The sequence below is a fragment of the Zea mays genome, chromosome 3 (genome assembly GCF_902167145.1).
Source record: "Zea mays cultivar B73 chromosome 3, Zm-B73-REFERENCE-NAM-5.0, whole genome shotgun sequence".
Lineage (NCBI taxonomy): Eukaryota > Viridiplantae > Streptophyta > Magnoliopsida > Poales > Poaceae > Zea > Zea mays.
In genome coordinates, this window is record NC_050098.1 from 1703402 (window position 1) to 1771159 (window position 67758).

General features: G+C 52.0%; 9 protein-coding genes and 1 non-coding gene across 12 annotated transcripts; 6 read left to right on the forward strand and 4 right to left on the reverse strand.

Moving 5' to 3' along the window:
* The first annotated feature begins 20364 nt into the window (after window positions 1-20364).
* LOC100279818 (uncharacterized) lies at window positions 20365-23760 on the forward strand. Its single transcript, NM_001152773.1, is given in 2 exon segments — window positions 20365-20646; window positions 21576-23760. A coding segment is annotated over 1 exon segment (1851 nt). The 5' UTR covers window positions 20365-20646; window positions 21576-21580; the 3' UTR covers window positions 23432-23760.
* A 653-nt stretch (window positions 23761-24413) lies between these two features.
* Window positions 24414-29448, forward strand: LOC109945364 (uncharacterized). 3 transcript variants are annotated; one of them, XM_020551216.2, is made up of 6 exons: window positions 24414-26300; window positions 26424-26488; window positions 26571-26647; window positions 26726-28335; window positions 28413-28461; window positions 28914-29448. In XM_020551216.2, exons 1-6 carry the CDS (start codon window positions 26260-26262, stop codon window positions 29154-29156), a joined length of 2085 nt encoding a protein of 694 aa, XP_020406805.1. In that variant the 5' UTR covers window positions 24414-26259; the 3' UTR covers window positions 29157-29448. The 3 variants fall into 3 exon arrangements, with proteins under 3 accessions (XP_020406805.1, XP_020406804.1, XP_020406806.1); XM_020551215.2 differs by having other exon boundaries at window positions 28413-29448; XM_020551217.3 differs by lacking the exons at window positions 26726-28335; window positions 28914-29448 and having other exon boundaries at window positions 28413-28895.
* Window positions 29449-29911: 463 nt separating this feature from the next.
* On the reverse strand, window positions 29912-31951 carry LOC109945365 (uncharacterized). Its single transcript, XM_020551218.2, has 3 exons — window positions 31468-31951; window positions 30661-31015; window positions 29912-30559 (listed from the first exon to the last, which is right to left on the reverse strand). The coding sequence occupies exons 2-3, from the start codon at window positions 30868-30870 to the stop codon at window positions 30110-30112; spliced, it is 660 nt and encodes a 219-aa protein (XP_020406807.1). The 5' UTR covers window positions 30871-31015; window positions 31468-31951; the 3' UTR covers window positions 29912-30109.
* LOC100275686 (uncharacterized) lies at window positions 31215-34345 on the forward strand. The gene is made up of 4 exons (NM_001149714.2): window positions 31215-31439; window positions 31958-32466; window positions 32565-33721; window positions 33952-34345. The coding sequence occupies exons 2-4, from the start codon at window positions 31977-31979 to the stop codon at window positions 34264-34266; spliced, it is 1962 nt and encodes a 653-aa protein (NP_001143186.2). The 5' UTR covers window positions 31215-31439; window positions 31958-31976; the 3' UTR covers window positions 34267-34345.
* Window positions 34317-35216, reverse strand: LOC100273098 (uncharacterized). Its single transcript, NM_001147547.1, has 2 exons — window positions 34894-35216; window positions 34317-34813 (listed from the first exon to the last, which is right to left on the reverse strand). Exons 1-2 carry the CDS (start codon window positions 35127-35129, stop codon window positions 34366-34368), a joined length of 684 nt encoding a protein of 227 aa, NP_001141019.1. The 5' UTR covers window positions 35130-35216; the 3' UTR covers window positions 34317-34365.
* A 1852-nt stretch (window positions 35217-37068) lies between these two features.
* On the forward strand, window positions 37069-49965 carry LOC100193778 (uncharacterized). The gene is made up of 8 exons (NM_001138864.3): window positions 37069-37167; window positions 37369-37471; window positions 37593-37707; window positions 47590-47824; window positions 47944-48135; window positions 48218-48538; window positions 49031-49250; window positions 49622-49965. The coding sequence occupies exons 2-8, from the start codon at window positions 37424-37426 to the stop codon at window positions 49706-49708; spliced, it is 1218 nt and encodes a 405-aa protein (NP_001132336.1). The 5' UTR covers window positions 37069-37167; window positions 37369-37423; the 3' UTR covers window positions 49709-49965.
* Window positions 49966-50528: 563 nt separating this feature from the next.
* LOC100280065 (uncharacterized) lies at window positions 50529-52504 on the forward strand. The gene is made up of 2 exons (NM_001153005.1): window positions 50529-52007; window positions 52093-52504. Exons 1-2 carry the CDS (start codon window positions 50554-50556, stop codon window positions 52316-52318), a joined length of 1680 nt encoding a protein of 559 aa, NP_001146477.1. The 5' UTR covers window positions 50529-50553; the 3' UTR covers window positions 52319-52504.
* On the reverse strand, window positions 52354-53199 carry LOC103649536 (uncharacterized). Its single transcript, NM_001324241.1, has 2 exons — window positions 52915-53199; window positions 52354-52833 (listed from the first exon to the last, which is right to left on the reverse strand). The coding sequence occupies exons 1-2, from the start codon at window positions 53151-53153 to the stop codon at window positions 52599-52601; spliced, it is 474 nt and encodes a 157-aa protein (NP_001311170.1). The 5' UTR covers window positions 53154-53199; the 3' UTR covers window positions 52354-52598.
* Window positions 53200-53426: 227 nt separating this feature from the next.
* On the reverse strand, window positions 53427-54630 carry LOC100170242 (uncharacterized). Its single transcript, NM_001130123.2, has 2 exons — window positions 54419-54630; window positions 53427-54354 (listed from the first exon to the last, which is right to left on the reverse strand). Exons 1-2 carry the CDS (start codon window positions 54572-54574, stop codon window positions 53608-53610), a joined length of 903 nt encoding a protein of 300 aa, NP_001123595.2. The 5' UTR covers window positions 54575-54630; the 3' UTR covers window positions 53427-53607.
* A 245-nt stretch (window positions 54631-54875) lies between these two features.
* TRNAQ-CUG (transfer RNA glutamine (anticodon CUG)) lies at window positions 54876-54947 on the forward strand. The gene has a single exon. It is a non-coding gene; the product is annotated as a tRNA-Gln (tRNA).
* Window positions 54948-67758: the final 12811 nt, after the last annotated feature.

Here is a 67758-nt window from a genome sequence, read left to right on the forward strand (position 1 = left end):
CTAGACACGTAGCACTCTGCTACACCCCCCATTGTATACCTGGATCCTCTCCTTACGCCTATAAAAGGAAGGACCAGGGCCCTCTTAGAGAGGGTTGGCCGCGCGGGGACGAGGACGAGACAGGCGCTCTCTTGGGGCCGCTCGCTTCCCTCTCCCGCGTGGACGCTTGTAACCCCCTACTGCAAGCGCACCCGACCTGGGCGCGGGACGAACACGAAGGCCGAGGGATTCCCACCTCTCTCACGCCGGTCTCCGGCCGCCTCGCTTCTCCCCCCTTCGCGCTCGCCCTCGCGCTCGACCCATCTGGGCTGGGGCACGCGGCGACACTCACTCGTCGGCCCAAGGGACCCCCCGGTCTCGGAACGCCGACAGTTGGCGCGCCAGGTAGGGGGATGCTGCGTGTTGACGAACAGCTTCCCGTCAAGCTCCAGATGGGCAGTCTCCAGCAACCTCTCCAACCCGGGATGGTGCTCCGTTTCGGGAGTCTTGAGTTCATGTCCCTCGACGGCAGCTACGACATGATGCTCCTTCCACCGCCGTGCGACAACGACAATGGCGACCGACAGCCCGCCCGCCGGCGGCGGAATCAACGACGTCTTCCCCGCGTGGCGGAAGAACAATCGTCGAGCTCGTCCCGCCTTCTTCCCTGTCGGCGGAGGGGAAGGCAGGGCAACCAAGGCCAAGAAGGAGGCAGCGCCTCGTCGGCTGTCGAGCGAGTCGACAGCGCCGGCACCCCAACGAGGGGCGCACCGGGTATCGACTTCGCGCCTGAGACGATGACGAGCGCCGTCTCCCCGCGACACGCCAATCACGAGCGAGCGGACGACGCCAGCGCGCTCGCGGAGGGCTTGCTGGACGTCACCCTCGTACCTGAGACAACGGTGCAGTCAGTCCCCGACGTGACTTCATCGCCGCTCGTCGACCAAGAGGTACCGACCGATTCCCATCCTACGTCATTTGGATTCAGCCTCAACCCGCCTAGCGACCTCGCTTTGGCGGACGCTCTCGTAGAGGCGAGTCCAAACCCTCTGGGGTTTCGCATGCGGTCGCCTTGGGACCGGTTGACGGACGTCTCGACCTACGGGCCCTCTGGGTCCGAGGAAGACGACGACCCCAGCATCTGTTGGGATTTCTCTGGACTTGGCAACCCCAGTGCCATGCGGGACTTCATGACCGCATGTGACTTCTGCCTCTCCGACTGTTCCGACGGTAGCCGCAGCCTCGACGACGAGGACTGCGGCCCAAGCCGCGAATGTTTCCACGTCGATCTAGGGGGTCCCTCCGAAGGCAATCATCTCGGCATGCTAGAGGATGGTGATCTCCCTAGGCCGGTGCCCCACGTTGACATCCCACGGGAGCTAGCTGTGGTCCCCGTTCAGGCGGGGGGCCATGACCCACAGCTCGAGCAAATCCGCGGGGCGCAGGCCAGGCTCGACGAGGGAGCAGGAGCGCTTGAGCCGATCCGCCGGGACGTCGGGCAGGCATGGGCGGGCCAACCCCCGCCCGGAGAAATACGTCACCTGCCCCAGGGCTTCCAGCACCGCGTCGCCGACGACGCTAGGGTCAGGCCGCCACCCACATCTAGTGGCGTCGGCCAGAACCTGGCTGCAGCAGCGATGCTCCTCCGCGCGATACCGGAGCCATCCACCACCGAGGGTCGGCGAATCCAGGGGGAGCTCAAGAATCTCCTGGAAGGCGCCGCGGTCCGACGGGCCGAGAGCTCTGCCTCCCGAAGGCAGGGATACCCCTCGGAACCTCACGCCGCGACTTCCCGATTCATGCGGGAAGCCTCGGTCTACACCGGGCGCACGCGCAACACCGCGCCTGCGGCCCCGGGCCGCCTCGGCAACGAGCACCATCATCGCGACCGTCGGGCCCACCTCGACGAGAGGGTGCGCCGAGGCTACCACCCCAGGCGTGGGGGACGCTACGACAGCGGGGAGGATCGGAGTCCCTCGCCCGAACCGCCCGGTCCGCAGGCCTTCAGCCGGGCCATCCGACGGGCACCGTTCCCGACCCGGTTCCGACCCCCAACTACTATCACAAAGTACTCGGGGGAGACGAGACCGGAACTATGGCTCGCGGACTACCGTCTGGCCTGCCAACTGGGTGGAACGGACGACGACAACCTCATCATCCGCAACCTCCACCTGTTCCTCTCCGACACCGCTCGCGCCTGGTTGGAACACCTGCCTCCGGGGCAGATCTCCAACTGGGACGACCTAGTCCAAGCCTTCGCCGGCAATTTCCAGGGCACGTACGTGCGCCCTGGGAACTCCTGGGACCTCCAAAGCTGCCGACAGCATCCGGGAGAGTCTCTCCGGGACTACATCCATCGATTTTCGAAGCAGCGCACCGAGCTGCCCAACATCACCGACTCGGATGTCATCGGCGCGTTCCTCGCCGGCACCACCTGCCGCGACCTGGTGAGCAAGTTGGGTCGCAAGACCCCCACCAGGGCGAGCGAGCTGATGGACATCGCCACCAAGTTCGCCTCTGGCCAGGAGGCGGTCGAGGCTATCTTCCGAAAGGACAAGCAGCCCCAGGGCCGCCCATCGGAAGATGCTCCCGAGGCGTCAACTCAGCACGGCGCCAAGAAGAAAGGCAAGAAGAAGTCGCAAGCGAAACGCAACGCCGCCGACGCGGACCTTGTCGCCACCGCCGAGTACAAGAACCCTCGGAAGCCCCCGGAGGTGCCAACCTCTTTGACAAGATGCTCAAGGAGCCATGCCCCTATCATCAGGGGCCCGTCAAGCACACCCTTGAGGAGTGCGTCATGCTTCGGCACCACTTCCATAGGGCCGGGCCACCCGCGGAGGGTGGCAGGGCCCGCGACGATGACAAGAAGGAAGATCACCAAGCAGGAGAGTTCCCCGAGGTCCGCGACTGCTTCATGATCTACGGCGGGCAAGCGGCGAATGCCTCGACTCGGCACCGCAAACAAGAGCGCCGGGAGGTCTGCTCGGTGAAGGTGGCGGCGCCAGTCTACCTAGACTGGTCCGACAAGCCCATCACCTTCGACCAAGCTGACCACCCCGACCACGTGCCGAGCCCGGGGAAATACCCGCTCGTCGTCGACCCCGTCATCGGTGACATCAGGCTCACCAAGATCCTTATGGACGGAGGCAGCAGCCTCAACATCATCTACGCCGAGACCCTTGGGCTCCTGCGCGTCGATCTGTCCTCCGTCCGAGCAGGCGTTGCGCCCTTCCACGGGATCATTCCCGGGAAGCGCGTCCAGCCCCTCGGACGGCTCGACCTTCCCGTCTGCTTCGGAACGCCCTCCAACTTCCGAAGGGAGACTCTGACGTTCGAGGTGGTCGGGTTCCGAGGAACCTACCACGCAGTACTGGGAAGGCCATGCTACGCGAAGTTCATGGCCGTCCCCAACTACACCTACCTGAAGCTCAAGATGCCGGGCCCTAACAGGGTCATCACCGTTGGCCCCACGTACAAGCACGCGTTCGAATGCGACGTGGAGTGCGTGGAGTACGCCGAGGCCCTCGCCGAGTCCGAGGCTCTCATCGCCGACCTGGAAAGCCTCTCCAAAGAGGTGCCAGACGTGAAGCGTCATGCCGGCAACTTCGAGCCAGTGGAGACGGTCAAGGCCGTCCCCCTCGGCCCCAGCGGCGACGCCTCCAAGCAGATCCGGATCGGCTCCGGGCTCGACCCCAAATAGGAAGCAGTGCTCGTCGACTTTCTCCGCGCGAACGCCGACGTCTTCGCGTGGAGTCCCTCGGACATGCCCGACATACCGAGGGATGTCGCCGAGCACTCGCTGGATATTCGGGCCGGAGCCCGACCCGTCAGATAGTCTCTGCGCCGATTCAACGAGGAGAAGCGCAGAGCGATAGACGACGAGATCCACAAGCTAATAGCGGCGAAGTCCATAAAAGAGGCGAAAAGCGTCAAGCTCAACCCCGAAAGGTGGGTCCTCGGGGTGCCCCAGGGCATGGTCTTGGGGTTCATCACCTCCAAGCGGGGCATCGAAACCAACCCGGAGAAGATCGCGACCATCGCGCAGCACCCCGAGCCCTTGCTGGGGGGCACCCGGGGGCTACACGCACCCCCGGGAAAGGCCGCTTGTCATCGCCAAAGTTCTGGAGCCCGGAACGTACAAGCTGGCCGGCGGTCAAGGCGAGGTCTACGGCAACGCTTGGAACATCCGACAACTACGTCGCTTCTACCCCTAAGATGTTTTCAAGCTGTTCGCATACCTCGTTCCCACAAAAGTCCCAGTCGTCAAGGAAGGGTCAGCCTCGCCTCGGCAGAGCCCGACCCTCCCTCGGGGGCTAAAAAGGGGGGAACCCCTCTAGATTGGGCGTACCTCTCCGCATCCAAAATTTTCGGTCAAAAAGGCTTTTGCGTTCTCCCGGCTATGTCAGAAGCAGGGCCCCAAGGAGCGAACGTGGGTGCATGTAAGTGGCAAGGCCGACTGAGCCAAGGAATTCCTATGCCTCCGGGTTAGGGACACCTCACTCATCACCCGCCACGAAAAATGACCCCTATTCGGGAAGCCACCCTGTTATTGACAGGCAAAGCCAGACACGCAAAATAAAAGGAAGAGGAGTACGACTTCATGCAATAGAAACAAAGTGTTCAGGCCTCAGCGGCCGCAGAAAGACACACGTGCATCCAATAGAAACTGTTCCAACGGAGTTAGGCGTCACCTTGGGAAGGAGCCGCGCCTTCAGCTCCGTCCCCGCCTTCGGTAAAGTCCATCTCGGCTTCCGGCAACGGCGCAGGGGGGAGGATCTCCGCCTCAAAGGTGGTCGCCAGCACTGCGCTCGGACCCGCGGCGACCGCGTCGAGCCGCTGGACTTCTGCCAGGGCAGCTTCGTCTTCGTCAGGAAGACAATACCCCTCACTAACCCGCTCCAGGTCCACAACGTAGTGGGAAGCGAGCACGGCGAAGGCCCGCCTGACGCCGTGGTGTAGCGCCTCGCGGAGCCTGCCGCGCACGTGATCACCCAAGGCTTGAAGGCGACTTTGAGGGGAGCTTCCTGAGGGGACGTCGCCGAAGCCAAGGATCCGATAAACGTCCGAGACGGCTTCGGACATGGCCGCGTGGTCGGCCTCCCTCTGCTCAGCCGCCCCGGCAAGCACCTCGGCAAGCGCCTTGGCGGACTCATCAAGGGCGGACTCGAGCTCTGCGAACAGCCAGAAGAAAGATCTCAAACACAAGCAAAGGGAACAAACAGGAACGAGAACCAAGGATGGCCAAGGCGTACCTCCGGCTTGGGCACGCTGCTCCGAGGCCGCGACCTGGGCTACGGCTAAGTCGGCTGCAAGGGTTTCGGCCCGGCTTTCGGCCTCGGCAGCCCGGCCCCGAGATTGGTCCCGCTCCTCGACGACCCGGTCAAACTCCGACTGCTGCCGTTGCGCTTCTGCGCGCGCCGCTGCCGCCTCGGCTCTCAGGTCAGTGCAGAGCAACTGGAGGTCCGCTACCTCAGCACCTTGCTGAGAAAGGCGCGCAGTAGCCCCGGCGAGCGAGGTCCTCAGGGATCGCAGCGAGCCCCAGACGTCGACCTCGCGACGGATGAACGACGACTTGGCGGCGCTCCGATCCGTCAGATCCTGAGGGAAGGAAGCGGGGCGTCACGAAGAACGCCTCGGTCACAGAAGAGAAAAGGTATGCCTGAAACCGTTACCTGGAGGATTTTGGGGACGTCCCTGCAGAAAACCTCCAGCGACGACCGGAGCGACCCCACCGTTGCTTCAGCACACTCGCGGAGCTCATCCCAGGACTAGTCCTCCCGTTCATCGTCGAGAACGAAGACGGGGTCCGAGGCCTCACGGGTCCGGAACCAGAGCAACTGGCGCCGGCCCTCGGAACTCTGCCGCACAGCGACGAGGCCGCCGCCCGGCGGGACGGATCGCGCCTCCACGCCCCCCTCTTCCGAGGCACCAAGCGCCGACGCATCAGCCATCTTGACGTCGGCAGCAACCGGTCGCGCTCCGACTGGGACGGCGGCGACTTCGGTAGCGGCAGGCGCCGGCATGGCCGGCACGTCCGGTGGGCTCGGGACCACGTCAGCGTCAGCCGCCTCCCCTATCACAATGACCGCCTCGGTAGAAGAGCCAGCCTCGGGAACCTGCTCCACGGCGACCGGTGCCGCCCGAGCCCCCTGAGGTGGAACGCCTTGCGAGAGGTTCAGCTGAACGGCAAGGCCCAGAGCGGCGCTGGCCGCGCAGGTCGGTGTCGTCTTAAGGGCCTTCCGGGGCGCCAGGTCGGTCAGGCCATGGCTTCGCTTGCTGAGGAAAAGGAAAAATCACGGCCGAGACATATGAATGGAAAGCCAGGACGAAGACATTCCGAGATACTTACCCACTCCGGGCCATGATCCACCGTGCCTGGGGGGAAGTCTCTTGGATCCCGACCCCCGGAACCGCCGCCGAGGTTCGCTTCGCCGGCAACTTCGGCACGACCCTCGCTTTGGACACCCGGGGGGCAGATTGCCCAGGCACTGTCACGGTGACCTGAGGGTCGCCTCCCAGCGCTGTCGGCGCGAGCGGCGGCTCTCGGGGAGCAGACGCCCTGGCCTGGCCCTCTGGGGTCACCTCAGCTTCTCCAGCCGAGGGGTCAGGTGCCCTCTCGGGTTGCCCCTGCCCCTCGGGCCGGGACCCCGACGCCCCGACTCCGGGGACTGACGGCGTCAGCCCGCTCGGGGGCTGGCCTGACGGCTCCTGGCCAAACCCCAAGCCGGGGCTGAGGCCAAGGCGGGCGGCCATGTCGTCCTCCTCGTCATCATCTTCATCATCGTCGTCGTCGTCGGGCGTTTCCGGCGACGGCTCCCTCGGGAGCCCCTCCCTCTCCTGCCGGCGACGGAGCTTTTCCAAGGCGTCTCGAGCCCGCCTCTGCTCGCGGGCCCGGGCCTTCTCCGCGTCCTTCTTCTTCTTCTCCTCCGCGGCGACCCGCCGCGCTGCTCGGTCCACCGCATCCTGCGGGACCCGTGGCAGGGAAGGCTTGTGCCACCCCACCTCCTGAAGAAGGGGGAAAAACCCCGATCGTAAGAACCAGGAGCAACCCGATGTATGAAGAAGGAAGAAGCGGACACTCACCAGAGTCACGCACCCTCGGTCGGGGCGCATCAAAAGCTGGGAGAAGGCGTGGGGGTCCGGCTTCCCCAACGCGACGGACACCCGCCATTGGAGGGCGTCGAAGGGAAGAGGATCAGGGGACATCCGCGAGCCCTCCCAGTCAGCCTCTGGGGTCATCTCCCAAAGCGACAGCCGTCGCTCCGCCAAGGGAAGCACCCTCCGACGGTGGATGGCGGCAATCACTCCCGCAGCGGTGAGTCCCCCCTTCCGCAACACCTCCAAGGCCTGGAGAAGAGGTTCGAGGTTCTTCTGTCTTTCATGCGGGGTCCCGTGGCGCCAAGCATCGGCGGCAGTGGTGACTACTCGCTGGGAGAACGGCGGGAGCAACTCGCCGTCATTCCGGAGGTAAAACCACCGGCGCTGCCACCCCTTGTTCGAGGACGCGAGGATGGCAGGAATATACAGCGACGCCCGCGACTGCCTCAGCAGGAGGGTGCAGCCGCCGGCCCGCACCGCTGCGCGGACTTTCCTTTCCCCCGTCGGCGAGGCAAAAAGCTCCGCGAAAAAGAGATGGGTCCACAAATCCCAATGGGGGGCGATCCCCAAGTACCCCTCGCACACCGCTACGAAGATGGCGGCCTGCGAGATGGAGTTGGGGGTGAGGTTGTGCAACTCCACCCCATAGTGGTACAGGATCGCCCGCATAAAGCGGCCCGCCGGCACACCGAATCCCCGCTCGTGGAAGGAGACGAAGCTCACGATGTACCCCGGCGGTGGGGACGGAGCGGCTCCGCCCACGGGAGGAATCCATTCCGGTCGCTGCTCATCGGTGAGAGGGCGAAGCAAACCCTCGCCGACCAGATCCTCCAGATCACTCGCCGTCACTGTGGAAAAGGGTCATGGATCGCGCGGCGAGATGATGGTCACCCAGTCAGCCATCACCGAGCGGAAGGGATGGCGGCGCGAGGGGCAGGAAGGGCGGTTTTCTCTTCTCTGGCTAAGTCTCTCGGGTTGCGAAAACCTAAGAGGGAGGCAGGAAGCGGAGCAAAGAACCGTCACCAGACCCTCTCCCGGGTATATAAAGACCAAGGCGAGACCGGTTCCAACATTCCGCCCGGACCGGACGCGGGATTCAAAAACGCGAAGCGAAACAGCCGTTCCTCGAATGGCTCGCGCACACGCAACGGCCGCCCCGCCAACCACTCGCCTCGTCGCATTAACTCCGCGGCGGGACAGGCGGCACTTCTGGCAGGAGAAGCAGGCGACGCTTCGCCTTCGCCGTAATGACCGCGCCAAAAAAGGTACGCCGCGTCGTTCGATTTCGTATCCTTTTCCTTTTTTCCTCTTTCTCTCTCTCTCTCTTGCAACAGGGACCGGGAAAGGGGGATACCCCGAAAAGGATCCTTCCCCGTGAAGGAACCAGGCTCCGAGCCTCCCTACTGATCAGAGGTTCGAAGGCTGGCCCCCCGAAGGGTCCAACAGCCGCCTCAGATCGCGTGGGCCCTACACCCACTACTGGTCAGAGGTTCGAAGGCCGCCCCCCCGAAGGGTTCCACGGCCGCCTCAGGCTACTCGGGCTCCGCGCCCATTACTGATCAGGGGTTCGAAGGCTGGCCCCCGAAGGGTTCACAGCCGCCTCAGACGCCGAGCGAGGGATGACCATGGGTACGTTCGATACATAACCAAGGCTCGGGCTGCGCTCCCGAGGTACCCTAGGACATTTCCGAGACCAGCGGGAGCGATCTTGTAACGGAATCCCATCAGAGGGAGACATCGAACCCTCGGACCCCGTCGCCAGGGGACCGGGTCTGGCAGATCACCCGCAGGTACTTTTGGGCGTGCCCCTGGGCCCCTAGCTGACCCCTAACGAACGGGGCACAGACGTCCACTCGGATTACCCGCTTGCAGCTCACCGGAGACACCATGTTCGGCGCCCATCAAGGGCAACATGGCGCTTTCCCCCCCCCCTCCTCCTTGCGGAAAGGCGACGCAGGGGCGTATGTAAAAAAGCCGAGTCTGTCCCTGATCGCCCTCTCGCCCTGTGCAGAGGCTCGGGGGCTGCTCTCGCAAACCCGGCTCCGGCCGAACCGTTGACAGCGTCAACATACCAGCCCGAGAACTTGGGACCCGACCGTACACCCGGGCTACGACCAGCTCGCATGAGGGAACAACCAGACCAGCCGAAGCATTACGCGAGGCATTAAGACCTCGAAGGAGTGAAACCACTCCTCCGAGGCCTCGGGGGCTACACCTGGCGGGTGCGCTCGCGCGCACCCACCGGAACAAAATGCAACCGAGAAAGGCTGGTCCCCTTGCAAAAAAGTGCGACGAAAGCCTCCAAGCGAGTGCTAACACTCCCTTCGAGGCTCGGGGGCTACTGTCGGGGACCATAATTAGGGGTACCCTCAAGACTCCTAATTCTCAGCTGGTAACCCCCATCAGCATAAAGTTGCTAAGGCCTGATGGGTGCGATTAAGTCAGGGATCAGTCCATTCGAGCGACTCGATCACGCCTCGCCCGAGCCTAGCCTCGGACAAGGGCAGCCGACCCCGGAGGATTTCCGTCTCGCCCGAGGCCCCCCTCCGACGGCGAACATATCTCCGGCTCGCCCGAGGCCCTGCCTTCGCTGTCAGGCGCTCTTAGAGAGGGTTGGCCGCGCGGGGACGAGGACGAGACAGGCGCTCTCTTGGGGCCGCTCGCTTCCCTCTCCCGCGTGGACGCTTGTAACCCCCTACTGCAAGCGCACCCGACCTGGGCGCGGGACGAACACGAAGGCCGCGGGATTCCCACCTCTCTCACGCCGGTCTCCGGCCGCCTCGCTTCTCCCCCTTCGCGCTCGCCCTCGCGCTCGACCCATCTGGGCTGGGGCACGCGACGACACTCACTCGTCGGCCCAAGGGACCCCCTGTCTCGGAACGCCGACACCGATTGCATTGACACTTTTAGAAAGAAAGAAAACATACCTGTTATCGACGGCGCACAAAATGCTAGAGGTGGGGCAGCAAAAACCTGGCACAATCAGTCTATGATGACCCATGTTGGCTGTTTTAAAAATTCTAAGGTGAAGGTTTTAGCAGTCTGCTGTGGCGGTGGAATGTTTTAGGGAGTTTTTTTACAACAACCCCTAATGTAAGGTTTTTGACAACAATTTTTTAACAGTCTCTAGGAGGTGTTCTAAGGCACTATTGACTACACTCACTGATCAGATCCCAAACCCCCGACCTTTAGCTTTTGAGAATATATCTAGTATAATGATGCACATATTAAATTATCACCACTCATTTTAGATCTAATATATGTAGTTGTTTGGTATATTTGCTAAGGCCACCATCCGACGTGGTGGGCTGTAATGATAGAAAATGTTATTTGTAAATTACAAAGATCAACCAGAGACGTTAGATCTGAGATGAATAATGATGATTTAATATATGCACTATGTGCACTAACCTTTCACGTGCACCAGATCTGTCCTCCTACCCTTTTTACAATTCCAGGTCCTCGACACCGCTGCTGCCGGGAGCTCCGGTAAGCCGGCGCCGGATCGACCACCGTGGTGTAGTAGCATAGACAAAAGCGAGGGTACCAACATGATCCGCAGACCACAGTAGACTTGTATATGCGCTTAATCGACCCGTGGAGACCCATATATCCAGCTACCAACGGCGGCGGTGGAAACTCGAGCTTGATTCCGCGGCCACGACGCGGTAGAGCTCAAACCAATGGCGCGGAGAGCTTCAACGACCTAACAAGGCTACGGTGTGCGCGTGAAACCGACCGAGGACGGCACGGGTGAACGGGTCGACGCAGAGGCGGTCTGCAGCGCCAGTTCACGGCGTCGCCGCACTGTTCCGGGCAGCACACAATAGTAGAGCTAGAACAGTCAACTCTGTAAGCTTCACTGACCTTTGGAGAACTTGGAACAAGGATTACACGGGCAATCGGGCATGCGACTCCCTGGAAATCTCTGGCCACAGCGAGGTGGGTGAATCGGCTGCGTGGTCACCAGACAAAGGGAAAACACCACAGGATACAGGAGCTGACCAACTAAGTGGTTGAGGAGGGAAACTCAAGCTTGTAGGCACAACCACAAAGACACCCGAGAGATCAACTAAGCTCGAGGATAGGAGAGCAACTTCACTGCAACCTGCCCTATGGTGACTGAATAAGAGGGTAGGGGTAGTGACTAAGCTTGTCAAGGGCACAGCATGGTTGAGCTCTGAGGGTGCCAGAGCAGCATGGCTAGTACACGTGGCTCTCATGCCCAAGCACCAAACTAGCCACAAGCACAACCAACTTTGAACCTGGGCTGGTTATATGGGCAAGGCAAGCAGATAAGCTTGCATTTATTAATAGGTATGCAACAGTCCAGCTGATATTTCCTACAACAAAAACTTGACCTCTAGAACCCTTGTTGCCCATTTTATTCCCTCAAATAACCAGCAAACAAACTTTAATGCCCCCAACACACAAATATCACTTGGTCCAAATCTATAAGTAGTAGACAAAATCACAAAATAGATATGATCTCTTCTGTTCACAGCTCCCAAACAGTACAAAACTAGATATTTTGGAGCAGAGTTGAGGTCACCAAATCCCTGGTTTTGTACCCCATCCATATCCCAACTCGAGCACACCAGTGGAGTACATCAAAGGGAGAAAAACCTTCTTCAGTTTCCTATCCCAAACACTGAATCAACTTCCCTGGCATCAGTGTCCCATTGCACAGCTCCCAGTTTGGTTTATTTTATCTCACAAACTTCCTCAACAACATACCCTTTTCCCCTAATCAAAGACACTCTCCAGCCATTGCTCTTCCACTTTGGTACAATACCCATAGGCTGAAACCACACAGAACAAAAATTATGGGACACAAAAGTAGAGCAAAAAACACTGAGAGGTTCAGTTTCAGCTTAACTGAAACAGCCCCCAGACAGTCTGACAGAGGAAGTTTAGGTGCATTTTACTCTAAAGTTTGTATAGAATCAAGTCAAACCCACATAACAAAACTTGTACCTCTTTACTTGGTCTCCAACTTTTTTACATAGTTCTTAGCCTAATACCTGATGGAGTAGTCACAAAAGTGTTCCCAAATTGACACCAAACACTGCAACTTCAGTGTCAGGCACTGATTGAATTTCAGTTTCTGTAACTGACAGTCCAAGTTTGGGCAGTATTTACACCACGTTTTGTGTGGAGTAAAACCCAACTCTATCAAAGGGAGTTGTTCTCTAACATATGGTCTTCATACTTGTTACAGAAATTTTAGTCCAAAACCACCTATAACAGGAACTACACAGTTCCAAAACTGCACGAAAATACTAATTTCAGACTTGGGCTACTATTCAAATTCTGAAAACCCAGAATTCAAACAGCACTACTTTGATCCACTTTTACTCCTAGTTTCATATTGTTTTAGGGGTATCCCACCTAATAAAGTTTGTTCTCATATGGTCATACTACAAGTTTGTCATGGTAATCATAATTTATAACTCTATGGATAGAGCAGTAGAGAGCCCCAATGTTGCTCCAAAACACACCAATTCAGACTCAGAAATTACACTAAGTCTGAAATCCACAAATACAACAATCCAAATTTGCACCAGTTGTTCATATAGTTCCATATGGCTTTAGAGACAGGTTACTTAAATAGACTTGTACCCCAAGTGCAGTTCTGCAACTTTGCTGCAGTGACCAGCGTAGAAATGTATATAAATCAGTAGTTACAATAGCCCAAAGTTGGATACCTGATATTATTTTCAGCAATCCAACCCTTAGTCCAAAACTGAATTTTTTTCAAATCACTCCAATTTTTCATGTACAACTTGGAAATCTCAACACATGAAAGTTGTTTATTTTTTCAAGCCCTACAACTTTGGTATATGAAATTTTAGCAAATTCTCACTAGATTTTGAATTCCTCTATTGGGTTAGTTTAGGGTTTCAATTGGCCGGATTGTTTTTCTCCAACAATCACTCAATGTTTTGATCCCTCACTTTAAAAGTAAAGTTATTATTTGCTGTAAGATACAACTTTGATACATAGATCTCATGGCTAAAGCATTTTTAGCTTAAGTGTGGTTTGCTTTCACTTGATCTCCCACTAGTCCTCAAACTTCTCTGGCTCACAACAACATAATACTCCACATTTGTTTTGAAAGTTTATACCTAGTAAATGCACTCTAGGAGTATCAAGCAAGATGATGCTGATGCATATTGTTGGGTATAGTAATTAGGGGTACCTAGATTACGCCCCTAAAACATGCTTAACCCAAAGATCATCATCAAGGCACGTTCCCCGAGGGTGAAGGATCATAAGTCATGCTTCACCCGAGGCCCCTCTCAGGGGTCACCATAACTCCGCCTCACCCGAGCCTACCGTCGGACAGGGTGTGTTCTCGGGAGAATCATTGTCTCGGCCGAGGTCCCACCTCCCCATAACGACAGTCTCCGCCTCGTCCGAGCCTGCCTTGGGTACAAACTCAGGGCAAGACTCAGCCAAAGTCCACAGGGGACATAAGCATTCAATGCACATACATACCCCACGCAAGGTTGTAGGTGAACAGGAACAACGAGATCGTAGTCCAGTCAAGCTTCATCAACTATGATGATGCATGCGACCATTGTTCCCGCACGCCGTCTGCCAACCCCCGATGGGACGTACAATACGACAAGAGTACAAAGCTAGCCCTCGGAAGTAAACTCTGCCTCACCCGAAGTCGACCTCGGCCTTGGGACAAACTCCGCCTCGCCCGAGCTCGACCTCGACTCCTTGCTCCCTATGAATCACGTAGGAGGCCACTCCTTCAACTGTGGCGTGCACGTCATCGAATTTTGGAACGGGCTCGGTCGCGACCTCGGGCGGACCTCCGCCTCGCCCGCGGTCGACTCTGACCTCGATATCCGCAACAGAAAGGCGCCCAACGTCAACATATATTGCAGAGATGACGTATATTTAGGAGTTTTTTTTCCATACTTAATACTGTGTCAACCACTACGGTATGGGCAACCCCCTTGCCAGAGGGGCTCGGGTACGTGACTGAGCCCTCGATCCTGGCCTCGGCTCTTAGCAGAAATCAAGCGGGCACAAGTCAACAGCAAGTACAAGACCATACTCTAGGCCATACCATCTATAGGGGCATGTCAACACCTCCCCGCCGTACGCGGCCAACTCCAGTACTCTAGGCAACCCTCCTTGAAGCTATAAATAGGACAACCTACGGCTTTAGGGAGGCAAACAGCCACTTCATGGTTTTCTCCGCCACCACGATATTGGCGCTAGCCTCAATCAACCCAGTGACTTAGGATCCTCCCATCTCCCGCTCAGCTTGTATTCCCTACTACAAGCACTTAAGTGCAAGTAATATAAGTCTCATCCCCCTCTGTTGGAAGTAGGGCTTTCTCTTGCCCGAACCAGGATAAAGACTTGTGTCATCTTACATCACCATCTAGGTTAGGGGCACATAACATTATTTCACTGGTTGGTTAGACCCTCGGCTCCAGACACCGACATATATGATGACATGCCAAGATTTTAGTTCTCGAAACACCAGGGGTGTTACACGGATGGTATTGTAATGATTGTTGCAACGCTGACCCCACGTGGCACCATGTGTCGTTGCAATGGATAGTCTAAACTACTTCTGTGTTGCGATTGCCGGCAGTCGAAAGCCGTGTTCAGTCGACTATGAAGTCGGCGAGGACCTATGATTTGATTATTGTCCTTGGCTCGAAGGAGATGTTGTAGCCGGACTACCGGAGAGTTCGGCTGCCAACTTTGCTATTCTGGCAGATGCCTCGGGATTTCTGAACGGATCGCTGAGGCCTCGGTCTGCGGGGACTTTTATGTTGTATGCTTCGAAGTAGTGTCTTAGTTTTCGTGAACCCATAAGGACTGCATAGGCATATTTTCTCCAGTTCTGTCATATTGCACTTTGAATTGATGAGGACCTCGAAGACAAAATAGACGGGATATTGTTGTAGTTTGCCATCTTTGTGACTCTCATGTACCAGGGCTACGCTGATGGCGTTGTGTGAGGGTGCGATATATAGCAGGATTGGTGACGCAAGGTCTGGGCTGATCAGTGTTATGAGCTCAGACAAGTACTCCTTCAGCAACTCAAAGGCCGCTTTCTGCAATCCCAATCACCCGGGAATGGGGGAAATTAGTAGGCAGGGAACTGTAGCGTCTTATTATCTATGTCCCATCCGTATATAGTGCGGGAGTATTTATAGGTAACCGACGGGTAGGTGGGCCCCAAGTACCGTTAAACCCCGGTTACCTGCTACATCCCCAAAATATTCCCCTCAACAGAGTCATTATAGTACGTGAGGTGAAGCACACTAGCCTGGACATACCACAAAATATACCCCATAGAGGGGCTTACAAATGGGCCTAGATGGTGATGCGGCAGAGGCTAGACCCCACGGTAATCTGTTACAACCTTCGCTAGCATATTGCACCCTTGATCCTGCGAAGTCATGACCCCTGACTCCGTGGACACTTGGACTTCGCTGTGTGAGGAGGAGTTCGAGCCTTTGGGATGCGTGAGTGGGGCTACAGCGAGCCCCCTCCCTTAACTATCGTGGTCCTTCGCTTCATCCCCTCTGAAGGCCGTGGTCGTAGACCTCGATGTTGTTACAAGTCGATGTATCCTTCGTGACATGTGTCTCTGCACTAAAACCTGTTTAATCGTAGCCGGATTAGACTGATGGAGGAAGAGCTCGGCCTTCGCTCCAACATTGGGCGTGTGCGTTTTCCGCAATATATAAGACCTAAAACCAAAATACGTATGCATACATGTGGTTTGATTTCGAGCTGCAACGGCCATATCCACTGCTCATGTTTGATTGCTTGCATCTCACCTCGAACGCTTCTTGCCTTTGGACTGAATTGCTCTACCATCAAATCGTATTTAAACTGAATTCAGCAAAGCTAATAGAGCAATATATATAATGCAGAGATTTGAACGAATTCATCAATCCTCATTTAAATTTGCACAACCCTACAACCATACATTGTGACAACATGCATCGTACGTGTACAATATATATATATACACATATACTATAACAAGGATACGTCCAAATCTTGTTGTACGCACGTCGTGCTGTGTATAAATAAAACTGCAACTGATGGACTGATCGTGGTTTGAAGTTGAACAATATACGTTTGATTTTTGCATCGGATCCATGGAATCCAATGCAAACGAAACGAGCATGCAATCAGTGGCAGATGGGGCACATCATGAGGCCGTTCTCGTTGCACTTGGCGCACCTCTCCGTGGTGGTGGTTGGTGTCCCTCCGTCCGGCGGCGGCAGCAGCACCCTGCAGCTGCCGCCGCACTCCCAGCACGGCACGAACCGCGCGCCGCCACAGCCCTCGCAGCCGCGGCCGTCCTTGGCCGCGCACGCCTCGCCGCGGGCCTTGACCCAGCGCATCATCTCCCGCAGCGTGCCGGACTCGGCCAGCCTGGCGCACTCCTCGGCGCCGCCCACGTAGCGTCCCATCACGAACAGCCGCGGCGGAGGCGCCGCGCCGCCGTCGCCGGGCAGCAGCTCCCGCAGCTCGCGGAGGTACTCCCCGTGCAGCGACACGTCGCGCTCGTCCACGGCCTCCACGCCCGCCGCCGCGGCGCACGCCTCCACCGCCTCCCGCGCGCGCTCGCAGTCCTCGAACGTGCGCCGCACGCCGCGGAGCGTCGTCGTGTACAGCACCACGCCGCCGCCCGCGGCGCCCGGGGGCCGGCGCTCGGGGCAGCCCTCGAACGGGTCCCGCCGCTTCCACCGTGGGCCGCCGTCACCACCGGCGCCCTTGTTGCTCTCGCGGTCGCGCGTCAGGAACGGGTTGTCCTTCACGACGCGCCGACCCGCGAGCTCCGGCGGCGCGGGCCTGCTGCTGTCTGGTAGGTCGTCGACGGACGACGTCGCCGGCGCCTTCTTGCCACCAGCAGCAGCGTCGCCGTCGTCCGTGGCAGCAGGCACCACGGGCTGCATCGGCTGCTGCTGCTGCTGCTTCGTCTTAGTCTTCTTCTTCTTCTTCTTCTTAGTCTTTTTCTTCTTGGGAGAAGGAGCAGGAGCAGGCGGCGACTTGGAGTCGAGGACGGGCTTCATGTCCTCCAGGGCCTTGCTGACCTCGGACCACGACGCCGGAGCGAGCTCGTAGCCCTCGAGCTTGTCGAGGAGAGGGAGCGGCACCACGGTCTTGGCGGCGGGCTGCTTTTCGTCGTCGTCGGTCGTCTCTTCCTCCTCCTCCTCCTCCTCGTCGTCGTCGTCGTCATCAGCGGCTTTGTTCTGCTTGGCGATGAGCCAGGGCTCCTCGACGGCGCTGATGTCGAAGAGGGAAACGCTGGTGGGCGGCGGGCGGTAGACGTCGGCCACCGCGACGTCGCCGCTGGCCTTGGAGCTCGCGCACCCCATGGGTTACCTCTGTGGCTGTGGAGGAAAGTACGTGCTCTCCTCTGGTGGAGAAGCTAGCAGAGTTTTTGAGTGGCTGCCTTGCTTTCTGATAAGAGGATGAGACTAGGTAATAAAGTAAACAGTTCGTTATCAGATTTGCACAAAAAAAAAAGAAGAGAGAGAAATGAATGCAGCCGGCTGTGACAAGTGCCTGCCTTGCCCACCATATATCCTTGGCTTTGCCTGCCTACATATTTCTGGATACAACACGTTTGACCACCATTCCTTTTTTTTCTCCTTTTTCACATACAGATATACGGCCGCTACTTGTATCAAGTTTGAATACAGAGGCCAAGTTTAATGGTGGGCATCAATTTGCAACTATTAATCTATTCTGCGCTGCTGCTTTTTAGGGATATATTTGAATGCACTAGATCTAATACAAATTGCTAGTGAAATTGCTAGCTAACAAAATTTATTAAAAATAGCTAACAACTGAACTATTAGGTAGACTGCTACGTTCATTTGCAACGAGAGATAGTGAAAGTGGTTACCGCAGGTCCAGATATGGAACTTAGATTGCATTCCTGGAGGAGGAGGAAGACCATCAGTCTGGCTGAACAAGAAACGTGATGATTGATGATCCAGAAGAATGAACACCAGCACCTGCATGTAGAATTGTAGACCTTTCCTTACTGAGCCAATCTCTCCAGTGATGTGGATCTGTAAATCAAAGGTAAGTATTTACAATAAAAAAAACTGAAACCTTACAGGCAGCAAGCATGGATCAAAGGGAAGGCAACGAAATCCATTGCTGAATGAAAACTATCCTTATCGTCTCCTTTGTCTGAACGACCCTTATCTGAATCGTCATTCTGCTCCACCAAAATTATCTACCTATCCTCCCCTCTACATTTATACCGTTGGATCCTGAACCAAACGCAAAATGAAACGGCTCCGCTTTATTCTAGTAAACGACCAAACAAAAGATAGAGCGTCTCTGTTCTACTCGCCAAACACAGAATAGAACGACTTCATTCTTAAAAATTGTAATGGAGCCGACCCATTCTAGTTGACTCTCCGAAGAAATACACTCAGTCCATCATTCTCCTCCTTGATGTTTTGCGTAAGCCATGCATCCAAACATGCATCGAAGGTGCCACCATTCCGAACCAACACAGACATTGAAGCTGTCGCACGCAACTTGCCGGATGCAACTCTCTGTATAGAGTGGTAGTCAGATGCTTGCAATGGCTGCTCGTGCTGCTTCACCCGGGTCAGAGCAACTCCAGTAGTTCTCTAAAAGACTTTCTAAATCAATAATTTAGGTAGTTAACATGAAAATTATTCTCCAACAATTCTCTAAATGAAACTTTCTAAATTTAACAACTTGTCATCTAACCTCATTTTCTCTCTACATTTGGCAACCATTTAACAACTCCCTAATCAAAAATATTGACCGTGTTATATAGTTTTTGTGACTTATTTTTTATGTGCATAAATACAAAACAAAATTACAACCTATATTTAAAGAACTATTGGAGAACTCACATTTTTTTACTCCAAAAGGTATTTAGCATGCAATTTCTTAAATCTGTGATTTAGAGAGCTAAAATTTACATAACTATTGGAGTTGCTCTCATTGCACACTACCATCTCTACTAGGGATCAAAACAAGACGGAAAAATCTCGTACTGCATGTCTAGTTCCGAATAACGTGTCTTTCCGTTCGTTTTCAAATTATTCGAGCTAACTAAAAACGGATCGTTTTTGTATTTTTCATTTTCGAGTTGTGATGATACATGTTTTAGATAGTACGAGATACATCTAGTATATAATTTATGCAAGTTACATACTTATGTTGGGTTTAAGTGAATAAATAAGAGAAAAAAAACAAAAGCTGCAATTACTTTGAATAATATGAATGAAGAAGAGTTATTTGTATATTTTAATATCTTAAAAATTAGGTAAATACCTCTTTATTATGTATTTGTGGAGACTACAAAATACTTGTCTTTCCCACTTAAGTTTATCATTTTCGAATAACTGACAATTACGATCATGTATTTTGTCATATTAAAAATATATGAAGACAAAGACAATTTAGATGTTTTTCGATAGTTTTCATCTCTAACCTCTACTTTCTTAGCTGTACTTTTTTAGTATGTGATGCAATAAAATTATAAGTTTTCAAACAAAAAATTATCCATCCCCAACGGTTTTTTTTAACCCGGCTAAGGTACTAGTCCTCAGGCCCAGTTCCGCTCACTGACAAGCCCACCCACTGGCCACTGCCCCGCGCGGAGATGCCGGGGCCCACAGAGCGCGGTCCGTCATGTCAGCGACTTATGTACCGCCACGCCAGCGTCACAGTGCGGGTTTATTTTCTTTATCAAAATCAAATAATAAAACGTGTCAAAGGGGCTCACGTTTTCCTTAAATAGAGTTCACGTTTCCCCACCACCTCGTCTCGTTCGCACCCGGTCCCCGTGCACGCACGCGAGCGTGAGCCAGCGATACGTGGCTGATCTTCCGGGGCCACGTATAACAGGACCCCACCCGTCGCCGACCTGCGTAGGCGAGGGTGCCGGTGCGCCTTGCCGCGCCTCGGGCGGGCGCACGGGTCACGTGGCGTCACGAGCCCCCCCTGACCTGGAATGCCCTTGCCTTCTCTTCGCCCGATCCCGGCCATCCCTACGGGCAGGGCCGTAGCACACGTGGTCTGCACGTGCAAGATCACGCGGCGCAGCGTCTGGCTCGATCCATCCCGGCTAAAGCCCGAGCCGAGCGACGGGAAGGGTTCGAACGCGTGAGTGAGCGATGTGAAGCCGAGCCAGGTAGCCGACGGGTGACGGCTCTCGGCTGGGCTCGGATCCGGTAGAAAAGAAGGGGAGAGCAATTCCTCCGCCCATCCATTTTTCCACTCTCTCGCAAACGCAGCAGCAGCAGCAGCCGCGGCACGGCCCGAGGTCAGAGGTCGGGTCGCCCCGCGAAATCCCCTCGCGCACCACAGAAAATCCTCCAGCCACCTCCACCGCCGGCGCTACGCTCTCTCTCCGCTCGCCGCACTTTGGCCGGCTTCGCGCTCGCGGTAGGGGGATACAGAGGGAGATCTGGGCCCCGCGACTTGGATTTCCGCCCCTCCCCTGCCCGCCCGCCGCGCTGGATTCCGCGGCCTCCGCCTCGATCCCGCCGCAGGGCCCCCACTCTGGTGACCATGCCTCTTCTCCCCTCCTTCCCTTCCATTTAATTTCGTTGCCGCACCTCCACTGCCTGTTCGCTACTACAGTACTGGTAGCGTGGCTGACGATGCCCGGCTGCCCCTGCACCGCGTTCGGAATGCGATTGCTCGCCGTGCTGCTGGGTTCGGTCGATGCCCCACCCCCACCCCCCCCCGAGGCGACCGGCTTAGTGAGTGATCTTCGCGGTTGGCTGCGGAGGGTCAGGGACCTGATTGGGCTCGAATCTGATGGGCGTGATCGGAATCGTGTCCTCGTGTCCTTGCCATCAGGACACACTGTTCACGCCAGCCTCCTTTTGTCTAGGTCAGATTTGGATCGCTACAATTCGATCACGCACACGCCTTCAACGCTGCCTGAGATCAAGCGTCAGCCTCAGGGGTAGTTAAAAGATACAGTTGGTGGACGTCTAATGTTCCATTTCATCGTCATGGCCTTGTAGGGCTAATATATATACCTATTTTTTACATACTCCGCGGAGTCCCGATATCCATATCATAGTGTTTTATGTGTTACCCTGGCCTCACATGCTAATCCCATGCATCCGCTGTCACGGATTACCAAGATCCCATTTTTTTTACTTAGTCTTCAATGGAACTTAGCACTGGACACTGCTGGCTTGTTCAATCATTAACCGCCTGCCTACTGCATTTGGGAGGGGTGTGCACAGCCCAGTGTTCCTGCATACTTTTCCTTACCGCTTTGGATGCAGTTTTTCAATATACCTTTGTAGCTAGATGGTGACTGTTTACTGATCGCTTTACTACATTCACAAATATGACCGAATTTATTGTCTGTATTTGCCCAAGACTTGACATTTCATGTTCAGCTACCGTACGCTTGGATTAGTTGCCTTTTCTCAACTCCCTCGTGACTTCATCCTCGTCCCTTTTTCGAGTAGGTATTATGGTCATGAAGATGGAGCTTGAGGACGATGGTGCCTTGGGAGGAACTGCTGGCACGTGGACAGAGGAGGACCGAGGTCTCGGCGCTGCCGTGCTTGGAGCCGATGCCTTTGCATATCTAACGAAAGGAGGTGGTGCCATATCCGAGGGCCTTGTCTCCGCGTCTTTGCCGGATGACTTGCAGAACAAACTCCAGGAGCTTGTCGAATCCGAGAGCCCTGGTACCGGTTGGAACTATGCCATCTTCTGGCAGCTCTCGCGCACAAAGTCTGGTGATCTCGTCCTTGGATGGGGGGACGGCTGCTGCCGTGAGCCCCGAGTTGGGGAGGTGGGAGCTGCTGCTTCTGCAGGCAGCGATGATACCAAGCAGAGGATGCGCAAGCGTGTGCTGCAGCGGTTGCACATAGCATTCGGGGTTGCTGACGAGGAAGATTATGCCCATGGTATTGATCAGGTCACTGACACTGAGATGTTCTTCCTAGCATCTATGTACTTTGCTTTTCCCCGTTGTGCTGGTGGCCCTGGCCAAGCATTTGCAGCAGGGATCCCCCTCTGGGTTCCCAATAGTGAGCGCAAGGTATTTCCGGCCAACTACTGTTACCGGGGGTTCCTCGCAAATGCGGCAGGATTTAGGACTATTGTTTTGGTGCCATTTGAGAGTGGTGTCCTTGAACTGGGGTCAATGCAGCACATAGCTGAGAGTTCTGATACTATCCAGACCATACGGTCTGTATTTGCAGGGACAAGAGGTAATAAGGCTGCAGTACAGAGACACGAGGGAAATGGTCCTGCTCCCCCTGAAAGGTCACCCAGTTTGGCGAAGATCTTTGGGAAGGATTTGAACCTTGGCCGGCCTTCAGTTGGTGTACCTAAGGTAGATGAAAGGATATGGGAACAGAGGAGTGCTGGTGGTGGTACCTCATTGCTGCCGAGTGTCCAGAAAGGATTGCAGAATTTCACTTGGAGTCAGGCTCGTGGCCTGAATTCACATCAGCAGAAGTTTGGCAATGGAGTGTTGATTGTGAGCAATGAGGCTGGACACCGCAACAACGGAGCAGTGGACAGCCCTAGCACAGCCCAGTTTCAGCTTCAAAAGGTGCCTCAGCTTCAGAAACTGCAACTCCAGAAATTGCCGGTTGTTCAGAAGACACCGCAGCTAGGGAACCAGCAGCCTATGCAGACACAGGTACCTAGGCAAATTGACTTTAGCGCTGGGAGCAGTTCCAAGCCTGGTGTGTTGGTTACAAGGGCAGCTGTCCTGGATGGAGAGAGTGCAGAGGTGGATGGCTTGTGCAAAGAGGAAGGGGCGCCGCCTGTTATAGAGGACCGACGACCAAGGAAGAGGGGAAGAAAACCTGCCAACGGGAGGGAAGAACCACTTAATCATGTCGAGGCTGAGCGGCAGAGGAGGGAGAAGCTCAACCAGCGGTTCTATGCGCTTAGAGCTGTTGTGCCGAACATATCGAAAATGGACAAGGCGTCCCTGCTGGGCGATGCGATAACGTACATCACTGACCTCCAGAAGAAGCTGAAGGAGATGGAGACAGAGAGGGAAAGGCTCCTGGAGTCTGGTATGGTGGACCCAAGGGAGCGTGCGCCTAGGCCGGAGGTGGACATACAGGTGGTGCAGGACGAGGTCCTTGTACGAGTGATGTCTCCAATGGAGAACCATCCAGTCAAGAAGGTCTTCCAAGCGTTCGAAGAGGCAGAAGTCCGCCTGGGCGAGTCAAAGGTGACGGGCAACAACAACAACGGGACAGTGGTGCATTCTTTCATCATCAAGTGTCCCGGCACTGAGCAGCAAACGAGGGAGAAGGTGATAGCGGCGATGTCTCGTGCGATGAGCAGTTGAGCAGAGCAGCGTAGGATCAGATTGTCGCGGTAGAGATGTGGCAGTTGATCCTGTTTGGTTGCGAGCGAAAACAAGAGGCGGCGGCGGACAGCAGCCCTTGACATGGTCGATAGGAGATCTGTAGGTGGAGAGAAGCAAGATGAGATTCTTCTGACTTTTTTAGCAACGCAACAACAAAAGATGGGGCTCGAGTTAAGCAGCCGTTGTACTTTAGGTTTCTTTTGGTTGGTAATAGTGTTCCTAGTGTAAGCTTGATGATGCAGCAGAACAATGAACAGCAGTACATGTTTTTTTCCCTTATTTTCATGCGTGATTTGGAAATTAAATTTATTGCGATCTTTCTTTTACTTCTCTGTCTGTGACGATGGTAGTTTAGTATTATGTTTAAGAGGAGCGATGTATTAGTTTGAAGGAAGACAGAAGAATGTACTCCCTATGTTGCAAAATAGTACCAAAAAAGTAGTCATTTTAGCTCTAGATTTTTATGTCTATATTTATATTTATATGGATGATAACGTCTAGACATATATAGAACATAGACATTAATTATTGTATGAATCTACTAAAAGGGTAAAACGGATTTTAATTTAGGATTTAGTGAGTATTACTTATAAGCATGGCGAGAGTAATTTCATGGCAATAGTAGGCTAATATCACACTGCAAAAAGGAAAGAAAGAAGTGCAAAGAATGATACGCATGACCTGACCGCCTTTTTATTTATTGGATTGGAAAACGACACATTTTAGGACATGTTTGGTAACGATGTTTTTTAAAATTATAGTTTTAGAATATTATAGTACTTTATAATTGTCATGACAATACTATTGAGAAACATTGTTTACATGCAACATTGCAAATTATGGTACTTAGACAAAAGTTAGTCATGTCATAAAAACTTTAGGTTAGAGTAGAGTTTCCAATACTCCAAAAACACCATGGTATCTAAAATAGCATGGTTTTTAAAATATAGTTTCTAGGAAAACAACCAAACACCTCATAGCATAAAAATACTCTAGCATTCCTTTAAATCATGGTATTGCTTATAAACTACAAAAATACTTCACTCTCGAACATGCCCTTACATGTTTCTATGATACAAAAATGCATATGCGTGGGAACTAACGAGTTAGACTGTCTTCAGGAGCTTACTCGTCTCTATATTCAAACTTCACTCTGCAAACGGTATAGTATACAATACAAAACAATGTTTTAGGTGACCATATAGGTGAACTGTTGGAAACGGTCTTAGACATTGAAATCTCGATTCTTATAGCAAGAATCTTGGTTCGAATGCAAGGACAAGAGACACCCGATCCCTTCTCGTCCTCCGCGGCTTCATGATTGTCGTCTACTTCCGCTGCCTCAACCAACACCAAGGATTGGCGCGACATCTACATAGTCTCCTCTTGATATGCACAATAAATTTATGAGCTCCTCTTAGTCCGCATAACAACCATATGAACTCATTCTTTACCTCTCCGGCACAATGATCTGATTACAACCGTGTACAAACTTGAATTGGATCACCAACAAACTCTCTGACTGATCGTCGTACTCTTGATCATCACCAAACTGTCTAGAACATGTCGACCACCGAGAGTAACAAGCACAAACTTTTCACTTGATCTAATCAAGGCTAGTGAGAACAGTAGGTGCACACTAACTATTCTCAACACGCTAATGAAATCGCTAATCGAGTGATTATCAACTCTAAAATCCTTCATTAGACAAAGGCTCTTCCTCACACACAAATGAGTTTCTTCAACGGTTAGAATGGGCAAGAGAGCTTAGAGAATGTAAGAGTTGACTGTATATTTGTAACCTCTAACCGGTCAAATAGCGGTTACATTACTATAGAAAAAAGTTATGGCCCCTCAAACGTTGGATAACTAAGAGTCGAACCATTCTTCTCGGTTTGATAAGACATAAAAGTTATTATGTCCCTTTTTGTGTGGCGTTAGAGTATACTATATATAGCGCATGATCAAGAGTACCAGATTAGGACTCAATGGTTTGTCGCCATGTTCACAGGATTTGACGCTCCTGTAGGAAAAACCCTAGTGATCATAGTTGCATTAGATGGTTTGACAACACTCGTTCGACCAATCCGATTCGTTGGAGCTCTTTAGTGTGAGACTCATTCGTAATAGTTTGACGATATGTTTATAGGATATATTTATAGGATTCGACTATCATGCTCTCTCTGTCATTCCACGTGTATGAATCTGACTCTTAGGGTCCGCCTGTTCAAAACCTATCAAAAACTTTCAAATTCTACATATTTTAATGGGTTTGCTTAAAATAACTTCGGTGTACTATAGCATCATGCTAAACATTCATAAAATTACATTGTTCTGTGTGCGCGCGTGAAGAATGGCCGTTGTGCCCTCGTTCGCTGACAGAAGAGAGAGAATCGTGCAGGAGGGCCACGTCCGCGCCACATGAACCCGAGAAATTTGCCATTATGAAACACGGAGGGTTTGGCTTCGACGAAATGGAGGTCTAGGAGAGGGTTTCTCCCTTATGAAACAGCTGGGCATAGCCAACCCTCTAAAATGGACATGACTACACCATTTACAGGTTTAGGTCAGTATTATTCTCGTTGACACCGGGTTCCGTCCCCCTGCGCCGTCGCCGTGAGCCCGTGGAGATGTCGAGCCCGTGAGTTGTCCTCCATTGCCGTCGCGTCCTTCAATCCTCTTCCTCCTCCATTAGCCGGGCGCAGCAGCCTCCCACGAAGAGCCGCCGATTGAAGAGATTGAAGGGCGCCGGTGACGCCTGTCTGACCGAGCTACGACCCCTGCAGCCGACTCCGTTTAGGGGCCGAATGAAGGTCTCCGCTTCTTCCCCACACGCCTGTCCGACACTGTGAGTTTGTCTCTGTTGTTCTTGATTGATTCAACTTCTCTCCCCCCATTCGCTTCTCCTCCCCCCATGATGTACTACAAATTGAACAGAACTGACAAGATCTAGCTCGGTTTGTGTTTGCAGTGGATCGAGCATTGTGGATTTAGAGCTGTTCAATGATGCAAACATAGGCATATCTGAAAATCCAGGTAGATATTTGTGCCTTGCTGTGGTATGAATCGCGCACATGTAACCTTTAATTTTGTAAATTATTGGTTGAATTAATGGCAGGTCCCGTGATGTCTTCACCACCGCCTTGTTCAAGTTCCTTACCGTTAGTTGCATTTGGTGCAAATAAAGTCAATGAGGTTAGTTGTGCTTCATTTCTGTAAAATATAGTGAGGTTATGATTATGTGAATTCACTTAATAGAGACTTGTCATCCAGGAAAATGAAAAGGTACAAGACAAATCGAGGTTAGATTGGGAATCTATGGTACTATGTGATTTATGGGAGGAGGAAGGGAGACGTGATGTTGCAAGTGAGATGGAGATGTATTGTAATCTAGGACTCAATGAGGGGGAAACGACAAAGGAAAATGCAAGAGATGCAGCCGTCAATGAGGAGGGAAAGTCACAGGAAAATACAAGTAATTTGGATCAATCGGAGCCTATGCAAGAGAAGGCATTAAAAGAGTTGTTTGGCAGTTGGGAGGAGAGCTTCAAGCTACTATTCTCTTGGCGGGAGGCAGTACTAGCTATAGAACCTGATAGCATTGTAGAGATTGATGTGGTTGTAGAGGATGGGAAATACTATTTCAACCGTTTTTTTTGTGCCCTAGGGCCGTGCATATCAGGTTTTAGGGATGGTTGTAGACCATACTTGAGTGTTGACTCGACTGCACTCAACGGAAGGTGGAATGGACAGCTTGCTTCAGCAACCGGTGTTGACGGGCATAATTGGATGTATCCTTTAGCATTTGGGTTTTTCCAATCTGAGACAGTTGATAGTTGGATTTGGTTCATGTCACAATTGAAGAAGGCTGTTGGCGAACTTGAAGCACTGGCTATCTGTTCGGACGCTCAAAAAGGGTTAATGCATGCAGTGACACATTGTTTCCCTCATGCTGAGAAGAGAGAGTGCTTCCGACATCTCATGGGCAATTATGTGAAAAGCTACTCAGGTTCTGAACATATGTATCCAGCTGCAAGGGCATACAGGAAAGAAGTGTTTGAGCACCATGTAAGCCAAGTAAGAAGTGTTCCAAAGATAGCTGAATATTTGGATCTACATCACAAATTCCTTTGGTACAGGAGTGGTTTCGACCCAGCTATTAAATGTGATTACATAACAAACAACATGGCTGAGGTTTTTAACAACTGGGTTAAGGATCACAAGGACCTTCCAGTTTGTGACTTAGCTGATAAGATTAGGGAGATGACTATGGAGTTGTTTCATAGAAGGAGAAGTATAGGTGAAAGACTGCAGGGTTTGATATTGCCTTCTGTTTTGGATACATTGAAATCTCAAACTAGAGGGTTGGGTCATTTGTCAATTGTCAAAAGCGACAATTACTTGGCAGAAGTGAGAGATAGTACAAATTGTTTGACAAAACATGTAGTGAAAGCAGAGTCGAGACAATGTTCTTGTGAAGAGTGGCAACACACAGGAAAACCTTGTCAGCATGGATTGGCAGTGATTATTGCCCAGGATGTAAGGAATGTTGGTTTGGAGTACTTTGTCGATGATTATTATTCTGTTGAAAAGTTTAGAAAAGCTTACATGCGAAGGATTCCACCCATTGGTGACCGTTCTTTTTGGCCGAAAGTGGATATTGCAAATGAAGTATTTGCTCCAATGGCGAAAAGAGGGGTTGGGCGACAAAGGAAAAACAGAATAAAGAGTTGTCTAGAGGGTGGTACTGCTAAAAAACGGAAGGGCGTGGAAAATGCTCAATGCACAACTAAGATAAAAAGACAGTACACTTGCCCAAACTGTGGTCAACTAGGTCATCGGAAAACCAGTTATAAGTGCCCTTTAAATGGAACCAAGAAAAGGTTATAACTGTCATACTAATTGTTTTTTATTCCATTGTCCATTAGTACTTGTTAGTAATTGTTTTGTTGCTTTGTAGGAAGAGGAAGCCAAGAAAGAATACTACGAAGAATTGGATCCCGAAAGAGTTGCGGACTTCTACATCTCAAACTAGTGCTCCTAACGAAGAAACAACTATTGTACCTCAAACTGCTCAAACTGTGGATGCAGAAACAGTTGAAATAGACCATGGTAGCCATGAAAATGTCAGTGCAGATGCAGCACTAGTCTGTGTGCAAACTCCTCCTACTTCTCCGGCACGGAGTGTCAAGTGGCTTGTTAAGAAAATAACTCCGAGGAAAAACTTGAAGCGTGCTTCGACAAGGGAGTAGAACTACAGATGGTGTATTGTGCTCCCAGAATTCGGAATGTGCCAAGCTGTGTATGTGCCCAGGCTGTGTATGTGCGCAGTTTGTGTACTGTGCCCAGACTAGAAGCTGTAATGTGAACAGAATGTGCCCAGTTTTTTAGCCAGTTTATGTATGTGCCCAGACTTGAAGCTGTGTACTGTGCGCAGTTTATGTATGTGATCCCGAAAGAGTTGCGGACTTCTACATCTCAAACTAGTGCTCCTAACGAAGAAACAACTATTGTACCTCAAACTGCTCAAACTGTGGATGCAGAAACAGTTGAAATAGACCATGGTAGCCATGAAAATGTCAGTGCAGATGCAGCACTAGTCTGTGTGCAAACTCCTCCTACTTCTCCGGCACGGAGTGTCAAGTGGCTTGTTAAGAAAATAACTCCGAGGAAAAACTTGAAGCGTGCTTCGACAAGGGAGTAGAACTACAGATGGTGTATTGTGCTCCCAGAATTCGGAATGTGCCAAGCTGTGTATGTGCCCAGGCTGTGTATGTGCGCAGTTTGTGTACTGTGCCCAGACTAGAAGCTGTAATGTGAACAGAATGTGCCCAGTTTTTTAGCCAGTTTATGTATGTGCCCAGACTTGAAGCTGTGTACTGTGTACTTGAAGCTGTGTACTGTGCCCAGACCAGATTTTTCATCTCTTGTGATCCCAGAATGTTTATGTATGTGCTCCCAGAAGCTGTTTAGAAAGCTGCAATGTGCTCCCAGAATTCTGAGCGTGTATGTGCTCCCAGAATTCTAAACAGCTTCAAGTCACATTATTGTGCCCAGACTATAAACTGGCTTGCTGAAAACAGATTTTTGAACAGAATTCTGAGCTTGTATTGTGCCCAGACTATAAACTGGCTTGCTGAAAACAGAATTTTGAAACTGGCTTGCTTCAAGTCACATTATTCTGTTTGAAACTAGCTTGCTTGAAGGCAGTCTGGCAGCCCTGGTCATCTCAGAAGCTGGCAACTGGGACGCCCAGTTATGGCACGCCCAGAATTTTGTTTTCAGTCTGCCACGCCTAGCAAGTAAACAGCACAAATAAACATAATAAGCTGCCACGCCCAGATTTTTCATCAGTCTGGCTGTGAACACTGGCTAACTGGGCATATAAACAGAATGTCTTGCTAAAAATCTGGGCGTAGATAGAAACAGAATGTACTGCTGAAAATAATGTGAACCAAATACAACTAGGAATCTGGGCATAGATAGAACAGAATGTCTTGACATCACATCTCATGACCACAAAATCTGTTACAACCACATAGAGAGTCTTACATAAACACTGCCATATGACCAGATTAAAAGTTCATAACATTATGTCAAGACAGAAACAGAATGTCTTGACATCACAAAAGTCTGCATACTAATAGTCTTGACAACTCAAATAGTACGATCAAACATCTGGTCATAGTCGTAGCCCATAATACGACAATGCTCGGCCAAAGAGACAGCCACTTTATTCTCCTCCCACTGCAGGTCATCAAACACCATTTGCCACAACTCCGGATCTTCTGACACGTAACCATCCATTGCGTCCTCAACATCAGAAGGGTGGCTGTTGTCTTCAACATCTGAAGGGGGATTGTGAAGGTCCCAACCAGGACATTTATTCTCCAGATCTTCTTGACATATACTTGAAGTCTTCTCGAGGCCCTTGCAGACTTCCTTCAAATGGCCAGCTAGCTTTCCAACCTTACCCCCTTCAACTTCTGGGATACTACAACACAACCCATTAATGGTACGTAACAGTGAAGATTGCCTCCTCATCTCTTGAATGGCATATCGTAGTGAGTTCTTTACGCTAATGTGATACTTTAAATCAACATGTTCCTGTACAAAAAAAACTAGTTGAAAAACTTGTGAAGAACAGACCCTATTCCACATTCTCATTCCACATGGGGCCAAAGGAAGGGAAATAGAAAATCAGTCACCAGGGAGTTTTCTTCGACAAATCTTCGATACTTGACAGCTTCGACAGCTAGTCCAACCTTATCGGCGGCAATTGTCGCAGATTGGACCGCCGCTCGAGCCTCCTTCTCAGCCACCACAGCCGCGCATCTTGCCTCCGCCGCAGCAACAGCGGCGGCACGAGCGGCATCAACAGCCTCTGCAACAGCGACGACGGGAGCAGTTCGATCCATGGTGTTTTGAGTGTGGCGGCTGTGGTGCGGAGGCTGTGGTGCGGCGGCAAGGTGCGGCGGCTAGGGTTCGGTTGAGAACTCGTTTTGGTTGGGCGTGAACGGAAGGAGCAGCTAGAGCGAGAAGAAGGGCTCACGTATAGATTCCCTGTAACGGCAAAATGACGGCGTGAGTATAAGATAGCAGTTATCGGTTAATGGTTTCGTCATGTTCATTTTAGAGGGTTGGCTATGCCCAGCTGTTTCATAAGGGAGAAACCCTCTCCTACACCTCCATTTCGTCGAAGCCAAACCCTCCGTGTTTCATAATGGCAAATTTCTCCATGAACCCCCGTGGCTCGGTGCAACGTTCTTCTCCCTCTCCTCCCGTCGCCGCCACATCTGGACCGGCGAATCATCCGCCGCGAACCTGTAACACCCTAGACGGCGACAGCCCTCCCCTCCCACGGCGGCACACCCTAGCCAGACGCCTCACCTAGTCACCTCCACCTCCGGGGGATCGCGACGCCGACGCCCCACCGAGCCTGCAGCGTCCCCACCTCCGCAGCGGCGGCCCCCAAACCCCAGCCAAGGTAACACGAGCCATCGCCCCTCCCCCACCTCTCTTATCTCGCGCTTCATCTACGCCGATGCGCGCCTGCACGGCGCACGAGTTGCCATCCCTCAGCGATTCGGTGCCCCGACCCGCTTTTGTTGCGTCCAAAGGGGGTGGATTCAAGAAAACAATCCATCGTATTTATTTAATTAATTGATTCATTAATGTGCATATACCATTCTAATCTACGTAAGCCCTACTGCCTTCCTTTATCTTTGTTCGTGTATATTTAGACCTTCCATCTCTCCTTTCTTTTCTTTAAAATACATAAGCAGGATGTCATGCTTTTTAGAATAGAAAGCCATAGAAAAGTTCGTCTTCAAGTACAGTTGCTGGCGAAAACCCAGCTCTCCTGAGAGGTTCAAGGGATCATACTCACACTTACATCTTGTTTCGTTCCGGTTTCTTCATGCAAAACTAGTCTTTCTTAACTATAGATTATTACTCGACATGGCTTATTTATCCCGTTCCTGTATTCACCCACCCACCCTCCAGGTCACAGAAAGCCAGACCTATGGACTTCCACAACATCGATGATTATTTTCATGAAAACAGCCCGGCACAAGGGGGCGAAGGAGCTGCAGAGGCTAGCGCCGAGGCAATTCTGGAAAGGGTGTACCGTGACACCGCGTTTGGATCTGAGAAGCTGCTCAATCTAGACATGCTGGTCATGGAGATCGCTCGCCGAGCCTCTGATATCGAGCCTCTCATGTGGGACCCTCGTTCCATTTCTTCCGAGTCAGTTGGCAAGGCTTTCGAATTCGATGTCCTGCACGGTATTGTAGATTCGGAAGTCAGCGAGTTGGAGAAGCTAGCTGCCTCTATTCAGACAGATATTGGCAATGCTGAAACCAAGGCATTGGGGGGAGAACCCGGGAGCAGAGTGACCGATGAGCTGTGCGCGCGGAAGGAGTCCTTGAAGCAGATGCAAGATGTAATTTCTGATATTAGAACACAGCTTGCAACCTTTGAGAATGCCATACAACCTTCACATGGCAAACAAGGTATGCTCAAAACATTCACTCTACGTACTACTGCTAATCTAATATCAAGTGTTGATCAAACACATTTCCTAACTACTGCAAAAAAACAAATTTTACAGGAAATAGTGAGGGTATGGGATATGAAAATGGTCATATATCAGGTCACACTGCTATGCAGGCTGAGGACCAGAGAAATGTACTGCAGATGTTACAACAGTCGATAGCAAGCAAGCTAGATCTTGAAAATAAGCTACGTGATTCGCAGTCTGTTGTGGAAGACCTCAAAATGAAGCTGCATCACGCAGAACAAGAATCATGTTTCTTGGAGGAATCCATCAAAGAGCTTTATGAAAGAACGTTGTCGGCAGAAAATGCTTCCCAATTGCTTCTTGGAACTTCAAAGGAACTCGTTGCCAAATTTAATACCACCCAGTCCTATTTAAGTGCTTCAATTCGCAGGGAAGATGATCTTAAATCAAAGTTAGACGAAAACTTGATGAAGCTAAGTGGCAACAAGAGCACCAGGGAGACAGTGCTTGGAGACAGTGACAACAATGCTAACCAGGAGCCTGTGCAGATGCGGGTGCTATCACGTCCTGAGTTCCAGAATTTATGGAATAAGGTTCAGCAGCTGGAGGAATTGTTGAGGGACTCTGGCTCTCAACTGCAGCAATCATCTCTTTCAAGAGGGGCAGATGAAGAAGAGCAGGATACAGCGCAATCTGGGATAAGCGCGTTTGGGAATGTTATCGCTGATTTCAAGCTTGCCATTTCCAATGCAGAAAGTAGAGCACAAAATGCTGAGACAAGGTGTACACAGCTCACTCGAACGAATGTTCAGCTTAATGGGGAGTTGAACACTCTTAAAAGTCAGGGATCAGATAGGGCTGGCTTATTGGAGACGAAACTTAAGGAATCAGACACTCAGTTAGAGCATGCAAGAGCATCGGTTGATGCTATTGTTGAACAACAGGGTATGTTAAGATCCTCCATGTCTGATATGGAACTGGTGATTGAAGATATGAAGGAAAAGTACTTGAAAGCTGAAACCAGGGCCGAGAGTGCTGAATCAAAATGTGCATTGTTGACAGATACCAATTTAGAACTCAGTGAAGAGCTGTCATTTCTGAGAGGCCGAGTAGAAAGGCTAGAAAACTCACTGCATGAAGCTAACCAACTAAAGGTGTCCAGTGCAAAAGACATTGCTAGTAAAACTAAGACTATCATGGACTTGGTTGCAAAACTTTCCTTGGAAAGAGAACGCCTTCATGTTCAGGTACGGATGTTCTTATTTAGGATAGGTTATGGTATCACCCTTTTTTTTTCTGCTGTATATCGGTGTATGTATGTGATTTGGATGTTATAGAAAGCAAATATACTCTAATAAAGCATAATGATAGAAAGCCTAGAAGTTGAATGGTTGCTTTAATGATATTAAATGTTTTATATACAGTTTAATGCGTACTTTCCTTGGGGGCAGTTTCTGAACCACTCCTTGCTGTACAGGTTGTTACGCTGGCGAAAAAGAACGGGGCGTTGGCTCAAAAGTGCAAAGAAAATGTTAGCGAGCGCACATTGCTGTGCAAGAATGTTACCACAGGCGAAGGTGTACTTAGGCCCGTTCAAGTAAAAGAGGAGGTTGAAGCCGATGAGGTGGTGATTCCAGACGAATGCACAGTGCGATCTATCGAGCCGACGACGATGACGATGGTAAACTGGAAGTACATTTCCGCGGCAGTCCTGGCCTTGCTGGCTGCCGCCGTCGTGTTCCAGCTATTACGTGCCAATCTGATGATGACGACGGCGGTTAACGATTGCTGAGGCAATTTGTAGGCTAGGAGTAAGAGATGGAATAAAGCAGGACAGCTTGTGTTTTACATGCAAATTATTATTATCCATCACATCTGGCAGGTTTTTTTTTCAGTAGGACTCAACACCAGCAGCAGTAGATGTAGATCTGCAGTTGACGTCGAACCACACCTCATTGACACGGCCAATGATGCGGAATGGACTGCTGTACTGTGCAACCGAGTAAGCGCTCTTGCTGGAGTAGTCTGTGGAGTTAGCCCATGGTGACCGGCTCAGGCTCATGGCGAGCTTCTCGGCTTCCTCGACCACGTTCTTGTCCCGTGCACGACCCGAGAAGCTCCTCGCTGCGACGCAGTGGCCTGGCCACCGATCTGGATGCAGGTTCAGCTCTGGGAGAGGAACCGGAGGGGAAGCCTGGAACTTCGCCGGCAGGTACAGCCGGACGGAGTAGGCCGAGGAGCGCAGAGGCCCTGCACCTGGAACCACACTCGTGAGCACAGGGGTGGTCATCCTGATCCTCGAAGAGTTGAGGTTTGCGCCCATCAGGTACTGGAACAATCTGCCAGCCAGCAACAACAATACCGTTAGACGACCGGAACAAGATCCTTCCTGGTCCTCGAGGGCGATCGACGTACGGACCTGTGGAAGCCGAGCTTGGTGGCGACGTGGAAGGAAGGGATGTCCGGGGTGGGGGCGGACATCCAGACGGTGTCGCCGTACAGCCGCACCTCGAAGTCCGACTCCGCGTGCACCGTCGTGTACTGCGGCGTCTCCGCGGCGCCGCGGGCGGCCGGCAGGAGCAGCGCGACGAGGACGAGGGGCAGCGACAGCGACAGCGGCATCGGGATGGGGATAGGATTCTGCTGCTTCGCCATGGTCGCCGTCTCGGCAAGCAAAGCAAAAGGGGGGAGACCACGGGAATATGCTATAGGTCCACAAAATAAACAGGCAGTGTGTGTGTGTGTGTGTTTTTGGGGTTAGCAACTGACACAATCCACATAAGCACATTGTAACGACTCAGGCTAGAAAGTCTTCTACTCCATTCTCTAAAAAAACAACAGTAACCAATCATCGACTCTGAATTCTTGAACATATACAACTAAATACAACTCGACACTCCCGCTTTAAATTTAAGTTTTTCGCGAAAATCTTGAATAAGACTAGCCATTTAAACTTGGTAAAAAAATCATGTCAGCTATATTGGAGTCGATTCTACCGATATCGACCATGATATTGGATGAACCGGTCCATACCGTCTGACTTTAGTTACATAATTTTTTTTTATTGGTCTACACGTACTTCACGTCAACTAGTTCCGTTTTAACTATTTGTGATTCGAAAAATTAGGAAAATCTAAAAACTAAAAATATCATAGAATATTATCTATAAATTAGGTTTTATTTAGAATTATTTATTTTTATTTTTATGTTTAAGGTATGCAAGTTTATTTACAAATTATATACTCTCTCATTCTAATTTATAATTTATTTGACTCTTTTATACCAAGTTTGAACGACTTGTCGTAATTTTTTAAAAATTATAGTTATTATTAATTTTCTAGGATATCTTTTAGTTTATAAAGTACTTTATATACGACTTTGAATTCTTCATTTTTTCCAAAAAAAAATAAATAAGACGAGCTAGTCAAACTTAGGATAAAAAACCAAAGAAATTGTAAATTGGGACTAAGGTAGTGTTTTTTTATTTTTGTGTTTGAGTTATGTAATTTTTAATTTTTCTATAAATTATGTTATTTTGTTGCTTAATTATGTAATTAGATGTATTTATATTTCAATAATTATATCGTCTAAAAGTTTGCAAAAACAAATGTGTCGATGTCGTATATGTAGACTATCAGTAGTAATGGGGTGGTTAGGACTGTTCTGCTCAAGTATTTTTTTAGTTTTTCTCCACTAACTACATCGTGGGGTAGCTTTAATATGGAGCTTGTATAGTTTTTGAACTGTTTGGCTTGCAAGATAACTCTAATTATAAAAATGTATGAAATGTCCATTGCACCCTTTAAATTTGATATCGCTATCATACACTCATTTTCTTGTGTTGTTTTTTCTATTTGTTGTCACCGCTCTCCATCTCTTTGGCATATCGTCGAACAGCTTCTAGGCATGTGAGCATCGATCTGAGGTGTAATGTAACTCGGAAGAAACCAACCACTCGTCATCTCTACCCCAATTTCGCGCTTGGACATGGAGTGAATGCACGAGAAATGCATTGACAAGGGCACACATCGAAGAGTGCGTCAACAGTGGTTATGGCATACATGAAGAGCGAGATAATGAGCACGAAGCGGCTGAGCTCACCCCTCATGGTGGTGTACCTCGACGATAACGGTGCGACGGGACCATAAGGAACCTGCACATGGAGTTGGTGCTCGGTGGCAGCGCCGCGAAGGTGGCGATGGCGCATGGGGCTAGGGGATTTTGACGTCCTGCAGAGGGTGGCCATTGCATTGTTGTACCTGCACGAGGAAGCAACTATGGGGCACTCCGTAAATCAAAAGGTTGACATAACTCACCAAGTTGAATATATGATAGATAATCGTCGCACTCAAAAAGGTGACATATTAAATTTTAACATATTTAAAAAGTAATATATAGAGAACTATTGGAGGAGATAAGTTTTTTGTTTCCTATATTATTTAAGGATTTGCTAAATCTAAGATTTAGATAATATAATTATATATAACTATTGGAGTTGCTCTTAGCTTTTCCACCAAACAAGCGAAAGAACTAAAATCTTCTTAGTATTTAATACATTTGACTCCTTCAATCTTCTCTAATCCTCTTGTTCTCAAACCAGCCCTAGCCCCTAGAACATCTCAAATCTATCTCGCTCTCCCTAGGAAGGTCCTGCAACCCCGCCGCCCTCTGCTCCCGCGGCCATGGCACCAAGGCGAGTATTTTCTTTTCCCTCCCAGTCAGTCCCCTTCCTCCGCCCAGCGCCGCCGCCTTCGTATTCGCTACCTTATTTCTCTTCCACCGTTTCTACCATCCCTGTGTTTCGCTGTGCTGTGTTCCATGGTCTCGATTCCTCTCCCTCGACACTGTCTCGGCGCTGCCAGTTTGACTCCTGCTTCTTCTTTACGCGGCGCAGATTAGTGGTCACATAGTTCGTCTTCCTGCGACGGCTCAATTCGCGGAGGCGCGGCATGGCGACTCCGTCGCTGCCGACGCAGATTGTGGAGTTCAATTACAAGGTGCTCCCAGTGCTGCCTCTCTTTTACGCGGTTTGATTTGGCACTGGCATGCTACTGTCGCAATGTGCTTCGAGGTTACCATTCTCTGAATGGGGCTATTTTTGGTTCGTGTTTCTTGCAGGCGATAGAGGACAAGCTCAAGAGACTGGCTCTCGAAGTGAGCCACCATGAGAACAACATTAGGTTCCTCAAATCCCAACTCAATACTGTTGAAGAGGCGTGCGTCGACCTGGGAAGTAAGTTTTTATTTTGTGACATGGTTTTAAATAGCCGGCTATAGCCTTCGCTATAGCTCGCTATAGCTGTTTGCGCTATAGGCTCATTTAGCCCGCTATATCCCGATATAGCCCGTTATTTGTAGGGATGGATCCGGATATTTATTCGGATGTCATTTTTTGGTCTTCTTTCTTCGATTGTGAACAACTAACATATAGAATTTGCTATGTAAATTTATATTCTTGTTTTTACCATTGAGACTATTAATCTTCATAAAAAATAAACATTAAATTCATTCTATATCTTTTTAAATAATTCATATAAAATTCGGATGTCTATCCGAATACGGATTCGGATGTTTTTTCACCTTTTTTGTTGTAGGGAGAAAATAATGTACACAAAAAATTATACAAAAATTTATTTAAATACTTCATAATATTCTTAATAACATTGCCGAAAATTAACTTTAAATTTTATGTATATCTATGCTAAAATATTAGATTTGTGTTACAATTCGGATGTTTCAGGAACATCCCTAGTTATTTGCAGAAGCACGCCGCTAAACCTCTTTGCCCGCTATTTAAAGCCATGTTTAAACTATATTTATGGTCCCTAGCTTACATAGGGCATATGTAGCCCTTTAAGGCAAGCAAGAAAAGAAGGGGTCTATCCTCTAAAGCTCTTGACGTCTTTTGTCGGGCTGTGAGACGATGGCTGTCATCATGCCAGTTTCTGGTGTAGCCTTGTCCCAAATTCCATCACATCCTTCATGTTGACGACACTACTTTTGTTGTTGTTGATCCGTCATGCGGCATGGGCGCTGCACCATCTTCAATCGATAAGTTAGGATAAATAAAGAGATAAGTTAGATTGATTTTATTAGTTAGGATAAGGAAAGATCTGGTTAGTTAGGATAAGGAAAGAGATAAGTTAGATTGATTTGGTTAGGATATTACCTTAGGGGTCAAGTAAGCCTCTCTATATAAGGAGAGGAGATATATCAATCTAATGAAGCAAGAATTAAGAAGGAAAATCCTTCCTCTTGCTCAGCCATGGGCAAGGCCCTCGGTCGACCTCCTTGCACCTGAGGTGTCGGCCCTAGGGCATCACTTGCCTTGGGCCATGGGGCACCTCTTGCGCGGACATCGGCCCTCGAGGCACTTCTTGCGTCGCGCCTTGGGGCACCTTGCTCATCGGGCCTCGGGTGTATCTCTTGCATCGGTATAGTCCAATCAAGACCTGAGTGTAAGTAAAGTAGAATGCAGGAATTGTGTGTGTATTGATAGAGAAGAGTGTTGTTACATATATAGGGGAAGAGCCAGAGGTAAAAGGAAACCTCCTAGACAAGGAAACAGAAGGACCCTAATTGATCCTTACCATCCTGGACTCTTCCCCAAATCTCTCTCTATCCTAAGCTGGCTGGTGCCAATGGTCTGTCGCTGCCAGATGTTGCTACCTAAGTGATTCTGTGCTTCAGGTGTGATTGTGTGTCTGGGGCTGTTATGTTTGTCTTTGTTTCTCTCCTCCTGTTATCCCCTGTAATTCTTGTGTGGCCTCTTGGCTATAACTTTTGTGTTTTTGCTTCCTCTATTAATATAAAAATACGCAATTCTCTTGCGTATTCGAGAAAAAAACCTGCTATACAAGGCTGGCCGGCTGATTAAAGAAGCCAAGCATCATGCCTATATACAAGGCAATGAATATTGTTGTCTAACATCCCCCCGCAGTCGATACGTCCGTTGAGCGAACGTTGAGGCTGGACCGAAAATCAGTGAACACCGAAGACGACAGACCCTTAGTGAAGACGTCATCATACTGTGAAGTTGTCGGCACATGGAGGACACGGACATGGCCAAGAGCAACATGTTCCCGAAAGAAGTGAATGTCGATCTCCACATGTTTGGTGCGCTGATGCTGAACGGGGTTGGAGGACATGCAGACAGAACTGATGTTGTCACAATATACCAAGGTCGTCTTCGGCAGAGGAGCATGCAATTCAGTCAAGAGCTATCGAAGCCAGGTAGCTTCAGCAACGACATTAACAACAACATGGTATTCTGCTTCACCACTGGAGTGAGAAACCGTGTTCTGGCGCTTGGAAGACCAGGAGACCAGGTTGTCGCCGAAGAAGACAGCATAGCCAGATGTGGATCTGCGGGTGTCCGGACAGCCCGCCCAATCGGCATCAGAGTAAACGACCAACTCAGTTTGAGAAGTTGGGCGAAGGAACAGCCCCAGATGCAAAGTCCCTCTGATGTATCGTAGGATGCGTTTGAGGGCAGCCAAGTGTGGTTCCCGTGGATCATAAATGTGGAGATAAACCTGCTGAACAACATACGTAATGTCTGGACGGGTGAATGTAAGGTACTGAAGAGCTCCTGCAAGACTGCGGTAATCAGTGCGATTTGAAACTGGAGCGCCATCAGAGGGGAGCTTGGGGTTCACATCAACTGGTGTAGTGCATGGCTTGCAATCACTCATACCAGCTCGTTCAAGAATCTCAATCATGTACTGATGCTGGGACAGATAGATGCCTAAGGTAGAGTGTTGAACATGCATGCCGAGGAAATGGTGAAGTCTGCCAAGATCCTTCATAGGAAATTCTTGCTGGAGGGCACTGATGATTCGTCGTAGTGTTGGCAGGGAGGAGGCAGTAAGCACAATATCATCCACATACAGAAGAAGATAGGCCATGTCTGCACCCTTGTGATAGACAAACAAAGACGTGTCTGTTTTGGCCTCAATGAAACTGAGCTGTAGGAGGTGAGAAGCAAATCTGTTGTACCATGCACGAGGGGCTTGCTTGAGTCCATAAAGAGAGCGGTTGAGACAGCATACATAATCTGGAATGAGTGGAGTCTTTGAAATCAGTGGGCTGAGCACAAATGACAGTTTCAGACAGTGTGCCGTGAAGAAAGGCATTATTGACATCCAACTGATGAATAGGCCAACCACGTGAGAGAGCCAATGAGAGGACTGTCCAAACTGTAGCAGGTTTGACCACAGGACTAAAAGTCTCAGAGAAATCGATGCCAGGGCGTTGAGTGAACCCGCGAAGGACCCAACGTGCCTTATACCGCTCAAGAGAACCATCGGCGTTGAACTTATGCTTGAATATCCACTTGCCTGTCACAACATTGGAATGAGGTGGTCGAGGAACGAGATCCCAGGTGTTGTTTCCAACCAGAGCTACATACTCCTGTTCCATAGCAGCGCGCCAGTGGGGATCGGCCAAGGCAGCGCGATAGCTGCGAGGAATTGGAGACAGTGCTGAAGCTTCAAATAGAGCTGGGAACCGAAGGCCACGCTTGCCCCTAGTGGTCATACGGTGGTGGTTGACCACAGGGGGGACAACAACAGCGCCGACAGGGACAGTTGGAGTAGTTCCTGGATCATCAGGAGGCCCAACAGCATCTGACGCCTGTGCTGCAGGTGAGGGAGACGCTGCGGTAGGAGGTCGACGACGAGAGTACACCTGGCCACCGAAACGGTCGACGGTGATTGCCCTGGGGGTAACCGGGGTAGCTGCTGGTGGAGCCGGCTGCACGACGCGAGTCCCTGTAGCATCAGGGAGCGCTAGGGCTGCGGGTCCAGCAGCATGAGGTGTCGGAGCTGCTGGGTCAGCAGCAGGAGACGCCAAGGCTGCTGGTGAAGGTGAGGAAGCCTGCTGAAGCGCACGTGGCTATCCAAGAGACTGTGGTGAGTAGTCCGGGACAACCACAGGTGGTTCGCCAAGTGACTGGTCCTGTGTTGCAGCAGTACCTGTAGAAGAAAAAATCGGTGACAGTTCAAAGGGAACTAAGACCGTGTTAGGCACGTCGTCCAGGAAATCAAGTGCAGCACCGTGGGAGGGGAAGAAGCATTGGAGAAGGGAAAAGAGGCTTCATCAAAGACCATGTGGCGTGAGATGATTATGCGATTGGTTTGACGATCGAGACAAAGGTAGCCCTTGTGGTGAGGGGAATACCCGAGGAAAACACAGAGGGTGGAGCGGGGGGAAGTTTGTGGGGGGGGCAGTGGCTGACAGGTTGGGATAACAGGTGCAACCAAAAACACGGAGATGCTCATATGAAGGATGTTTTCCAAATAGATAGAAGTGAGGCATGGAATGGTTGAGGGTTTTGGTGGGTAGGATGTTTATGAGATAGGTGGCAGTGCCTAGAGCTGCGGCCCAAAAGACGGGGGGAACACTAGCGTGGAAAAGAAGGGAACGAACGACATTGTTTATGGATCGTATGATGCGTTCGGCTTTGCCATTCTGCGCGGAGGTGTAGGGGCATGACATACGAAGGTGAATGCCGTGCGAGGAAAAAAATGTGCGGACACGTACGTTGTCGAACTCACGGCCGTTGTCGCACCGAATACCCTGAATGGTGATTCCGAACTGAGTGCGGACATAGGCAAAGAAAGTGGTGAGGGTGGACAAAGTGTCTGATTTGAGAGGCAAAGGGAATGTCCACAGAAAGTGGGAATAATCATCTAAAATGGCAAGATAGTATTTATGACCAGAGACACTAGTCAAGGGGAGGTCCACAAATCACAATGTATTAACTGAAAAATTTTAGTAGCCCAGGAGGTGGATGTATGAAAAGGAAGACGAACATGATGTCCTAATTGACAAGCATGACATAAAGGAGCGGTGGCACTCTTATTACAGGGAATGACTGATGATTGGGCAAGATGTGATAAGACGGCGTGACCAGGGTGCCCAAGACGCTGGTGCCACAGGGACGTAGTAGGTGTCGTTGATGCATGAAGGGTGGTAGCCGGGAGCCGGAGGGGGTATAGTGGCCCAGAGCTATCACATCTGAGGATCTCGCGCCGAGTAGGAAGATCCTTCACAGAGCAACGGAGCAGGTCAAATTCAACAGAACAATTGTTATCGGTGGTGAATTAACGAACAAAAATTAAATCCTTAATGAGGGACGGTGAGACAAGGACATTTTTAAGGGATAAATTATGTGGAAGGTGAGTGGTGCCAGTGGAAGTGACAGGAATGAGATGACCATTACTGACAACAATATGTGAAGGAATATGACGCGAAGGAAGGGTTTGAGAGATGATACTGGCGTCAGAGGTCATGTGGCTGGTGGCACCAGTGTCGAAGTGCCACTCATGTTGGACAGGTTGTTGAAGAGCAACAGTCTAGAAGTTGGCAGCCAGGGTCTGCTGATCCCATACCGGAGTGGGAGCGGGTGGGCCGACGTATCCGGGAGGTGGCCCATAGGAGGTCGGGGGAACACCACACTGTCCGGTCCACTGACTTGGGGGACCGGCCATCAGAGCCTGTGGAGACGAGGGCACGCCATGGGGTGGACGAGGCGTGGTAGGTGGTCGCTGACCCGTCCACATGTAGATAGCCCCTGACCAGGGGTTGTAGTAGCTGTATTGGGACCCCTGGCTAGTGGGAGGTCCAGCGTCGGCGCGGTTGGTGGTGAAGTGCCTACCACCGCCGCGTTTGCCCCTCTTGCCGCGCTGGTTGGAGTTGTAGCGGCCGTCGGAGCCTCCCCCAGAGGGCTGCGAGGGGGCCGGCAGTTGAGTGGCCGATTGCTGGGAATGACGAGGAGCGCCGGTGGAGGGCGTAGGAGAAGTGGTGCTGCCCATGCTGCCAGGTGCAGTGAGCGCAACAAGGGTAGCAGCAGGTGGAGCCTTCGCCATGGTGAGCTCCTTAAGAGCAAGATCGTCGCGGACCTGCAGGAAACTGGGCAGGGGGTATGTGCGACGAAGATGTAGACTCAGCGCAAGGAAGCGCTCGTTAAGACCTCGGATGATGTTGAGGACAAGCGTTCTGTCGGAGACGGGCTCGCCAAGGTTGCGAAGATCCTCGGCAAGCTTTTTGTAGCGACGACAGTATTTGGCAACAGGAATGTCGCCCTGGGAGAAGGAGCGGAACTCTTGGTCGGCGTAGAGAGCACGAGTGGTGCAGTTCCCTAGGAATTGGGACTCGATAGAGAGCCATAGGACGCGAGCTGTGACGTCGCGCTGGGATACAGTGTCGGCGAGGTCGTCGGAGATGGTGTTGAGGATCCAAGTACGGACGACGGCGTTCATGCGAACCCAATCGGAGGAGGTATATGCAGTGATATCGGAGAGAACATGACCTTCTAGGGAGAACTTGGTGAGGGTGAGAAGGAAGGTATCACACCATCAGGCGTAGAATGCGGAGTTGGCGTTGAGGAGGAGCGGGATGAGGGTGCGAATGTTCTGCACAGCCACTGCCTGGGCGTGTAGATTCAGCAGGGTTGCAGCCTCATGATGGAGGAGTGTTGCCTCCAGAGGGGAGGCACCACTGAAGCGTCCCGATCCTTTGGGACTCAAATGTGATACAATTACTAGTCCCAGGAGGCTAGTAACCACATTCTTTACTTCAAATAGTACAGAGTTCGAATAAAAGTTATTACAATACCAGAGTACAGGCTCGAGAGAGCCAGAAATACAAAGCGCAGTAGAAGATAAACTAGCCCAAGCCACAGGCAGAACTGGGTGCAGACACAACCCCCTCAATCAAGCATAGCAGAAAAGAAGTCTTCAGCTGCTGAAAAACATAAATAAATCTGGGTGAATACACTAGGTATTCCGCAAGCCCATCCCGCTCCCGTAAGGAGAAAGGGACCTATATCATACATGCTTTATATGGTGGAGTTGAAGCCACTCTTCTTTTTCTCAGAGAAAGGCAATACTTTTAGGGGTTTTCCCAAGGAAATAGAAATAACACATTACTCAACCACCACTGAGCTTCCCGCTCCCGTGGCATCATTTTCATTTCCAAACACACACACACATTTCCCTGTTTTTGTGAAACACTAATTGTCATACCACACCAGACTAGTCCATACCAGTGGACACAGACTATTCGAATAGGTTTGAACTTTGCGCAGAGGGGTACACTTTACCCACTAGTCCGGCTCTGCGATCCCATAGCCAATGAGACCCGAATCCGAATCTCTTTCTTCCCTCGCACGTCCTAACCTTAGCGGTTGTACCAGGAGTCAGGCCACCGCCATGTCCAAACCGGGCAAAACATTCCTCCTCCTTATCCTCCCGGTGCTCCCCAGCCTTCATAACCCTGGGGTTGGACCGTACGAGTTCAGATTGAGTGACTGCCCACACAGTCTCGAGTGGTTGTACTTATCATGAGTACATGTAGTGAATGATGACAAACCGGTCCTTATATGAGGGGACAATCCTTCTGCTCACACCTAAACTAGTTGAGCCATCACCTTAGGCCCTCCCCTAAACCAGGGAGTCCCTGATCATCCCACTCACAAGGTGATGAGGGTGAATACCCTTCATCGCACACTTTTTTTTAAAACATCGCTTAGTCAAAACCACTGCTCTTTTCCCATCCCACATTTTGTACTCAAAAGATGTTTGTTAATGCGGGCTATCTCTCTGCTCACAATCCAAATATTCCATCCCTTAATCCCGGCTTAGGTAGTGGTAGAAAGAATAGGTAAATTATGCATCAAGGGAAGGATGGACTTGCCTTCGTCGAAGCTTTTCTGGCACAAAAGATTTATCTCGGAGGGGTCGGGTTCCTGCCCTTCTTCCGGAGGATTGGATCCCTCTTCCGCTAACAAACACAGATAGGGAACAATACATCAATTATGGTGACTTGGTGGGGTGTGCCAATTATTATACATTATTATTTTTGTGCCCTATAATTTATTTAAACTATTTTTGGTGCATAAAATATCAGCATATAAATATATATATGAAAATGGGAAAAGGAAAAAGAAATTCTCAGCTACCTGGGCCGGGGGGGGGGGATTTCGGCCCAGCCGGCCCGCGGAGGAGCGGCGACGGCGCGGCGGACGCCGTGGGCGCGGGCCCACGCGTCAGCGAGGGGGGGGGGGGCGGGTAACGGCGTGGAGCGGTGATGGGGGGGGGGGGCGAACCGGCCGGGGCTCCGGTTCCGTGACGGGGGAGTGGTGGCGAGGCACGGGCCGGGGTAGGGGATTATGGTGGAGGGGCCAATTTGGCCGGAGGGTGCCTGGGGTGGCCGGTCCACTGCGCGGTGGCGGGCGCTCGCGGCAGTGAGGTCGCCGGCGAGGCCAACGATGCAATAGGCGAGGGGAAAACGGTGTGCCGTGCTCGGGGTGAAGTGGCGGAGCTCAAGAGCTAAACTAATTTAACTAGAACCCAACGTAGAGGGGAAGGGGAGGCTCACCGGAGATGGAGATGGCGGCGGCGCTGGCTCAATTGAGCTCGGGGGAAGAGGGAGGAGATGGCCGAGGCCGAGGTGAGGAATTTGGGGAGCTCGGGGCGGCCCTTTTATAGGCGCCCGGGGCGGGGAAGGGGCGTGAGGTGGCGTGTCCCGGCGAGCTCGCCACGACGGAGATGGTGGTGCACAGTGGTGACGACGAGATGGCTCGGGCAGACGGGGCGACGGGATGGCTCGGGCAGATGCAAGGCACCAAACCGAGCTGGTGAATGCAATAATGGCGAGGCGACGAGGCGGGCAGTGGCCGGCGCAATCGCGTCGCTAGCCTCGGTCACGGACGCGAGGAAGGCGCTGACGGGCGGGGCTCGCTTGCCAGAGAGAGATCGCGAGAGAGCGAGGGGGGGTGCGGGCTGACGGGTGGGGCCGACCGGTCAGCGGGGGAGAGCGGCGCTGCGCGCGGAAGGGGGGGGGAGCTGGGCCGGAAACGGCCCAACCGGGGGGGAAGGTTTTTCCTTTTTCTTTTCTATTTTCTATTTCCTTTCTATTTTCTATTTCTTTTATCCCCTTTTCTTTTGAACAAATAATTAGCTAAATAATCTTAGGTGCTAAAAAAAATAATCATCTATGTGAGGTGCTTCTAACAATCAAGGTGTATGCATATGATGAGATGTCCTATGAGGGAGAAATTAGGGAGAGATAGGGGGGTGTCAGGAGATTAGGGTTCCAAACCTCGGGTTGAAATTTTGGGATGTTACAACCACCGTCTTGGATGTCACCGTCGGGATCTCCATGGGAGGAGTCGTCACTGGGGGGAGGCAGCGCAGCAGCCGCGCGTTCACGCGCGGCACGTTCCAGGGCCGCATGCACGCGAGCATCCGTCGCGTCGCGTTCTTGCTGGGCGACGGTGGCCTCTCGCTCGGCGTCGGCGGCGCGAGCGACCTGGGCTTGGCGCTCGCGGTCTTGGACGACATCATCCTCTTGTGGGACAGCAAGGGGATCGGATTCGATGCCTGAGGTGATAGCGGCCATAGAGCAGCGCCAAGAGAAGGCGCGCTGGAGCAGCGCCGAAGAACAGCGCGCTGGAAGTGGAAGCGGCAGGAAGAAAAACTAGACTCGTGATACCATGTAAGTAAAGTAGAATGCAGGAATTGTGTGTATTGATAGAGAAGAGTGCTGTTACATATATAGGGGAAGAGCCAGAGGTAAAAGGAAACCTCCTAGACAAGGAAACAGAAGGACCCTAATTGATCCTTACCATCCTGGACTCTTCCCCAAATCTCTCTCTATCCTAACCTGCTATACAAGGCTGGCCGGCTGATTAAAGAAGCCAGGCATCACGCCTATATACAAGGCAATGAATATTGCTGTCTAACACTGAGGAGTGCTATTTAGACCACCTAACCAGCTCAACTAGTGGCCCTTTTGCTTTAGAATGTAATTAGCATTCTTGCGAACGGATGATGTTCCATAAATATCTAGATGAGTAATACAACATTTCATATATTTTATAAGAATTTGTCTTTGACAATAGATCATTTTAAGCTTGCACAGCATTACACAAAGAGTGTAATATAATTTTGGAAGTCAGATTAGCCTTGTTGACTACCTTTCCTTTTGCTTCCTATTTTTAGCACTCTGATGGACTGTGCTTCAATGATGAAAGAAGTCCAGACTCCACATTTCCATACATTATATCACAATGCCTCTATAAGTGTACTGAAACTGTAATTTTTCTCAGTTAAACTTGGGAATTACCATTCATCCGTGGCCGCTGTTGTAAATAATGATACTTCTGCTCAAGAGGCTGAACAGCGCACTATTCGAAGTATACTTGATCAGGGCAAGACAGCAGCTGGGATTATATGCCAACTGAAAGTCCGTCATCATGAGCTAGCATCTAAGATGCCACTGATGAAAGATATACTTGGTTTTGTGGCTACATTGGGAAAAGTAAATAATGATAACCTCAGCAGGTCAAATTTTCTTCTTTGTTCCATATGAGATTTTTAGTGCCTTAATTGGCACCAAGTTAATTGAAACGATATGTTTGTTCTTATTTTGCCTTTTTTATCTTGTTTTGATTTTATTGTAGGCTTCTCACAGAGTACTTGGGAATGGATAATATGCTTGCTCTTGTTTGCAAGACTTATGATGGTGTTAAGGGTCTTGAGAAATACGACAAGGATGGCATCATTGATAACACCAGTGGCATTCATGGACTTGGTCGCTCTGTTGGAAAATTTCTGGATGGAAGATTTACTGTCTTTTGTCTTGAAAACTTGAGGTACATCTTTTAATATATTTACCACCTCTTTTAGGATCAACTGGATGAGCACTTCAATATTATGCATTATTAAATGCTGCAGGCCATTTTCCGGTGATGTTATCATTGACGATCCACAAAGAAAGCTTATTTTACATAGACCAAGGTTGCCTGGAGGGGAGTCGCCTCCTGGTTTTCTGGATTTTGCAGTAAATATGATCCACCTGGACCGAGCACACTTGAGGTTCCTCACAGCCAGTGGCCATGGTCTTAGGGAAACTTTGTTTTATACTTTGTTTTCCCATTTACAAGTTTATAAGACTAGAACTGACATTCAAAGTGCCCTTCCTCTGATAAAAGATGGTGCTGTTTCTCTAGATGGTGGTCTACTGAGACCCAATGGCTCATTCTGCCTTGGCCATAGGTATGCAATTTATCTGTTTACATGTCTTAGTATTTTCAATTTATCATGCAGTTTTTGAGTTTTGCTGATTCTCTTGGCTATTGTGTACTGTACTATTTAAAGTTTTCACAAGCTCATTCTATCAGACACTTTTTACAACACTTAATCATGATTCATGGAATTTGTAATGCTCGATGCACTTCAATTACTTTCTGTTAACTGTAAAACTGTACTGTCATTAAAAAGTGTAAGAAATTGTGTAATTACTTTTTCTCTTTATGAATTATCTTTATGAGGTCTGAACTGTTGATTTCGTATGTTCTAAAGAAGAATGTCATACTCAGTTGTCTTACCCTGGTTTATTTATTTACCTCACACAGTTTTCTTGCTCTCGTTTGGACCATTACGTATGCTAACCTTTTACACCTTTTATTTTCCTTTATAATTTATGTTCACACACGCTAATCAAGCTAATTTCTTTACTTTAATAAATACTATAATCGGTTTTTGCAGCAAGAATCTTGAAGTGAAATTTCCTGTAACCACTGATGTTTCAAGTTTACCTGAAAATGTCGCTGAAATGGAGGAACAAGTTAAACGTAAGAATTGGGAGAAGGAAATGGTTCTTGAAGATATGAAAAGGGAGGAAGATCTGCTGAAACAAGTTAAGGAATTATACAGGAAGCAGAAGCAAGAGCTCATGGATTATGTCACTCAACCAGCAGTGACACAGGTATGTATACGTGAACAATTTATTCACTTTAGAACGTAATATTTACGCATATACTAGTGTAGTATAGCTTCCTGTGTAATAGGCCAAATTTCATGGAGATCTGAATAATATTTGATGATTATAAGTTTTTTTTTAACAAACTGGCACAATTGTGCCTAAAGCCTCCCTATCCTGCTTCCTATTTCAAACTCCCACATACACACCTTGCTGGAAACAATGTTTTGCATTCCCACATACACGCCTTGCTGGTAACAATGTTTTGCACTCCCACATACACGTCTTGCTGGAGGATGGCCTGATAGAGAAAGGGCTATTTCTTTCCTGATATTATCTACACGTAACTTGACCTGCTGTCTGTTCTCTTCTCGCAGATGTCACGTGATTCGCCAGCAACTCATTCACCCGCGACTCCTGGGAGCAATCCGTTTGGAGCCAAGCTCTCCAACAAGTGGCGATAACATTTTGGTGGCGTACATCCCTATTTTGTTGGGGCTTATTGCCTGCTCGGGCATCAGCACAAAGTAACTAGCTTTTGCCACAAGCTTGGTGTTAGTTTGTGAGGGTGATAGGCCAGTGAAATTGTTCTGCTGCTTAGCATAGTTGGATGCCAATTGATGTATAGGGTTAGAATGCTTTTTAGCTTTTCCTATGCTAATCAAATTGCCAACTGCTAATCTTGATTCTTGGCTGTTGATAGCACAAACAAATTGGAAGCAGCAGCTGGTTGTCGTTTTAGTTGCTTCTTCAACATGCACATTCTTATTGCGATGTGCCAATATGTATATGCCTGCTCAACGTGCTTGACTGATTTTTCATGAATGGTGTGCTGTTTCTCAGGTCTGATGTTTACTTGCCTTTCTGTCAACACTGAAACATACATGTTTCTTCAATCTGTCTACCATGTAAAATATGGGGGCGAATTGATATTTCTTTCATTTGAAGAATTTGTGCATGCACTTAACCAACTATTATATCATCTGAACTCTATTGCGAACTATGATGAACACGACAACGCTGCTTTCACGCGTGTCACTGTTGACCGGTGGCTCTAAGCTCTGTGAGCTCAAAGGACATGAGCATGACCCAGCCAAGTTCTACGAGGTCAAAGGCCATGACACAACCGATCCTCACCTGCACACCACCTTTCTTGACACCACGCAAGAATTGTGTCGCCACCACCAACATGCCTTCACCTTCCTCGCGTGGCCCAATGCCAAGACCTCCGGTCGTCTCTTCAAATGCCAACGCAGCGCCCTTCCTTCAGCTCCATACCCACAACCACCACCACCAGCAGCAGCTGAGGATGGGCGACGCGGCCATCGCCGCCGTGCATTTGCATGAGTCTGAGGAGGAGCACATCTTCCGGAGCCGGTTCCCGCCCGTGGCCGTACCAGACGACGTCACCGTGCCGGAGTTCGTGCTGGCGGACGCCGAGGCCTACGCGGACAAGACGGCGCTCGTGGAGGCCGCGCCGGGTGGCCGGTCCTACACCTACGGCGAGCTGGTCCGGGACGTGGCGCGGTTCGCCAGGGCGCTGCGGTCCATCGGCGTCCGCAGGGGCCACGTCGTGGTGGTCGCGCTCCCGAACCTGGCGGTGTACCCCGTGGTGAGCCTCGGGATCATGTCCGCCGGAGCGGTCTTCTCCGGCGTGAACCCGCGCGCCGTCGCCGCCGAGATCAAGAAGCAGGTGGAGGACTCCGAGGCCAGGCTCGTGGTCGCCGACGCGGTGGCCTACGACAAGGTGAAGGACGCTGGCGTGCCGGTGATCGGCATCGGGGACGTGGCGCGGCTTCCCGGCGCCATAGGCTGGGACGAGCTCCTCGCCATGGCGGACCGCGCGGGCGCGCCGGTGGTGGCGCTTGAGCCGGCGCAGCAGTCCGACCTGTGCGCGCTCCCCTACTCGTCTGGTACGACGGGGGTGTCCAAGGGCGTGATGCTGAGCCACCGGAACCTGGTGTCCAGCCTCTGCTCCTCCATGTTCGCCGTCGGGCAGGAGCTGGTCGGGCAGGTGGTCACCCTGGGCCTGATGCCCTTCTTCCACATCTACGGCATCACCGGCATCTGCTGCGCCACGCTGCGGCACAAGGGCACGGTGGTGGTGATGGACCGCTTCGACCTGCGCGCGTTCCTGGGCGCGCTGCTGACGCACCGCGTCATGTTCGCGCCCGTCGTGCCGCCGGTCATGCTGGCCATGGTGAAGAGCCCCGTGGCCGACGAGTTCGACCTGTCCGGCCTGGCCCTCAGGTCCGTCATGACGGCCGCCGCGCCGCTCGCGCCGGACCTCCTGGCGGCGTTCGAGCGCAAGTTCCCGGGCGTGCAGGTGGAGGAGGCGTACGGGCTCACGGAGCACAGCTGCATCACGCTGACGCACGCCAGCGGCGGCGGCGAGGACGTGGGGTCGGCGGTGCAGGTCGCCAAGAAGAAGTCGGTCGGCTTCATCCTGCCCAACCTGGAGGTGAAGTTCGTGGACCCCGACACGGGGCGGTCGCTGCCCAAGAACACGCCGGGGGAGATCTGCGTGCGGAGCCAGGCCGTGATGCAGGGCTACTACAGGAAGAAGGAGGAGACGGAGCGCACCATCGACGCCGCGGGGTGGCTCCACACGGGCGACGTCGGGTACATCGACGACGACGGCGACGTGTTCATCGTGGACCGCATCAAGGAGCTCATCAAGTACAAGGGCTTCCAAGTCGCCCCTGCCGAGCTGGAGGCCATCCTGCTGTCTCACCCGTCCGTCGAGGACGCCGCCGTCTTCGGGTAAGCGACCGAGCGGACCGCGGCATGCAGTTGGAGATTGTGCGTGTGTGTTCCTGCGGGTCATCATGCATGTATGCGGGCGCAGGCTGCCGGACGAGGAGGCCGGCGAGGTCCCGGCGTCGTGCGTGGTGCGGCGACGTGGCGCGCCGGAGAGCGAGGCGGACATGATGGCGTACGTGGCGGGGCGCGTTGCGTCGTACAAGAAGCTCCGGCTGCTGCGCTTCGTGGACGCCATCCCCAAGTCGGTGTCCGGCAAGATCCTGCGGAGGCAGCTCAGGGACGAGTTCGTCAAGAAGACGGCAGCAGCGTAATAATGCACATCATCCTGTGGGTGGGTGCTTGCTTATACCAGTGCAAGATCCTGCATTCGCCACTTGATGAAGACAATAATACAATTAGGGTACAGTCAGATGTTCCAAGCTACTGATACAATTGTTGTTTCTGCAAACAGTACTCCAAACTAGTGCATATACATTGGCGTTGTGGACCCAAAAAAAACTGCTGTTCCTGAATAACTTGAGCTTCCCCCAGTTCCCTCCCATCTTGGGTAGATTCTGAATTCACCTGATGAACATAAACTAGCTAGAGGGGTTAAGCTTGTTTTTTGGCGGGAGAGGGTTTCTTTTTCCCCCTGCCGGATGCAACGTCGTCCATGCTTTGGCCCTGGCGCCGGTAGCGGCCGCCGGACGCGACGAAGCCGGGGCACGGCCGGTACGCCTTGATGGGCCACCAGCCGAAGCCCGGGACGGCGGCTATGCCGCCCTGGATCCGGCCTTGTCCATTGCAGCCCCTCTGAAGCTCGTCCCTGCCGCAGCCCTTGCAGCCCCTGTGTGGCGCGCGCATCAACGACAATTCGCTAAAACGTAAGTGCTATCTAGGAGATTTGAGGACGAACAAGTAGTTTTACCTGAAGTTGGGGTCGTCTTTGTAGCTAAAGATTTCGGGCTCAGGAGATCCTTCCTCCTGCTCCTTGGTCACCACCACAGAAGAAGAAGAAGAGGCGCCAGATGCAGTGCAGAGAAGACGGTTTCCTCTCCCTGGGGCTAGCGCGACACGCTTCCTGTATGCTGGAGGACATGCAGAGGAAGAATGGTTGCTTGGGAGAGAGAGCTGCAGACAGATGCAGGCTGCTGCTGCTGCTGCCATGGCTCCCTGGACGGACGGACGGTGAGTGAATCTGGGGAGAGAAGAGGAGATTGTTTGCCTCGCGGCGCCTGGGATTATTGGGAAAGAGGAGGTGTGGAACCATTGGATGGGATAGCGGCCACGTGGCACGCCCACTGGTGACTGTTGTGTGGGAGGAATAGAATGCAAACATGGAGTCATGAAGATGCAGACACAGCTTTGTCAGCAAGCAAAGATCTTTTGATCAGCCGGCCACCCGTAGGTACAGTACAGTACTGTGCTGTGACATGATTTAAGGCCAGGGATGCCATGCCATCCATATAATATACACAGTTTCATTTACACGAGCATCCTACATCCTCCTAATAATTAGTAATAAATAAATAAATCCCTTTGAGCACCACCACCACCACCACGATTAATTAGAAAGAGAAAGAAGGACAGGCAAGGTGTTGTTTGTTTGAAGATTGCTTAATTAGCTGCACAGATTTGGAGTACATGCGCCGTCTGGTGTCTGCTGCTCTTTCCAGATCCGTCCGGTGATCCTGAGCTTGAGCTCCTTCCGGTCCCCGCCGGAGAAGAAGAGCGCCATGTTCCTCTGGATGATGAGGCCGTCGTGGCTGTCCCTCACCTTGCGGTGGCTGTCGCGGACGCTCCTTGGGGTGCCCTCCCACACCATCTTCCTCCCGTTGGCGCCGACCTCGAGGCTGTAGCTGTAGTTCTTGGCCTCGTTCTCGTCCCCCATGAAGCGGAGGAAGGCCATGTACACGGGCGCCATCCCGAGCTGGAACGCCTCGAAGTGCAGGCAGAAGTAGTGGCCGAAGCAGTGGAACACCGTCAGCATCCAGGTGGCGTTCTCCACCTCCCGCGGGTTGGATTTCACGTATCTGTGGTTGAAGGTGCAGCCGCTGTGCATGTCCACCTTGTGGTCGTCCCTCAGGTGGGAGACGAGGGAAGGGATGTCGCCGGCCGCGCCGCACTCGGAGCCGGCGTAGGGGCAGTTGTACGGTCTCAGGCCGCACTGCGCCTCGTGCTTTATCTTGCTGTAGTAAGGCATGATCTCCGGGCACCCCAGCGAGTAGTACCTGCAGGGGAGCTCCAGCGACTCGGCGACTTTCTCCAGCGCCAGACACCTGATGTCGCCCAGCTCTTGCCTGCAGGTAGGGCAACGGTTGTGTACTCTGGCCTTGCATGTGGAACACAGCGTGTGTCCATTGGGGCACTGCATACATATGCAGATTGTCATCTCAATTCCATCCAACCAGATAGAGGATGCAGGCGGCCACCTGGTGGATCGGCGGGAACATGGAGTTGGTGCACACGGGGCACTCCAGCAGCTCGTGGACGCCGCCGTTGGTCACGGCCTTGGGCCACGGCCGGGCGGCGCCGCCATCCACGTCGCCCGCCGGGGCGTCGGGCAGCGAGACGCAGTCCACGTCCATGGCCGCCCGCCGGCCCGCCCGCCTCCGCTCCCTGGGCTCCGGGACACGGAGGGGATGAGGGAGGGAGGGAGAAGGGAGGCTGGGGCGGCGCGGGCGCCCGGCGATTTGTGGCGGGAGAGAGGACGGAAGGCGGGGGCGCGCCGCGGATTCCGGGGCTATAATGGCGCGGCAGCACGACCATCTTTTTTCCCTTTTCCCTATGTTTCTTCGCTGGTGGATGATGGGCAATGGAACCCTCCATCCAGTAGACACAGGTAGTGTAACAGTTTTAAAATTAAATGTAGACTCCCTTCTCACAAGTGGTTCCATGGTCTAGCGGTTAGGACATTGGACTCTGAATCCAGTAACCCGAGTTCAAATCTCGGTGGAACCTTTTTTTTTAAAAAAAATGTTTTTTTACCCCCCGAACACAGTCTTTGCTGTGTGTGAAGTGAACCCGTCCATTTGTTGCATGTTTAAAAACGGCTGTCTGTTTTGTACAGTGGCTGTTGCTGCATGTTTTTGTCATCTTTCTTGCAAAGGCAGCAGCAGAGACAGCGCTGCTAGTGGTGGGTATTTTAAAAACGAAACCCAAATCCGAATTGAATCCAAATAGACCGAATTCGGGTTTTCGGGTTCTGGTTCGGTTCCTATATGTGCTATATTTCGGGGTATGGGTTCGGGTTCGGTTCCTAACCTTTAAAATCCGAATAGACCGAATAAACCAAAATATAAAAAAGCCCTTAATATATGATGATATTATTATATGATTTACGAACTTATTATCTAAAAATTATGATATCATCTTAAAGATAGTATATATATCTCAGTATGTTATTTTTTATAGTCACTTGTTGTAATAATAGTACTTCCAATTAATTATTAATTGTATATATTTTAACAAAAGATAATAATCTCTCTACTATTTCAGTCTATTCGGTGGACCGAATAAATCAAACCGAAATTGTGGGTCTATTCGGGTTCGGTTTCTAAAATTATTTTGAAAATTTCGGTTCTCATTTTTCATAATCCGAAATTTCAAAAACTCGAATAAATAGAACCAAATTACCCTTATAGACCGAATGCCTAGCCCTAAGCGCTGCGGAACTGGCAGTCGATCATGCTGATGAACATTACATGTATAAACATAAAAACTCTTTTGTTGTTGCAACATATGTTTGACAATGTTTTGGATTAAACCATGCCTGTGTTTTCCAACCTGAGCTTTGTATGGCACATCGATCGTGATATGTGCCTTTCAAAAGTAACCTATGTTTTCAGAAACGGGCCTTTTTAAGAGGTCTTTTTTTTTTGTTAATGGATCTTGAGAGTTGGACCTCTTTAACCGTTTTGCCGAAAGTACCGTATCACACTCGGATTTAAGAGCAAATCCGGATACATCTCAATTGTATACTAGTGGAGGATTTTGTAAAAAATAACTAAATAGATTACATCATATGACAACAATGATACTCCGCTACCAAAGTTGACTGGAAGACGACGGTCTAGACCTCTCTGACCTCATCGCATCGTTACATCATATGACGATAACGATATTTTAGACACAATAAATATGATAGATGAGATCCAACTTATCATGATTATATCTAATATTAAATTCATGTTGCATGCCAATTTTGCATGTGAAAGAGTAAGTGGTGGTGGTTGTCTATCATGTGGGAAGCGCAAGCCTATCACATGGAAAAATACTCCTAACCTACTACTAACATACCTTCCAACCAATCCGTTCGATCCACATTGTTAATGAACATCTCGATTTTTTCGTAGATCGACAATGAACCGGAGATCCGATCGACGAACCAGAAGCGTGGTGACGAATTTCTTACCGAGCCGGTCACGACGATGTTTTGGGTTGCCCCAAAGATAAACAAAAGTTGAGAAATTCATCGTCAGAGTTTTTGATAGAGTTGGGGAGGGAATCGAATTGTGACGAGATGGTCATGGCGGCTTATGGCTACGAGTTTAGCTGACGGGGGCTATTGTGGCTTAGATGATGGTGTCGCTGCTGCGAGGCTATAGAGTAGATGAGTCTTGGTTAATTGATTGAGATTTTATGATGACATGTATTTATAAATAGGTAGGGAGGTGGACATTTAGATCTAATCTGGTAACCTATGATAATCTAACTCTGTTAATCCGTTACAATCTTATTCCTATCTATTTAGTATTTCAATTGTCTATTTTATTTCAATAATATTGTTGTCATATTTATATTCCTAGAGTACTAATCATATTAGACCTCTAATAATTTAAATAAATCTTAGAATATACTTTTATTTAAAATGTAAATTGATTTTTAGGTGTTACACGTGAGTTTGAAAGAGGATTTTTTCTTAAAGTCTTTATTGTAATATCCTAATTTGTATTGTATCTATTTAAAGAACGTCGCGTACAAACAAACAAGACAAACCAATCAAACATACATTAATATATTATTTTAGCTTGTATTTTATTTCTAACTAAAGGCAACATAGTCGGTCATTCTTGCTTCTGGATTATAGTGCCTACGTAAAGATAACGACTTATGATCCCAGGAGTCAGAAAGTCATCCTTTGAATAGGTCATAACTTGTGCACTAAATAAATATAAATTTTACAACACAGTCAATAAACCTACAATAAGAACACATTTATGATTATGCAAGGCTTCCACGCTCGACCACTATCTTGTTTCTTTTTCTATTTTAAATTTAAAATTTAAGTCTAATTTAGAGCTAAATTAAAATTTTATATTTCAAACATAAATTGCAAAAAAAACTCAACATAAATGTAAGAAAATATTAATTATTTTATCCATTTAAGCAAATGCTTTAAACAATACATATAACTTATTAGGAATAATTTATGTAAGATGTTTTATCATAATAGTTATTCAAGCAAATAATTCAAACACATAATCAAAAATTTATATTAAACATTTATTTAATTTTATGGGAAATGGTTTTACATTATAATTTTATTATAAAAACTCTTTAAATTTTAAATCTCTAAATAATTTCCTTTAATCATAAAAATAGGATTTTGGTGTGTTACATCTCAGCTTCGCAATTCGTAGTCACACAACAAAAGGGAAATCCACATCCGAACCGGAGGTTGGCTAGGGTTGGTTATCAAGCCATCTTAGCCCGACTCGTTCGAGTTTGAGTTGGCTCGGTTAGGCTCGTTATGCTAACGAGCCACAGAGTCAGCTCGGCTCGTTTACAGGCTCGAGCTTGTTTGTTTAGCTCGCGAGTCAGAGCAGAAAAAATGTATATAATCAAATTCTAGTTAACTTCAAACTAATTTAACAACAGAAAATAATAATTATACTCATAGTTTCACATACCACATCAATGTAACACCAGATTAACATAACTCATCAATTAACAATTCACACACATATTCATCAATTTAACCCCAATTATTTTCGCAAAGAACAATTTAAGACATAGACACAATTTATTAATTATTAGTTTAACTCTTAGACCATAGACACCACACATACATATAACATGTTCATCATTTGTTATTTAAATGATATACATATAGCTTCGTTTTGCTGAAATGTGATATCTCGTTTAGTTTGCGAGCTGGCTCGTTAATGATTAATGAACCAAGCTAGGATGTCAACTCATCTCGTTAAAAAAATTCAAACGAGTCAATCCGAGTCGAGCGGAGTTGAACTGACCACGAACCGAGCGAGTCGACAAGATACAATCATTTCGTCCAGCACTAAGATTGACTCTAGGCACCATAGGAACATATTTTCAAATTCTCGAAAAACTTAGAGCATCTCTTTTTGTCGGGGACCATAATTAGGGGTACCCTCAAGGCTCCTAATTCTCAGTTGGTAACCTCCATCAGCATAAAGCTGCAAAGGCCTGATGGGTGCGATTAAGTCAGGGATCGGTCCATTCGAGGGACACGATCACGCCTCGCCCGAGCCTAGCCTCGGGGAAGGGCAGCCGACCCCGGAGGATCTCCGCCTCGCCCGAGGCCCCCCTCCAGCGGCTAACGTATTTCCGGCTCGCCTGAGGCCCTGTCTTCGCCAAGAAGCAACCCTGACCAAATCGTCGCGCCGACCGACCAAATCGCAGGAGCATTTAATGCAAAGGCAGCCTGACGCCTTTATCCTGACGCGCGCCCTTCAGTCGACAGAGCCGAAGTGACCGCCGTCACTTCGCCGCTCCACTGACCGGTCTGACAGAAATACAGCGCTGCCTGCGCCGCTCCGACTGCGGTGCCACTTGACAGAGTGAGGCTGACAGGCAGTCAGGCCCGGCCGCGGGCACCATAGGAAGCTCCGCTTCGCCCGACCCAGGGCTCGGACTCGGGCTAAGCCCCGGAAGACGGCGAACTCCGCTCCGCCCGACCTAGGGCTCGGACTCGGGCTAAGTCCCGGAAGACGGCGAACTCCGCTCCGCCCGACCCAGGGCTCGGACTCGGGCTAAGTCCCGGAAGACGGCGAACTCCGCTCCGCCCGACCCAGGGCTCGGACTTGGGCTCAGCCCCAGAAGACGACGAACTCCGCTTCGCCCGACCCATGGCTCGGACTTGGGCTAAGCCCCAGAAGACGACGAACTTCGCTTCGCCCGACCCCAGGGCTCGGACTCCGCCCTGGCCTCAGCCAACGGTCTCCGCCTCGCCCGACCCAGGGGCTCGGACTCGACCTCGGCCACGGAAGACGGACTCGACCTCGGCTTCGGAGGAGCTTCCACATCGCCCAACCTAGGGCGCAGACCTGCCACGTCAACAGGAGGCGCCATCATTACCCTACCCCAAGCTGACTCGGGCCACGGGGAACAAGACCGGCGTCCCATCTGGCTCGCTCCGCCAGATAGGCAATGATGGCGCCCCGCATACTCAGTGACGACGGCGGCTCTCAGCCCCCTTACGGAAGCAAGAGGACGTCAGCAAGGACTCAACAGCTCCGACAGTTGTCCCTCCGCTAGGCTCCAGCGCTCCTCCGACGGCCACGACATCACACCAGCTGGGTGCCAAAATCTCTCCGGCTGCCACAACGGCATGTACTTAGGGCGCTAGCTCTCCTCCGCTAGACACGTGGCACTCCGCTACACCCCCATTGTACACCTGGATCCTCTCCTTACGCCTATAAAAGGAAGGACCAGAGCCCTCTTAGGAAGGGTTGGCCGCGCGGGGACGAGGACGAGATAGGCGCTCGCGTGAGGCCGCTCGCTCCCTCTCCCGTGTGGACGCTTGTAACCCCCTACTGCAAGCGCACCCGACCTGGGCGCGGGACGAACACGAAGGCCGCGGGATTCCCACCTCTCTCATGCCCATCTCCGGCCACCTCACTTCCCCCTTCGCGCTCGGCCTCGCGCCGACCCATCTGGGCTGGGGCACGCGGCGACATCTCACTCGTCGGCTTAGGGACTCCCCGGTCTCGAAACGCCGACAGTTGGCGCGCCAGGTAGGGGCCTGCTGCGTGTTGACGAACAGCTTCCCGTCAAGCTCCAGATGGGCAGTCTCCAGCAACCTCTCCGACCCGGGACGGTGCTCCGTTTCGGGAGCCTTGAGTTCATGTCCCTCGACGGCGGCTACGACATGATACTCCTTCCACCGCCGGACGACAGCGACAATGGCGGCCGACAGCCCGCCTGCCGGCAGCGGAATCGACGACGTCTTCCCAGCGTGGTGGAAGAACAACATTCGAGCTCGCCCCGTCCTCTCCCCCGCCAACGGAGGAGGAGGCGGGGCAACCAAGGCCAAGCAGGAGGCAGCGCCTCGTCGGCTGTCGAGCGAGTCGACGGCCCCAGCGCCCCAACGGGGGGCGCGTCGGGCATCGACCTCGCGTCTGAGACGAAGGCGAGCGCCGTCTCCCCGCGACACGCCAACTCCGAGCAAACGGACGACGCCGGCACGCTCGCGAAAAGGCTTCCTGGACGTCACCCTCGTACCTGAGACGACGGTGCAGTCAGTCCCCGACGTGACTTCATCACCGCCTGTCGACCAAGAGGTACCGACCGATTCCCATCCCACGCCTTTCGGATTCAGCCTCGACCCGCCTAGCTTCTTCGCTTTGGCGGACGCTCTCGTAGAGGCGAGTCCGAACCCTCTGGGGTTTCGTATGCGGTCACCTTGGGACCGGCTGACGGACGTCTCGACCTACAGGCCCTCTGGGTCCGAGGAAGATGACGAGCCCAGCTTCTGTTAGGATTTCTCTGGACTTGGCAACCCCAGTGCCATGTGGGACTTCATGACCGCATGCGACTACTGCCTTTCCGACTGTTCCGACGGTAGCTGCAGCCTTGGCGACGAGGACTGCGGCCCAAGCCGCGAATGTTTCCACGTCGATCTAGGGGGTCCCTCCGAAGGCAACCATCTCGGCATGCCGGAGGACGGTGACCTCCCTAGGCTGGTGCCTCGCGTTGACATCCCACGGGAGCTAGCTGTGGTCCCCGTTCAGACAGGGGGCCATGACCCACAGCTCGAGCAAATCCGCGGGGTGCAGGCCAGGCTCGACGAGGGAGTAGGAGCGCTTGAGCCGATCCGCCGGGACGTCGGGCAGGAATGGGCGGGCCAGCCTCCGGCCGGAGAAATATGTCATCTACCCCAGGGCTTCCAGCACCGCATCGCCGGCGATGTCAGGGTCAGGCCGCCACCCGCATCCAGTGGGGTTGGCCAGAACCTAGCTGCAGCAGCAATGCTCCTCCGCGCGATGCCGCAGCCATCAACCACCGAGGGGCAGCGAATCCAGGGAGAGCTCAAGAATCTCCTGGAAGGCGCCGCGGTCCGACGGGCCGGGAGCTCCGCCTCCCGAAGGCAGGGGTACCCCTCAGAACCTCATGCCGCAACTTCCCGATTCATGCGGGAAGCCTCGGTCTACACCGGGCGCACGCGCAACACAGCGCCTGCGGCCCCGGGTCGCCTTGACAACGAGCACCATCACCGCGACCGTCGGGCCCACCTCGACGAGAGGGTGCGCCGAGGCTACCTCCCCAGGCGTGGGGGACGCTACGACAGCGGGGAGGACCGGAGTCCCTCGCCCGAACCACCCGGTCCGCAGGCCTTCAGCCGGGCCATACGACGGGCACCGTTCCCGACCCGGTTCCGACCCCCGACTACTATCACAAAGTACTCGGGGGAGACGAGACCGGAACTGTGGCTCGCGGACTACTGTCTGGCCTGCCAACTGGGCGGAACGGACGATGACAACCTCATCATCCGCAACCTCCCCTTGTTCCTCTCCGACACCGTCCGCGCCTGGTTGGAGCACCTGCCTCCGGGGCAGATCTCCAACTGGGATGACCTAGTCCAAGCTTTCACCGGCAATTTCCAGGGCACGTACGTGCGCCCCGGGAATTCCTGGGACCTCCGAAGCTGCCGACAGCAGCCGGGAGAGTCTCTCCAGGACTACATCCGGCGATTCTCGAAGCAGCGCACCGAGCTGCCCAACGTCACCGACTCGGATGTCATCGGCGCGTTCCTCGCTGGCACCACCTGCCGCGACCTGGTGAGCAAGCTGGGTCGCAAGACCCCCACCAGGGCGAGCGAGCTGATGGACATCGCCACCAAGTTCGCCTCCGGCCAGGAGGCGGTCGAGGCTATCTTCCGGAAGGACAAGCAGCCCCAGGGCCGCCCATCGGAAGATGCCCCCGAGGCGTCAACTCAGCGCGGCGCCAAGAAGAAGGGCAAGAAGAAGTCGCAAGCGAAACGCGACGCCGCCGACGCGGACCTTGTCGCCGCCGCCGAGTACAAGAACCCTCGGAAACCCCCCGGAGGTGCCAACCTCTTCGACAAGATGCTCAAGGAGCCGTGCCCCTATCACCAGGGGCCCGTCAAGCACACCCTTGAGGAGTGTGTCATGCTTCGGCGCCACTTCCACAGGGCCGGGCCACCCGCGGAGGGTGGCAGGGCCCGCGACGACGACAAGAAGGAGGATCACCAGGCAGGAGAGTTCCCCGAGGTCCGCGACTGCTTCATGATCTACGGTGGGCAAGCGGCAAACGCCTCGGCTCGGCACCGCAAGCAAGAGCGCCGGGAGGTCTGTTCGGTGAAGGTGGTGGCGCCAGTCTACCTAGACTGGTCCGACAAGCCCATCACCTTCGACCAAGCCGACCACCCCGACCATGTGCCGAGCCCGGGGAAATACCCGCTCGTCGTCGACCCCATCATCGGCGACGTCAGACTCACCAAGGTCCTCATGGACGGAGGCAGCAGCCTCAACATCATCTACGCCGAGACCCTCGGGCTCCTACGTGTCGATCTGTCCTCGGTCCGGGCAGGCGCTGCGCCTTTCCATGGGATCATCCCCGGGAAGCGTGTCCAGCCCCTCGGACAACTCGACCTTCCCATCTGCTTCGGAACACCCTCCAACTTCCGAAGGGAGACCCTGACGTTCGAGGTGGTCGGGTTCCGAGGAACCTACCACGCGGTACTGGGGAGGCCGTGCTACACGAAGTTCATGGCCGTCCCCAACTACACCTACTTAAAGCTCAAGATGCCGGGCCCCAACGGGGTCATCACCGTCGGCCCCACGTACAAACACGCGTTCGAATGCGACGTGGAGTGTGTGGAGTACGCCGAGGCCCTCGCCGAGTCCGAGGCCCTCATCGCCGACCTGGAGAGCCTCTCTAAGGAGGAGCCAGACGTGAAGCGTCATGCCGGCAACTTCAAGCCCGCGGAGACGGTTAAGTCCGTCCCCCTCGACCCCAGCGGCGACGCCTCCAAGCAGATCCGAATCGGCTCCGAGCTCGGTCCCAAATAGGAAGCAGTGCTCGTCGACTTTCTCCGCGCGAACGCCGACATCTTCGCGTGGAGTCCCTCGGACATGCCCGGCATACCGAGGGATGTCGTCGAGCACTCGCTGGACATCCGAGCCGGAGCCCGACCCGTCAAGCAGCCTCTGCGCCGATTCGACGAAGAAAAGCGCAGAGCCATAGGCGAGGAGATCCACAAGCTAATGGCGGCATGGTTCATCAAAGAGGTATTCCATCCCGAATGGCTTGCCAACCCTGTGCTTGTGAGAAAGAAAGGAGGGAAATGGCGGATGTGTGTAGACTACACTGGTCTAAACAAAGCATGTCCGAAGGTTCCCTACCCTCTGCCTCGCATCGATCAAATCGTGGATTCCACTGCTGGGTGTGAAACCTTGTCTTTCCTCGATGCCTACTCAGGGTATCACCAAATCAGGATGAAGGAGTCCGACCAGCTCGCGACTTCTTTCATCACGCCCTTCGGCATGTACTGCTATGTCACCATGTTGTTCGGCTTGAGGAATGCGGGTGCGACGTACCAGCGGTGCATGAACCACGTGTTCGGCCAACACATTGGTCGGACGATCGAGGCCTACGTCGATGACATCGTAGTCAAGACGAGGAAAGCCTCCGACCTCCTTTCCGACCTTGAAGTGACATTCCGATGTCTCAAGGCGAAAGGCGTCAAGCTCAATCCCGAAAAGTGTGTCTTTGGGGTGCCCCGAGGCATGCTCTTGGGGTTTATCGTCTCCGAGCGAGGCATCGAAGCCAACCCGGAGAAGATCGCAGCCATCACCAGCATGGGGCCCATCAAGGACTTGAAAGGCGTACAGAGGGTCATGGGATGTCTTGCGGCTCTGAGCCGCTTCATCTCACGCCTCGGCGAAAGAGGCCTGCCTCTGTACCGCCTCTTAAGGAAAGCCGAGTGCTTCACTTGGACCCCTGAGGCCGAGGAAGCCCTCGGGAACCTGAAGGCGCTCCTCACGAAGGCGCCTATCTTGGTGCCCCCGGCTGCCGGAGAAGCCCTCTTGATCTACGTCGTCGTGACCACCCAGGTGGTTAGCGCCGCGATTGTGGTCGAGAGGCAAGAAGAGGGGCATGCATTGCCCGTTCAGAAGCCAGTCTACTTTGTCAGCGAGGTACTGTCTGAAACCAAGATCTGCTACCCACAAGTTCAGAAGCTGCTGTATGCGGTGATCCTGACACGGCGGAAGTTGCGACACTACTTCGAGTCTTATCCGGTAACTGTGGTGTCATCCTTCCCCCTGGGGGAGATCATCCAGTGCCGAGAGGCCTCGGGTAGGATTGCAAAATGGGCGGTGGAAATCATGGGCGAGACAATCTCGTTCGCTCCTCGGAAGGCCATCAAGTCCCAGGTCTTGGCGGACTTCGTGGCTGAATGGGTCGACACCCAGCTCCCAATAGCTCCGATCCAGCCGGAGCTCTGGACCATGTTCTTCAACGGGTCGCTGATGAAGACAGGAGCCGGTGCAGGCCTACTCTTCATCTCGCCCCTCGGGAAGCACATACGCTATGTGCTACGCCTCCATTTCCCGGCGTCCAACAATGTGGCCGAGTATGAGGCTCTGGTCAACGGGTTGCGGATCGCCATCGAGCTAGGGGTCCGACGCCTCGACGCTCGCGGTGACTCGCAGCTCGTCATCGACCAAGTCATGAAGAACTCCCACTGCCGCGACCCGAAGATGGAGGCCTATTGCGATGAGGTTCGGCGCCTGGAAGACAAGTTCTACGGGCTTGAGCTCAACCACATCGCTCGGCGCTACAACGAGACTGCGGACGAGCTGGCTAAAATAGCCTCGGGGCGGACAACGGTTCCCCCGGACGTCTTCTCCCGAGACCTGCATCAACCCTCCGTCAAGATCGACGACACGCCCGAGCCCGAGGCACCCTCGGCCCAGCCCGAGGCACCCTCGGCCCCCGAGGGTGAGGCACTGCGCGTCGAGGAGGAGCGAAGCGGGGTCACGCCTAATCGAAACTGGCAGACCCCGTACCTGCAATATCTCCACCGAGGAGAGCTACCCCTCGACCGAGCCGAAGCTCGGCGATTGGCGCGGCGCGCCAAGTCGTTTGTCTTGCTGGGAGACGGGAAGGAACTCTACCACCGCAGCCCCTCAGGCATCCTCCAGTGATGCATTTCCATCGCCGAAGGCCAGGAGCTTCTACAAGAGATACACTCGGGGGCTTGCGGCCATCACGCAGCTCCTCGAGCCCTTGTTGGAAACGCCTTCCGACAAGGTTTCTACTGGCCGACGGCGGTGGCCGACGCTACTAGAATTGTCCGCACCTGCGAAGGGTGTCAGTTCTACGCGAGGCAGACCCACCTGCCTGCTCAGGCCCTACAGACGATAACCATCACTTGGCCTTTTGTTGTGTGGGGTCTGGACCTCGTCGGCCCCTTGCAGAAGGCACCCGGGGGCTACACGCACCTGTTGGTCGCCATCGACAAATTCTCCAAGTGGATCGAGGTCCGACCCCTAAACAGCATCAGGTCCGAGCAGGCGGTGGCGTTCTTCACCAACATCATCCATCGTTTCGGGGTCCCGAACTCCATCATCACCGACAACGGCACCCAGTTCACCGGCAGAAAGTTCCTAGACTTCTGTGAGGATCACCACATCCGGTGGACTGGGCCACCGTGGCTCATCCCATGACGAATGGGCAAGTAGAGCGTGCCAACGGCATGATTCTACAAGGACTCAAGCCTCGGATCTACAACGACCTCAACAAGTTCGGCAAGCGATGGATAAAGGAACTCCCCTCGGTGGTCTGGAGCCTGAGGACGACACCGAGCGGAGCCACGGGCTTCACGCCGTTCTTTCTAGTCTATGGGGTCGAGGCCATCTTGCCCACAGACTTAGAATACGGTTCCCCGAGGATAAGGGCCTATGCCGACCAAAGCAACCAAGCTAGTCGAGAAGACTCGCTGGACTAGCTGGAAGAGGCTCGGGACAGGGCCTTACTACACTCGGCGTGGTACCAGCAGTCCCTGCGACGCTACCACGCCCGAGGGGTCCGGTCCCGAGACCTCCAGGTGGGTGACCTGGTGCTTCGGCTGCGACAAGACGCCCGAGGGCGGCACAAGCTCACGCCTCCCTAGGAAGGGCCGTTCGTCATCGCCAAAGTTCTAAAGCCCAGAACGTACAAGCTGGCCAACAGTCAAGGCGAGGTCTACAGCAACGCTTGGAACATCCAACAGCTACGTCGCTTCTACCCTTAAGATGTTTTCAAGTTGTTCATATACCTCGCTCCTACACAAAGTTTAGTCATCAAGGAAGGGTCAGCCTTGCCTCGGCAAAGCCCGACCCTCCCTCGGGGGCTAAAAGGGGGGAACCCCCTCTGCGTCGAAATTTTCCTCGAAAAAGATCTTTTATGCCAGAATATCTTTCGTGCTTTTCGACTACTTCGAAAGTGGATCCTGGAAACGACGGAGTACACGTAAGCAGCCAAGGCTGACCGAGCCGAGGGACTCCTACGCCTCCGGGATACGGATACCTCACTCATCACCTTCTGCGATAAGTAACTCGCGTTTGGATAAGTGATTCCGCGGATCGAACAAGTCTTCACGCTCGAAAGCTCTTCTGCCGGAGCGATTCTTCGAGCCTTCTCGACTGCGTCGATGACAGAACCCCATGGACGGGTAAAAGTGCGCGTAAGCGGCAAGGCCTACCGAGCCGAGGGACTCCTACGCCTCCGGGATACGGATACCTCACTCATCACCTTCCGTGAGAAGCAACTCTCGCTCGCACAAACAATTCCGTTACTGACAAAAAAGTCCAGATACTCGAAATAAGAGGAAAGGAGACGCAACTTTACAACACGGCGAGGGTGTGTTTTGGCCTCGGTGGCCGCAGAAAACACGCGCTACAAGATAATCCGATCCTGCAGGCTCGGATCTTGACGCTTGAAGGGAGCGGCAGCACCCTCAGCGTCGACAACACCTTCGGCGAGGTCCGACCTAGCCTCGGACGGCGACGCGGTCCGAGAATCTCCACTCTGAAGGACGACATCGTCATCACGCCCGGGCCATCGCCGCCGGGGTCTTCTCCAGGAATCCGGCTCGAGCAGGCGGCTCGGCTGGCCACCCCGAGGCCTCGGCCGGCTGTCCCCCGAAGACATCAGCCCGGCCCGAGGCCTCGGCAGATCAACTCCGGCGTCAGTCCCGCTAACGGACGACCCGGCCAGGCTCCGGCCGACCAAGTCTTCTTTTCGAGCCAACTCTGCCTCTGACAGTGTTGACACCGCTACCCCTGGCTTCGGCTCATCGAAGAGCGGCTGAGGGGTTCCTTTAACTAAGCAAGAGAAGCCTCGAACAGCAAGGCCGACCGAGCCGAGGGACTCCTACGCCTCCGGGATACAGATACCTCACTCGTCACCTTTGCACGGGGTGACTCACGCTTGGTGAAGCGGTTCAGACAACCAACAGGCGAGTCTTAGTGCTCGGAAATGAGGAAAAAACACGGCTTCGCGC

Coding starts and splice junctions, on each gene's coding strand:
- LOC109945364 (XM_020551215.2), top strand. CDS start 26,260: ATGAAGGTCTCCGCTTCTTCCCCACACGCCTGTCCGACACT. Junction 26,648..26,725: donor GTGCAAATAAAGTCAATGAG/GTTAGTTGTGCT, acceptor CTTGTCATCCAG/GAAAATGAAAAGGTACAAGA. Junction 28,336..28,412: donor TTAAATGGAACCAAGAAAAG/GTTATAACTGTC, acceptor GTTGCTTTGTAG/GAAGAGGAAGCCAAGAAAGA.
- LOC109945365 (XM_020551218.2), bottom strand. CDS start 30,870: ATGGATCGAACTGCTCCCGTCGTCGCTGTTGCAGAGGCTGTTGATGCC. Junction 30,560..30,660: donor TTGTCGAAGAAAACTCCCTG/GTGACTGATTTT, acceptor TTTTTTGTACAG/GAACATGTTGATTTAAAGTA.
- LOC100275686 (NM_001149714.2), top strand. CDS start 31,977: ATGGACTTCCACAACATCGATGATTATTTTCATGAAAACAGCCCGGCA. Junction 32,467..32,564: donor ACCTTCACATGGCAAACAAG/GTATGCTCAAAA, acceptor CAAATTTTACAG/GAAATAGTGAGGGTATGGGA. Junction 33,722..33,951: donor GAGAACGCCTTCATGTTCAG/GTACGGATGTTC, acceptor CTTGCTGTACAG/GTTGTTACGCTGGCGAAAAA.
- LOC100273098 (NM_001147547.1), bottom strand. CDS start 35,129: ATGGCGAAGCAGCAGAATCCTATCCCCATCCCGATGCCGCTGTCGCTG. Junction 34,814..34,893: donor ACCAAGCTCGGCTTCCACAG/GTCCGTACGTCG, acceptor GCTGGCTGGCAG/ATTGTTCCAGTACCTGATGG.
- LOC100193778 (NM_001138864.3), top strand. CDS start 37,424: ATGGCGACTCCGTCGCTGCCGACGCAGATTGTGGAGTTCAATTACAAG. Junction 37,472..37,592: donor TTGTGGAGTTCAATTACAAG/GTGCTCCCAGTG, acceptor TGTTTCTTGCAG/GCGATAGAGGACAAGCTCAA. Junction 49,251..49,621: donor CTCAACCAGCAGTGACACAG/GTATGTATACGT, acceptor CTCTTCTCGCAG/ATGTCACGTGATTCGCCAGC.
- LOC100280065 (NM_001153005.1), top strand. CDS start 50,554: ATGGGCGACGCGGCCATCGCCGCCGTGCATTTGCATGAGTCTGAGGAG. Junction 52,008..52,092: donor GAGGACGCCGCCGTCTTCGG/GTAAGCGACCGA, acceptor ATGCGGGCGCAG/GCTGCCGGACGAGGAGGCCG.
- LOC103649536 (NM_001324241.1), bottom strand. CDS start 53,153: ATGGCAGCAGCAGCAGCAGCCTGCATCTGTCTGCAGCTCTCTCTCCCA. Junction 52,834..52,914: donor AAAGACGACCCCAACTTCAG/GTAAAACTACTT, acceptor CGCGCCACACAG/GGGCTGCAAGGGCTGCGGCA.
- LOC100170242 (NM_001130123.2), bottom strand. CDS start 54,574: ATGGACGTGGACTGCGTCTCGCTGCCCGACGCCCCGGCGGGCGACGTG. Junction 54,355..54,418: donor TGTTCCCGCCGATCCACCAG/GTGGCCGCCTGC, acceptor ATATGTATGCAG/TGCCCCAATGGACACACGCT.